The sequence below is a fragment of the Panulirus ornatus genome, chromosome 39 (assembly GCF_036320965.1).
Source record: "Panulirus ornatus isolate Po-2019 chromosome 39, ASM3632096v1, whole genome shotgun sequence".
NCBI classification, from domain to species: Eukaryota; Metazoa; Arthropoda; class Malacostraca; order Decapoda; family Palinuridae; genus Panulirus; species Panulirus ornatus.
Genome location: NC_092262.1, coordinates 14,674,165 through 14,746,253, shown reverse-complemented (window position 1 = coordinate 14,746,253; position 72,089 = coordinate 14,674,165). Strand labels below are relative to the sequence as shown.

Genomic DNA, 72,089 nt, shown 5'->3' with positions numbered 1-72,089 from the left:
AGTATTAGTGAACTTCCCCAATGCAGCAGCAGCCTCCTTCAATGCAACCTCCTCAACGAGTCAAAAACGAAGGCAACAAAAAAGAATCCGATGGCATGCATACACTGATGTGCATGTTCCATGGGATAATACATAGAAACAATTACCCGAAAGATATCACACATAGGCGCGTGTCGTTGTTTGAGTTTTACCGAATCGAGAACGAGCTCTCAATCTGTCAATCCTTCCGGTGTCTGGGCCTGGTGAGTTTCCCAGTGTTGAGTCAAATTAAGCCGCAGGCTCCACTCCTGGTGGTGCCCTTACGCCAATTCCTTTAAGATTCAGCTTTGCAACCATACTTCCCCCGGAACCCAAAGACTTTGGTTTCCCGGAAGCTGCCCGCCGGGTCATGGAAATAACTCTGACGGATCGCTGGTCAGCATCGTTTACGGTCAATAAAAGATCTATTCTGGATAAAACAACCTTATGAAATATATTGGTGAACAATAACTTTCAAAACCTTTCAAAACAAAGCAAGGGTAGCGACAACGTAGGGAGGAGCAGTAACAACTAGCTCTGAAAGAACGACTACAGCTCCGAATATGTCAGTAGTTGGCACGCGACAGAGTCGAAACACCAACGATTGCACATTGTCCTGCGCAATATCGCTGCGCATGTAGTTATGGCTACCACCGCTACGGAGTAGTGATGGCTTGCCTAACTGAGGTATTCGAGCATGTTGATCCTTTGGAATTCTTATTTTCTTTTAGCTAAACTCCGTATATGCAAGGTTATATTAGCGAGACGAATATAACGAGGTTTTATTGCTGTTTTGAAACAGTCTTAGAGAATTGAAGAGTTTTACACAACTAAGGCCGCCAAGCACCTAAAATTCGCAAATCATAAAACAGCAAAGAACCCAACATTTACCAGAATTTGCGAAGCCCAGTTCTAAGGTTTGAAAGCCAAGCAGAATGCACGGGTCAGCGAATCTCATTAGCTTTGTCTAACTATGAACTAGACAGACGCACTAGAGGAAACCCTCCCGCTTAACACTGCGCCAGCGACGGGGCTGGTCTCTAACAATGTTCAGATTGAGCCACTGAAGGTAATACACTACTTTGATCCCAGCGCTGAGCACACGGAAACATAACGCATTGCACAAATTTTAAAAAACACCTCTATAAGCACTGTTCCACACTTAAAAAGCAATAAAAATATGTCTACCAGACAGCACTTCACATATGTTCAATAAACACACACTAAATTTGAATATAGTCATACTCGTTGAAAACGAAAATACATGTAGTAATATGCAGAGTCAGTTAATATTTCATATAATTTTTTAAAGCGAAATACAGGATATTGCGAACACACACATAAAGATGAAACAAGAGAATATATGCAATTATTAGAATAAGGCTCAAATTGAGGTAAATTAATCTTATAATGTTTGCCTGAGTAAAGTGAATAAAATGAATGCCAAATACAACACTTGTTAACATCAAAAACGGTGCAAAAATTTATATCAAAAACTCAAATAAGACCTACATGGTGATGAAAAGCGTATAAAGCCATTGCTTGTGAACATAAAATCGTGCATTTTTGAGAACTTACGGAAATTAATATACTTTTTTGTATTTGCAAAAAAAAAATTTTTAAGCTTCTGCATTTTAGATGTTATGCGATACCTTCATTCTAATAAAAATATGCTTCGTACTATTGGGAAAACAGGTCTATCTTTGTACGTTTTTCTTCTGCAAAATTTCATATTAGCACAAATTATCCCTTTTATAACCACTGTTTCCATATTGTACCGAAATATTTCCTTCCAATTCCTTCATATAAACCATTATTACTTTTTTGGGTACAGTAAGTCTACCGAAGTTACCCATACTTTCTCCTTCGTATATATACCCATAATCTTATGCTGAAGGCTTGTGAAACTGAACAATGTTTTTTCTTTCTATATTTGTGGTATATGTATACAATTATAGCGTCATTCTCCTTCGCGGATAAAAAAAAATCTTATTTCCAAACCATCAACTACGATGATCGACTTGTGACATTCATCCCCATTCATTATCATAATCAAAATGTACCTCGGACATTTCAGTTGGAGAGGGTGTGATATCTATAAAGCTGAGGTAGGTGAAGGCTGCAAGTGGTTAATGCAAACCACTGAACCAAGTGCTGCAGTAGTACGGTTAAGTATCTGAGCAGCAAGATATATTCTTAACTGAACACTGGTGATATCAATTCTGCAAATAGGTTACAATTATGCCACACGATTTCCCCGTTATAATACGATATTTGCATCAACACTCTTGCCTGTCCTTCTCGTAAGCAGGATATTGATACACTCCATCATTCGTCAGCGGTAAAGTTGGCCGATACCGAAATTATCAATCTCTCTTCACTGACGAGTTTTCGTTCGTATCACACTGATGCGTTGTGTGAGGTTCGACATTCAATATATGAAATATATTGAACAATAAATTTCAAAAACCCTTCAAAACAAAGCAAGGGTAGCGACAACGCAGGGAAGAGCAGTAACAACTAGCTCTGAAAGAACGACTACAGCTCCGAACATGTCAGTAGCTGGCACGCGACAGAGTCGGAACACCAACGATTGTACATTGTCCTGCGCAATATCGCTGCGCATGTAGTTATGGCTACCACCGCTACGGAGTAGTGATGGCTTGCCTAACTGACGTATTCGAGCATGTTGATCCTTTGGAATTCATATTTCATTTAGCTAAACTCCATATATGCAAAGTTTTATTAGTGAGACGAATATAACAATGTTTTATTGGGCTCAATAATGTTCAAAACTTGCCGTTTTGAAACAGTCTTAGAGAATTGAAGCGTTTTACACAACTAAGGCGTCAAGCACCTAAAATTGGCAAATAAAATATCAAAGAACCCAACATTTACCAGAATTTGCGAAGCCCAGTTCTAAGGTTTGAAAGCCAAGCAGAACGCAAGGGTCAGCGAATCTCATTAGCTTTGTCTAACTATTAACTAGGCAGACGCACTAGAGGAAACCCTCCCTCTTAACACTGGTTATTGGCCCACAAAATAAAAAGAGCTTGTTGTTCGGGCTCTCAAGAGGCTGGCTGCCAGTTTTGACCCCTTCGAAAGGCAAATGAGAACGGTAGAACTAAGTTTCAGAACCCACGACCCAATGAAGTTCGCTGGCAACGAAGCAACGGTGTCCGCGCATTTGCGACTGCTGCGGGGCTGGTCTCTAACAATATTCAGAGCGAGTCACAGAAGATAATACACTTTACTTTGATCCCAGCCCTGAGCACACTGAAACATAAGAACGCATTGCCCTAAGTTTAAAAATCACTTCCTTGTAAACACTTCGAGTGAAAAACACCCCTATAAGCACTGTTCCACACTTAAAAATCAATATGTATGTCTACCAGACGGAGCACTTCACATATGTTCAATAAACACACAAAATTTGAATATAAGTGAATAATTCAAAGAAAACAGTGAAGTTAAACGGAAGATAGGAGGGCTGAAAGAAGAGTGTTGATCATGGCATTCTAAACGAAACCAAAATGGCGTCCTAACTAGGAGCTGTGTAATCTTCCTACGTATTGATACGTCGAATAAAAGCTTAAGCAAGCCCCACTTGTCAAGGAAAAATGCACAGAAACATTGACTTAGTGCTAAGGAAAGTCTGACTTGCCAAAAAGACGAATAGACACCAAGACATAAGGCAACACAGACTGGAAATACAGCGCGTAAGAACACATCCGTCTTTGGAACCGACTCAGAAGACTAAAAATGTCGGCCGAGCTCAGGTACCGTCAAGGAGGTACCACCCTCCTTGACTCGACGGTTTATCGCCCTATCAAACTTGCACGTGAAGGAGGTACAACCCTCCTTGACTCGACGAAGGTTTACCCCACCATCAAACTTGCACGTGAAGGAGGTACAACCCTCCTTGACTCGACGAAGGTTTACCCCACTACCAAACTTACACGTGAAGGAGGTACAATCCTCCTTGAAGCAAGACGAGTGCTGTCATGACGGCTTCCTCCCTCCCTCTTGCGATGTCAGTAGACGACTGAGGGTGACGTGGTCCTCGACGGTGGTGGGAAGGTCATCATATCCAACCCGTTGTTTGACTGGAATTATGGAAATGAACGGTGTCTTAATTTCTATTTCAACTTGAACATATTACGGCATATTTCAATTAAGTTAAATTACGACATGTATATAACATCTACCAGTCTTTATTTGTGGGTTATGATAGAGCTGAAGTCATGGGTACATTATAGATTAATCTATTATCATCCATCTTTGAATATTTGCTTAAAATGGGTGGCAACTACGAGGACAAAAACCTCACTAGCAATGTTATCCTTACATTTCTTGTTCTGTGAAAATTTAGGGTAAATATAATGCAATCGGATGTCATCATTTACCAGCAAAAGGAGCTTCAAAAGCTGGTCTCTTATTGTTTGTATACTGCAAACATAAAACTAAAGTAGTCATTATTCCCATGTTGAGCTAAACTGCCGATTGAGGCAAATAACCATATAACTAACAACCTATATGGCCTATAAGCCTAATTCCATAACTTTTATTATCTACGTAATACCTTCAATATGAAAATGAGGTTATAATAATGACAAATATTTCCAAATATATTGCCTACTTCATTGTTATCAAAACTTAGCCATACCCATATATAGTTACCTGCGAACAGACACTTCGGATTTGACTGCTAATAAACTCCGATGCAGGTATTTCATTCTCTATACATCATTCACCATTGCTGCCATGTTCCACTCCTTTTCACACACTGAGCACACGGAAACATAACGAATTGCACCAAGTTTAAAAAACACTTCCTTGTAAACACTTCACCGAGTGAAAAACACCTCTATAAGCATTGTTCCACACTTAAAAAGCAATAAAGATGTATGTCTACCAGACACAGCACTTCACATATGTTCACTAAACACAAAATTTGATTATAAGTGAATAATCCAAAGAAAGCAATGAAGGTTAACGGAAGATAGGAGGACTGAAAGAAGAGTGTTGATCATGGCATTCTAAACGAAACCAAAATGGCGTCCTAGCTAGATGTGTAATCCTTCCTATGAATTGATACATCGAATAAAAGCTCAAGGAAGCCTCACTTCTCAAGGAAAATGCACAGAAACATTGCCATAGTGCTAAGGAAAGTCTGACTTACCAAAAATAAGAGTAGACACCAATACATCAGGCAGCACAGACTTGAAATGCAGAGCGTAAGAACACATCCGTCTTAGGCACCGACACAAAGAAGACTAAAATGGCGGCAGAGCTCAGCAGCAAGAAACATATACAAAGAAGCGCAATTTCAGACTTTGACATACTAATTTTTGTGACGCTTGCAGTAACGCCATCTGGGGGCGAATCAAGAACTATTCGAAAACGGGAAACAGAGCTTAACTATCAAAGAAAACGAGGACCTTAAAAGTAATTGCAAGATATTCAAATCTGCCATAATTTCTGCAGGGAATAGAGTCCTTTATTGTACTTTGTGTGGTATAAATGTTATGTTTTGCCTTAGCAATGATAAGACTTAATACAAACTGACATTATGTTAACTTATATAAAATTCTTTGCTAGTGCTGATATGAATTAGTAATTAAGTATACATGTCATGATCCTATCTTCGGTTTGTGCTGGTAATTTATGGTAATTTAGATTTCCCTAATACTCTTACATTTCACCTTATTCTTGAATATTGTGATAAAAGGAAACAAATTATCATGTGATATTCATTTGGTGCAATACAGTATTGAAAATACATATCAGAACATTTTTTTCACCTTGTGATAGACTGCATGTACATGCGTACACACATGCATGCAGTAATACAAAATAGGATATCAAAGTGTAACTGTGTGAAATGCATGCATATGGAAATTCACATATAAAATACAACACCTGTTAATAACATCAAAAACGGTGCAAAAATTTATATCAAAACAACTCAAATAAGACCTACATGGTGATGAAAAAAGTATCAAGCCATTGCTTGTAAACATACGGTAGTGCATTGTTGAGAGCGTACGGAAATTAATATACTTTTCTTTAGTATCTGCAAAAAATGTTTAAGCTTCTGCATTTTAGATGTTATGTGATACCTATTATGCTTCGTACTATTGGGAACAACAGGTCTATCTTTGTACGTTTTTCCTTGCAAATTTTCATATCAGCAAAATTATCCTTTTATAAACCAGTTTCCATATTGATACGAAATATTTCTTCCAATTCCTTCATATAAACCATATGACTTTTTTTTGGGTACAGTAAGGTCACCGAAGTTACACATACTTTCTCCTTCGTATATAGACCCATAATCTTATGCTGAAGGCTTGTGAAACTGAACAATGTTTTTTCTTTCTATATTTGTGGTATATGTATACAATTATAGCGTCATTCTCCTTCGCGGATAAAAAAAAATCTTATTTCCAAACCATCAACTACGATGATCGACTTGTGACATTCATCCCCATTCATTATCATAATCAAAATGTACCTCGGACATTTCAGTTGGAGAGGGTGTGATATCTATAAAGCTGAGGTAGGTGAAGGCTGCAAGTGGTTAATGCAAACCACTGAACCAAGTGCTGCAGTAGTACGGTTAAGTATCTGAGCAGCAAGATATATTCTTAACTGAACACTGGTGATATCAATTCTGCAAATAGGTTACAATTATGCCACACGATTTCCCCGTTATAATACGATATTTGCATCAACACTCTTGCCTGTCCTTCTCGTAAGCAGGATATTGATACACTCCATCATTCGTCAGCGGTAAAGTTGGCCGATACCGAAATTATCAATCTCTCTTCACTGACGAGTTTTCGTTCGTATCACACTGATGCGTTGTGTGAGGTTCGACATTCAATATATGAAATATATTGAACAATAAATTTCAAAAACCCTTCAAAACAAAGCAAGGGTAGCGACAACGCAGGGAAGAGCAGTAACAACTAGCTCTGAAAGAACGACTACAGCTCCGAACATGTCAGTAGCTGGCACGCGACAGAGTCGGAACACCAACGATTGTACATTGTCCTGCGCAATATCGCTGCGCATGTAGTTATGGCTACCACCGCTACGGAGTAGTGATGGCTTGCCTAACTGACGTATTCGAGCATGTTGATCCTTTGGAATTCATATTTCATTTAGCTAAACTCCATATATGCAAAGTTTTATTAGTGAGACGAATATAACAATGTTTTATTGGGCTCAATAATGTTCAAAACTTGCCGTTTTGAAACAGTCTTAGAGAATTGAAGCGTTTTACACAACTAAGGCGTCAAGCACCTAAAATTGGCAAATAAAATATCAAAGAACCCAACATTTACCAGAATTTGCGAAGCCCAGTTCTAAGGTTTGAAAGCCAAGCAGAACGCAAGGGTCAGCGAATCTCATTAGCTTTGTCTAACTATTAACTAGGCAGACGCACTAGAGGAAACCCTCCCTCTTAACACTGGTTATTGGCCCACAAAATAAAAAGAGCTTGTTGTTCGGGCTCTCAAGAGGCTGGCTGCCAGTTTTGACCCCTTCGAAAGGCAAATGAGAACGGTAGAACTAAGTTTCAGAACCCACGACCCAATGAAGTTCGCTGGCAACGAAGCAACGGTGTCCGCGCATTTGCGACTGCTGCGGGGCTGGTCTCTAACAATATTCAGAGCGAGTCACAGAAGATAATACACTTTACTTTGATCCCAGCCCTGAGCACACTGAAACATAAGAACGCATTGCCCTAAGTTTAAAAATCACTTCCTTGTAAACACTTCGAGTGAAAAACACCCCTATAAGCACTGTTCCACACTTAAAAATCAATATGTATGTCTACCAGACGGAGCACTTCACATATGTTCAATAAACACACAAAATTTGAATATAAGTGAATAATTCAAAGAAAACAGTGAAGTTAAACGGAAGATAGGAGGGCTGAAAGAAGAGTGTTGATCATGGCATTCTAAACGAAACCAAAATGGCGTCCTAACTAGGAGCTGTGTAATCTTCCTACGTATTGATACGTCGAATAAAAGCTTAAGCAAGCCCCACTTGTCAAGGAAAAATGCACAGAAACATTGACTTAGTGCTAAGGAAAGTCTGACTTGCCAAAAAGACGAATAGACACCAAGACATAAGGCAACACAGACTGGAAATACAGCGCGTAAGAACACATCCGTCTTTGGAACCGACTCAGAAGACTAAAAATGTCGGCCGAGCTCAGGTACCGTCAAGGAGGTACCACCCTCCTTGACTCGACGGTTTATCGCCCTATCAAACTTGCACGTGAAGGAGGTACAACCCTCCTTGACTCGACGAAGGTTTACCCCACCATCAAACTTGCACGTGAAGGAGGTACAACCCTCCTTGACTCGACGAAGGTTTACCCCACTACCAAACTTACACGTGAAGGAGGTACAATCCTCCTTGAAGCAAGACGAGTGCTGTCATGACGGCTTCCTCCCTCCCTCTTGCGATGTCAGTAGACGACTGAGGGTGACGTGGTCCTCGACGGTGGTGGGAAGGTCATCATATCCAACCCGTTGTTTGACTGGAATTATGGAAATGAACGGTGTCTTAATTTCTATTTCAACTTGAACATATTACGGCATATTTCAATTAAGTTAAATTACGACATGTATATAACATCTACCAGTCTTTATTTGTGGGTTATGATAGAGCTGAAGTCATGGGTACATTATAGATTAATCTATTATCATCCATCTTTGAATATTTGCTTAAAATGGGTGGCAACTACGAGGACAAAAACCTCACTAGCAATGTTATCCTTACATTTCTTGTTCTGTGAAAATTTAGGGTAAATATAATGCAATCGGATGTCATCATTTACCAGCAAAAGGAGCTTCAAAAGCTGGTCTCTTATTGTTTGTATACTGCAAACATAAAACTAAAGTAGTCATTATTCCCATGTTGAGCTAAACTGCCGATTGAGGCAAATAACCATATAACTAACAACCTATATGGCCTATAAGCCTAATTCCATAACTTTTATTATCTACGTAATACCTTCAATATGAAAATGAGGTTATAATAATGACAAATATTTCCAAATATATTGCCTACTTCATTGTTATCAAAACTTAGCCATACCCATATATAGTTACCTGCGAACAGACACTTCGGATTTGACTGCTAATAAACTCCGATGCAGGTATTTCATTCTCTATACATCATTCACCATTGCTGCCATGTTCCACTCCTTTTCACACACTGAGCACACGGAAACATAACGAATTGCACCAAGTTTAAAAAACACTTCCTTGTAAACACTTCACCGAGTGAAAAACACCTCTATAAGCATTGTTCCACACTTAAAAAGCAATAAAGATGTATGTCTACCAGACACAGCACTTCACATATGTTCACTAAACACAAAATTTGATTATAAGTGAATAATCCAAAGAAAGCAATGAAGGTTAACGGAAGATAGGAGGACTGAAAGAAGAGTGTTGATCATGGCATTCTAAACGAAACCAAAATGGCGTCCTAGCTAGATGTGTAATCCTTCCTATGAATTGATACATCGAATAAAAGCTCAAGGAAGCCTCACTTCTCAAGGAAAATGCACAGAAACATTGCCATAGTGCTAAGGAAAGTCTGACTTACCAAAAATAAGAGTAGACACCAATACATCAGGCAGCACAGACTTGAAATGCAGAGCGTAAGAACACATCCGTCTTAGGCACCGACACAAAGAAGACTAAAATGGCGGCAGAGCTCAGCAGCAAGAAACATATACAAAGAAGCGCAATTTCAGACTTTGACATACTAATTTTTGTGACGCTTGCAGTAACGCCATCTGGGGGCGAATCAAGAACTATTCGAAAACGGGAAACAGAGCTTAACTATCAAAGAAAACGAGGACCTTAAAAGTAATTGCAAGATATTCAAATCTGCCATAATTTCTGCAGGGAATAGAGTCCTTTATTGTACTTTGTGTGGTATAAATGTTATGTTTTGCCTTAGCAATGATAAGACTTAATACAAACTGACATTATGTTAACTTATATAAAATTCTTTGCTAGTGCTGATATGAATTAGTAATTAAGTATACATGTCATGATCCTATCTTCGGTTTGTGCTGGTAATTTATGGTAATTTAGATTTCCCTAATACTCTTACATTTCACCTTATTCTTGAATATTGTGATAAAAGGAAACAAATTATCATGTGATATTCATTTGGTGCAATACAGTATTGAAAATACATATCAGAACATTTTTTTCACCTTGTGATAGACTGCATGTACATGCGTACACACATGCATGCAGTAATACAAAATAGGATATCAAAGTGTAACTGTGTGAAATGCATGCATATGGAAATTCACATATAAAATACAACACCTGTTAATAACATCAAAAACGGTGCAAAAATTTATATCAAAACAACTCAAATAAGATCTACATGGTGATGAAAAAAGTATCAAGCCATTGCTTGTAAACATACGGTAGTGCATTGTTGAGAGCGTACGGAAATTAATATACTTTTCTTTAGTATCTGCAAAAAATGTTTAAGCTTCTGCATTTTAGATGTTATGTGATACCCTCATTATGCTTCGTACTATTGGGAACACAGGTCTATCTTTGTACGTTTTTCCTTTGCAAAATTTCATATCAGCACAAATTATCCCTTTTATAACCAGTTTCCATATTGTACCGAAATATTTCCTTCCAATTCCTTCATATAAACCATTATTACTATTGTGGTACAGTAAGTCTACCGAAGTTATCCATACTTCCTCCTTTATATATACCCATACTTTTATGCTGAAGGCTTGTGAAACAAATTTTTTTTTATATATATATCTTTGTGGTATATATTGAGAGGGTGAAGGCATGTACAGAGCATCAGATTGGGGAAGAGCAGTGTGGTTTCAAAAGTGGTAGAGGATGTGTGGATCAGGTGTTTGCTTTGAAGAATGTATGTGAGAAATACTTAGAAAAGCAAATGGATTTGTATGTAGCATTTATGGATCTGGAGAAGGCATATGATAGAGTTGATAGAGATGCTCTGTGGAAAGTATTAAGATTATATGGTGTGGGACGCAAGTTGTTAGAAGCAGTGAAAAGTTTTTATCGAGGATGTAAGGCACGTGTACGTGTAGGAAGAGAGGAAAGTGATTGGTTCTCAGTGAATGTAGGTTTACGACAGGGGTGTGTGATGTCTCCATGGTTGTTTAATTTGTTTATGGATGGGGTTGTTAGGGAGGTGAATGCAAGAGTTTTGGAAAGAGGGGCGAGTATGCAGTCTGTTGTGGATGAGAGATCTTGGGAAGCGAGTCAGTTGTTGTTCGCTGATGATACAGCGCTGGTGGCTGATTCATGTGAGAAACTGCAGAAGCTGGTGACTGAGTGTGGTAAAGTGAAAGAAGAAAGTTGAGAGTAAACGTGAATAACAGCAAGGTTATTAGGTACAGTAGGGTTGAGGAGTCAAGCCAGTTGGGAGGTAAGTTTGAAATTGAACCAGGGCATGTGAAGCATTTGGGGTAAACCATGGAAAGTTCTGTGGGGCCTGGATGTGGAAATGGAGCTGTGATTTCGGTGCATTATTACATGACAGCTAGAGACTGAGTGTGAACGAATGTGGCCTTTGTTGTCTTTTCCTAGAGCTACCTCGCACACATGAGGGGGGAGGGGGTTGTTATTTCATGTGTGGCGAGGTGGCGATGGAAATTAATAAAGGCAGACAGTATGAATTATGTACATGTGTATATATGTATATGTCTGTGTATATATATGTATACGTCGAGATGTATAGGTATGTATATTTGCGTGTGTGGACGTGTATGTATATACATGTGTATGTGGGTGGGTTGGGCCATTCTTTCGTCTGTTTCCTTGCGCTACTTCGCTAACGCGGGAGACGGCGACAAAGCAAAAAAAAAAAATGTATACAGTTATAGTGTCATTATCCTTCGTGGATAAAAAAAAAAAAATTTCCAAACCATCAATTTCTACGATGATCGACTAGTGACATTCATCCTCATTTATTATCCTATCAATCAAAATGTACCTCGGACATTTCAGTTGGAGAGGGTGTGATATCTATAAAGCTGAGGTAGGTGAAGGCTGCAAGTGGTTAATGCAAACCACTGAACCAAGTGCTGCAGTAGTACGGTTAAGTATCTGAGCAGCAAGATATATTCTTAACTGAACACTGGTGATATCAATTCTGCAAATAGGTTACAGTTATGCTACACGATTTCCCCGTTATAATACGATATTTGCATGAACATCCCTGCCTGTCCTTCTCGTAAGCAGGATATTGATACACTCCATTCGTCAGCGGTAAAGTTAGCCGATACTGAAATTATTAACTTCTCTCTCTTCACTGACGACTCTTCTTTCGTATCACACTGATGCGTTGTGTGAGGTTCGACATCATGAAAACAATATACATAAACACAATCAACCATTCAAATATTTCATTGCAATCGTTATCAAACGTTAATCGTTCCTTACAGCTGGAAAGACAAAATATATTGGCGACATGAACAACCTTCATAACAACGTGAATAAATCAAACATACATACATTTTCCTCCACATATCGTAAAAGTATACATTGTCTTATGCTTATTATTGACACTTATATGTATTAAGCAATAATAAACCAATCAATTTATAAAGACAAATGAAACCCAATTTTTAGGTACAATTTAATACACCGCCCAGCCTACAGAGTTCCTGAAAGGCGTGGACGTGGTTCGGTAGTTGATGGCTAGTCATCTTGTCTCCTGGTTGCCAGGTGTACACCATTTTTGCCCAAACATGTTCAATGATAATTTGGTCTGTTCATTGCTGGCTTGTCCAGGAGCTACAGGGTGTCTTGTTCCTAAGTACCAGCGTTGAACGGCACGAGCAGTGTGGACGGGGCACCTATCGTTAATAGAAATGACAGGCCCGGCATGGAGAGGTAAACTTCTCGCCCGCAGAGACGGTAGAAACGTTCCTCCAGCACTTACTGGAACAGTCGTTGCAGTGAAGCAACCTCCAATGTGGAAAACGTCACCCAGGCCATGTAATGTCACTCCTCTACATGAAACAGGTAAAGTGATATGAACGGGCCTCCTCGCTCATGCTGGCTCGGTCATATGTGCCTGCGAAACATTATGATTTTAATGCTTATTGTAGTGATTCGGCAAGATTTATATCAATATGGTTTATAAACAGTACATCAAATCAACTTTTGGTTACCAACATGAATTTCTGGTTACTATAACTATGCCGTTCTAAGTCTTTGAACAACAACAAGCTCTCAACATCATATCGGTTACAGTTCCTCCTCCAGCAGTGAACCTTACCAGGAGAGTTGGATATACACATCTCCTCCGTGAACACTGCTTCAGACCAGATTCTGTTTCACTCAGAATGTGCTGTTCCCTCAGGCGTTCTATCCTCGCGGGAGTTCTGTGGTGTGTTCCTTTGTCGTGCAAAATTAGCCTGCGGCTCAACGGAAAAACGTCTTATGCCCATCACGTTCGCTGGAGGGGGTTACCTCTGCCGCTCATGTTCTCTCTACCAACAATAAAACACAACCATGTTCACAAAGAATGGACACTCAGTTCCCTGAATTGAAAATCTAAATTTCAATTATCAAGTTTAGATAGTTATAAGCCTAATTTCATAACTTACAATCGACGTAATACCTTTAATATGAAAATGAGGTTACAATAATGACAAATATTTTCAAATATATAGCCTACTTCATTGTTAATCAAAACTTACGCATACCCATATATAGTTACCCGCGAACAGACACTTCGGATTTGGCTGATGATAAACTCCGACGCAGGTATTTCATTCTCTATACATCATTCACCGTTGCTGCCATGTTCCACTCCTTTTCACACACTTATAGCTTACATTAAGTCGTTAAGGTTACCGCTCTCCAACCTTCTATTCCACTTCATGGTGTTGGTGGACAGGTCAACTTCATGTGCGATGCCCAGTATGGAGAACACATTATCAAGGAGAGAGATCATGCGACCTCTGAGTACCAACCTCTCATCTCTCCGATTCACCCTAGCCTACCTCGATGTGGTCCAGTAGACGAGCTACCGTTCCCCGGCCAGCCGACCCTACCTACCTCGCCGTAACTCAGTACAGAAGCCACCACTCACCTGCCATTTCTGGGCTACCTCACCGCGACCCAGTATAGAGGCCACCACTTCGCGGCTGACCGAACCTAAACCTACCTCACAATGATCCACTTTGGTATCCACCACTCACCCGCCTATTCTAGCCTACCTCACCTTGACCCAGTGCAGTACCTCCCCGCCCACCCGACCGTAGCCTATGAAAAGCTTACCTAACCTCCCAAGCAGCGGATAATTATAATGGAATTGTGCTATTATTATTGTGGTCTGCTGGTGTGAGAACGGATGAAGTGACCACGTATAGGGGAGGTTAGGCAGTGGGGGCGAGCTCTTACCACAATTTATAATTTCTTTCACTGGCAACACGAAACTTCAAAAGGACCCAGTGGTCTGTTACTGTTTGAATTTTGCAAATCCAAAAGAAAGAACGTCATTCGGATGAGCTAAACTATCAATTTACCAAAACCATTTTAACTAGAGTAACGTCTATGGCGGGTTACACGTTCCAGGATGAACAATCATAAGCTGTCACCTGAGTGAATTGCAATATACTTCGAAGTCTCTGTCTACAGAGTTCATTGTTCTCTACATTTTCTAGCAGTTGTAATTACATTAAGTACACCTAACTATAGTTCACCACTCACTCTACATTAGTTACAACCATAAATCTCTAAATGTTACTCTTACCTGACTAGAAATAAGACCTTTGTTTATGCAGAAATCAGTCAACTCCGAGCCGGGAGCACGAAGCCAGCTGGCAAATACCGAGCTGGCGACCAGTCACCTGTGGTCACATATCCTCACCTTTCCACCACCACAAGACTTGTGTCAGCAAATTGAGTTTTACCCAGAGTGTCTCAGTGACCAGATTCTTACCTCTTCTCTAGTACCCTGAAACCTCCTCCACCACTACACTTGCCGGAACCCTTAACGCGTTACTGTCACTCACCACAACAACCCAGGAATGAACGTATGAACCAGAAACATGATCTTCGATCCCGCAATAAACGCGCTCGTCCGCCATCTCGAAGCAGAAGCGAGGCTTCATTGTATCGCAAAGCGTTGTCTCAATCCAGTGAAGTGACTTGCATGGCCTTTTATCATTTTGTAACGTTCGTTTTTGACTATACACTTACTAATATTCCATGTATTCGTGCTACATACACGTTACTAAAAAATCTATGCAGGAAAATTATTTTTGTTGCATAATAAAGAATATATATTGTAAAGGTGAATCCGTCTATGTCAGTGCCAGTGTAACAATTCGGATTCAGACATCGTCCACGTTTATAATGTATTCCGACTCTTCTGACATCAGTCAATTTCTAAACAATGTTTTACTTGTTTGTCTTTCTATGGTCAACCACGACTGAAAAAAAAACTAATCTTAAGAACACATTTTGTCCTTGATGGAAATTCAACATTTTTATCACTATTATACATAGAACATCTGCCAGGACGGCCGTAGCCAGGACTAACAACCTATTTCACCATTTTCCACACTCACCATAGAAAGTGGAATTGCGTCGATTATTATTATTTATTTTTTTTATTATACTTTGTCGCTGTCTCCCGCGTTTGCGAGGTAGCGCAAGGAAACAGACGAAAGAAATGGCCCCCCCCCCCCCCCCCCCATACACAAGGGAATTGCGTCGATGGTTTTCATTAACCACATATGTTCTTAGAGTACTTCCCTAACGTGCAATGAGAGGTGGACACAGAATCAACAGAAGAGTGTAAACATACCACACTAAAACATGAGCAATATACTCGTCCTGCTTTTAATGTGGTATTTCCTGAAACAACATTTGTCGAAGGAAATTTCCAAGCCACGTATGCCAACTGTCCTGATTGATTTACTTTTTTGTGGAGTGTCCCAGGCAGAAGGGTCATCTAAATGCCCTAATCAAAACATCTTATTAACGAGTATATACATATACGTACAAATGTACGATAGTGCACTACGATGGCCTGTTCTCTGACACAATAAGGTATTCGCTCCCTGCTAAACAAGAACGGCTCACTCCCTGAAGCATCAAAGCCGCTTTTTCCAATGACGTCTCACCAGATGACATACGTCAGCAACTCATATCCTGGAGCGTGTTGGTCCGTCTCCTCCTGATACAGAATGTCAGCACACTCCAGGACTGACGACTACGCCCAACACATACAGGCAATTCACTTTCTGACAGTAGGGTGTCAGCCACCGCCACGCGTCGGTGCTTTACTCCCTGCAGTGGCTCTCTCCCTGGGAGACTCCGGCAACTCGCTCCCTAACAAACAACCTTCTGCCTAATACCTAAAGCTCACATTACTCTCTAAAAACTAAATATACTCGCGTCATCGACCAAAAATATATAATTCCCTAGGTGAAGCCTATTTTGATGACCCTTGGAGCTAGACAGAGCTGCAAAATATCGTTTGGCATTGGTCAGCATAAACTCAGAGTAAAGCTTTACTTTGATTACCTGTGGTGCCCTAAACAGCTAAATAAAATCGTCTCGCTAAGCCAGAGTAAAGTTACCAATGTGCAGCTTTACTTTGATGACCCACGAAGCCCGCACAAGTGTTAGGCCAGAAGAAAATTCTCAAGGTAAAACTCTACTCTGATGACCTATGTGCCCCACAAAATCTATATAAAACCGTCTCGCGTTAGCCTGAATATACGTCTGAATGTATATCTTTACTTTCACAACCCATAAAGCAAGTTAGTTGAAAATAATCGTCTGGCATTAGCTGGATCAAATGTCCTAGGGGGACGCTTTAGTTTGGCGTCGTTGGTTCATTTCTCGACAATCTACTTCCACTAATTCGTTTATGCACACACATTACGGATTCCTACCTGACACACTATAAAGGTGAAGAGGAAACGTTACTCACTCTCGACAGGCATCGGAGGCTCAGTTTCTGATGCACGTCGGTAGCTTACTTCACCACACATTACTTCGACGAACTCAAAAACTTTGCTCACTCTCCAACAGTCATCGATGAGCTTGTCTCTAACACACGTGTGTCGGTAGCTCACTTCATGGCAGACCAAATTAGATTCTCTCTCTCTGACACACAAAGGTATGGTTTCCTACCTGACACACTAAAAACACTGCTCACTCCCTGACAGACGTCAGTGGCATCGTGTCTGTTACACATCGGTAAATCACTCCAAGATACACTACATTGCCTAACTCCGTTATCATTACTTCCTGCCTGACACATACGCTTCAGAGGCAAAAACACGTCGGTCGCTCTGTTTCTAACGTACGTGGGTAGTTCACAACATGACACAATACATGACTTAACTCCCTGATGCTCAAGGCTGGCTTTCTGCCTCACACTACTACAGTGGAGACAACACAAAACTGCTGCTCACTTCCTAACAAACTACCGTGGGAATAAACAAAGGCAGAAAGTATGAAATATATACATGTGTATATATGTATATGTCTGTGTGTATATATATGTGTACATTGAGATGTATAGGTATGTATATTTGCGTGTGTGGACGTTTATGTATATACATGTGTATGTGGGTGGGTTGGGCCATTCTTCCGTCTGTTTCCTTGCGCTACCTCGCTAACGCGGGAGACAGTGACAAAGCAAAATGAATAAATAAAAAAAAAAAATATATATATATATATATATATATATATATATATATATATATATATATATATATATATATATATATATGCATTATATATATATATTCTTTTTTTTTTTGCTTTGTCGCTGTCTCCCGCGTTTGCGAGGTAGCGCAAGGAAACAGACGAAAGAAATGGCCCAACCCACCCCCATACACATGTATATACATACGTCCACACACGCAAATATACATACCTACACAGCTTTCCATGGTTTACCCCAGACGCTTCACATGCCTTGATTCAATCCACTGACAGCACGTCAACCCCGGTATACCACATCGCTCCAATTCACTCTATTCCTTGACCTCCTTTCACCTCACTGTGGTGAGCACTTGCCTTTATCTTCTTTGCCTTTGTACAAAGGCAATATGCATGCATTCCTCCAATCCTCAGGCACTTCTCCATGAACCATACATACATTGAATATCCTTACCTACCAATCAACAACACAGTCACCCTGTTTTCAATAATTCCCACTGCAATACCATCCTAACGCTGCCTTGCCGGCTTTCATCTTCCGCAAAGCTTTCACTACCTCTTCTCTGTTTACCAAACCATTCTCCCTAGCCCTCTCACTTCACATACCACCTCGACCAAAACACCCTATATTTGCCACTATATCATCAAACACATTCAACATATCTTCAAAATACTCACTCCAGTACAGCAAAAAAAGTAATGGAGAAACTGTAGACTGCTGAAGACGTTAATCATAAAATTCAATGGGAAACTTCCTGGGGTAAAAAGAATCATACTGTTCATGAAAATATGAAAAAACTTAAACGGTTCTCAAATATTCATTTCATGATTCCATGTCCTGTTTATGAACAAGACAAATATCACATTTCTTCTAGAGTATATGACGTTATGTTAAACATGGCTACTATGTTTCTGCAGTGTATTCTCAGCATCAACACCCAACCTAGAGCATGAATTGTGGTCTCCAACAAAGGTCAAAATACCAAAGTTAAGGAATATTTTTATTTACATAAAATCTGTACATCCAAAATTTAATTGGAAAATTGTCCAAACACCAGAAACTATTCCTGTTACCAATCATTTAATTTCTTAAAGAACAGTATGTGGCTTTCACAATAAAAAACCTTTGGGTAATGGAATGACCTTTAGTCAATTAATTACACCACAGCAGACACCCTTGAGTATCATTATGTGCAACAAGCTTAATAAACAGCCATATCCTCCTATAGCTTCTAATACTTACCCAAAAGGTTTTAAGATAAAACGAGTGATAGATCTTAAAGGATCAGGTGTTGATCCATGTGCAGTATCTCGTTTAGGCTGCTTTAGGAGCAAGTGCTTTAAGATCAGCAAAGCACTGTTTAAGAGCAGCAGCTTCCTGAGCAGGAGTGATAGAACTTTTTACGTTGTTTACAATCCAGTTAACCATGTGCTTCTGTTCTAGACGTGTCTTCACATTGGCAGTCTCCAGCTGGTAATCCAACTTTTTCTTCACCTAGAAAAGGGAAGGATATAGATTTGAGTTACTAAACTTTAAGTCTAACATTTTACTGTTGCTGAATAAATTCACAAAGCTAATGAAACCATATGAAAAAAATATATATCCCTGGAGATAGTGCAGAAAGGAAAATACCCATGTATTACTTGCATGTCGCAAAGAGGTGGGAGCAGGGAAGGCTGGAAATCCTCCCCTCCTATGTTACTTTCAAAAGGAAGTAACAGAGGAAGAGTCAAAAATCAGATTTTTTTCATCTTAGGCTCTGTCATCCATTCATGAAGTTACCTCAATAAAGGAAATGGCAAACATCACATCAACCCCTGTCTGCATACCACATCATTCCTATTCACTCGATTTTTTCCATGTCTTCCACCCTCCTGCATGTTCAGGCACTGATCAAAGTATTTTTTCTATATGCATCCATTTCCACTTCCCTTCTCCATATCTCTGCTTCTGACACATATATCCTCTTTGTCAACCTCTCAATCATTCTCACCATATATCTAAACCATTTCAGGCCACCCTTTTCAACTTTCTCAACCACACTCTTATTACATCTTTCTGTTACTTTTCCATTACTTACTAGATCAACTCACTTCACAACACATATTATCCTGAAACACTTTTCCTGCACATCCACCCTACTCTACAAATCCTCATATGTGAATCCAGGCTTCACACCAAAATGAAATCACTGGGACTGATATACCCTAAATATACCCATTTTTGCACTCCTAGATAATGTCCTCCCATTCCATATATTCTTCAATGCTCACCTTTATCCCCTTGAACCATCCTAACACTTACCTCTGATTCCATGGTTCCATCCACTGCCATCTCCAATCCTGGATATCTTATTCACTCCATTCTCTCAAATCTTATGTACTCAAACTCACACTCCAACTGCCCTGTCCCTTGACAATGATAAAGCTAATAACCTTGCCTTCTTCATATTTCCCCTCACTTTCCTCCTTTCATATGCACTATATCGAACACACACACCAACTTCTACATCTTTTCACTTGAATCTGCCACCAGTGATATGTTATCAGCAAACAACAAAATAACTTCCCAGGAACCCTCATCCCATACAGAATACATAGTAGCCCCTCTCTCCAAGACCCTTGTATTTACCTTCCTCACCAGCCCATTCATAAACAATTTAAACAAGCCTGGTGACATTACACAACCCTGCCACAGTCTCACCTTCACATGGACCCACTCACCCTCCTCTCTACCTAATTGCAAACAAACGATAAAATCTTCTAATTGCTTCAAATATCTTTCCACCCGAATCACTCCCACAAGGCCCCTATAAATGTATAATTATATGATTTAGATATAGTATCCCTGCATGTCATAAATGGCATCTAAAATGGGTGGGAGTGGAAAGCAGAAAATCCTCCCCAACTGTTTTAATTTTCCAAAGGAAGAAACACAGAAATCTGTCCTTGACACTACCTCGCTAACAAGAGTTATGGTGAATGTGTAAGGAAATGAATAAAGGATATATGTATATATATATATATTCGCCATTTCCTGTATTAGCGAGGTAGCATTAAGAACAGAGGACTGAGCCTTTGAGGGAATATCCCCACTTGGCCCCCTTCTTTGTTCCTTCTTTTGGAAAATTAAAAAGGAGTCCATACTTCACATCCATACAACACCATCAATACTACAATACCTTCAAACATGCCTATCTTCATCCCCGCAACCACCCCCCCCCAAAGCATTGACCTCTATTTCAATACATTCCTCAATGTTTCCATAACCTTTGCATCCTCACCCACTCCATGCTCACTTCAGCTCCCACAGTTACACTCATTGCCACGTCCACTTCTAGGTATCTAGGGGATTCCACTTTCTCAATGCAAACTCGAGCCCCAAGCTTACCTGTCTTTTTGCACTGCTAAACCTCATTCATTAATAATTTTCTTCATTTTCACACAACCAAACTCATACTGGTTCATCATTTTCTACATAATGGTTAAGCAAGGAACTGACTAACAGCAAGCTCATTCATTCAAATCCACTTTCTAGTGGTCGTGTATAGTGCAACAAACCAGAGCCTACCTTCAATTTCTAAAATTAGGAAAATGATGGCCTCCTTCGAAATGAGAAGTTCCTCAATAAGACTGTATTTTCTTTCATAAAATGATATTGATGCTGCCTCACCTAAATTACATTATAGACCCCTCCCCCTTGATTGACTTCTGATACCTAATTTTTCTCTGTATACAAGTTTTCAACAACTCTGTACTTTATCATGGAAGTTGCACTACTCTGAAAACTTCCTTACCTCTGAGTGAACCATTGCAAGCCTTTCTCTGTAGCAGGCCTCTAGCTGTAAAGCCACATTTTCACGTTTGGCATCAAACAACATGCTTTCACCCTGAGCTGACCACTGGGCTTTCTTTTCCATCTCAATAGTACTGTTGATATTTTCAATACTGCTTTCACGATATTTCACCCAACTGCCTTCAATATCCTGCACAAAAAAGAAAGTTTCTTATCAGGTAGGTGAATAACACATCAAACAACTACACACTGAATTTCCACACTTAGCAAAATGTAATCAAATAAAAACATATAATGGTTTGACAAAAGAAGCTCTGGCAGCAGCAACTAAAATTATAAACCTATCCATCCTACACTGATGAAAAAATTATAAACCTATCCATCCTACACTAGTGAAAAAAGAATATCTATTCTGAAGAAACATGTTCACTGATGGGTCATACATCTAAAGACTTTGAAAACCACCACCATCCAAGGATTCAGGGGAAAAAAAGATGTTACCTATACTGGGTTCATATGCACAAATTCTTACCAAGAAATTCTCTTGATAGATAAGATAACAAGGTGTAAGACATATGAGGAGGAGATGCTGTATGTTTATGTTCATACAGAGAAGAAATTTCAGCAAATTTTTGTATCACTGGAAGCTGTCTTTAGTACATGTCCCAACTGATTTCAAATCTTTCCATACTGCCCTGAGGAAGGGTAGAAAGAATTCTACCTTCCTATTCTTTGTGTGTCGTTGAAGGTGACTAAAAAACACAGGAGCAGGGTGGTGGAAACCCTCCCCTTCTTGTATTTCAGTTTCTAAACGAGGTCAACATGCCATCAGTGGACTGAACCAGGGCATATGAAATGTCTGGGATAAACTATGGAAAGGTCTGTGGGGCCTGGATGTGGATGTGGCCTTTCTTTGTCTGTTTCCTGGCACTACCTTACTAATGCAAGGGGTGGCAATCCTGTTTCCTATGGTGCAGGGTGGTGCGAGGAATGGATGAAAGTGAACAAGTATGAATATGCACATTATTTATTTATTTCTCATACTTAACTGGTTCATTGTGAAGCACATGAGGATTGGCAGAACGCATGCACAGTGCCATTGTACAAAGGCAAAGGGGATAAAGTTTGTTGAGTATTCCTCGGAAATTATATGGGAGAGTACTGATTGAGAGAGTAAAGGCATGTACAGAGCATCAAATTGGGGAAGAGCAGTGTGGTTTCAGAAGTGGTAGAGGATGTGTGGATCAGGTGTTTGTTTTGAAGAGTGTGGGAGAGAAACAGAAAAACAGATGGATTTGCATGCAGCATTTATGGATCAGAAGAAGGCATATGATAGGGGGGATAGAGTTGCTTTGTGGAAGGTATTAAGAATATATGGTGTGGGAGGTAAGTTGCTAGAAGCAGTGAAAAGTTTTTACCAAGGATGTAAGGCATGTGTGTGAATAGGAAGAGAGGAAAGTGATTGGTTCCCAGTGAATGTTGGTTTGCAGCAGATACAGTTGTGCGGATGAGGGTGAATGTGCTGGAAATGAGATGCTTAAGGACAATATGTGGTGCGAGGTGGTTTGATCGAGTAAGTAATGAAAGGGTAATAGAGATGTGTGGTAATAAAAAGAGTGTGGTTGAGAGAGAAGAGGGTGTTTTGAAATGGTTTGGTCACTTGGAGAGAATGAGTGAAGAAAGATTAACAAAAAGGATATATGTGTCAGAGCTAGGGGGAACGAGGAGAAGTGGGAGACCAAATTGGAGGTGGAAAGATGGAGTGAAAAAGATTTTGAGTGATTGGGGCCTGAACATGCAGGAGGGTAAGAGGCGTACAAGGAATAGAGTGAATTGGAACGATGTGGTATACCAGGGTTGTCGTGCTGTCAATGGATTGAACCAAGGCATGTGAAGCATCTGGGGTAAACCATGGAAAGTTTTGAGGGGCCTGGATGTGGAAAGGGAGCTGTGATTTTGGTGCATTATACATGACAGCTAGAGACTGAGTGTGAACGAGTGGCTTTTGTTGTCTTTCCCTAGCGCTACCTCGCGCACATACGGGGGGAGGGAGTTGTCATTTCATGTGTAGCAGGGTGGCAATGGGAATGAATAAGGGCAGACAGTATGAATTATGTACATGTGTTATATTTTTTATTATTATACTTTGTCGCTGTCTCCCGCATTTGCGAGGTAGCGCAAGGAAACAGACGAAAGAAATGGCCCAACCCCCCCCATACACATGTATATACATACGTCCACACACGCAAATATACATACCTACACAGCTTTCCATGGTTTACCCCAGACGCTTCACATGCCTTGATTCAATCCACTGACAGCACGTCAACCCCGGTATACCGCATCGCTCCAATTCACTCTATTCCTTGCCCTCCTTTCACCCTCCTGCATGTTCAGGCCCCGATCACACAAAATCTTTTTCACTCCATCTTTCCACCTCCAATTTGGTCTCCCTCTTCTCCTCGTTCCCTCCACCTCCGACACATATATCCTCTTGGTCAATCTTTCCTCACTCATTCTCTCCATGTGCCCAAACCATTTCAAAACACCCTCTTCTGCTCTCTCAACCATGCTCTTTTTATTTCCACACATCTCTCTTACCCTTACGTTACTTACTCGATCAAACCACCTCACACCACACATTGTCCTCAAACATCTCATTTCCAGCACATCCATCCTCCTGCGCACAACTCTATCTATAGCCCACGCCTCGCAACCATACAACATTGTTGGAACCACTATTCCTTCAAACATAGCCATTTTTGCTTTCCGAGATACTGTTCTCGACTTCCACACATTCTTCAAGGCTCCCAGAATTTTCGCCCCCTCCCCTCCCCCACCCTATGATCCACTTCCGCTTCCATGGTTCCATCCGCTGCCAGATCCACTCCCAGATATCTAAAACACTTTACTTCCTCCACTTTTTCTCCATTCAAACTTACCTCCCAATTGACTTGACCCTCAACCCTACTGTACCTAATAACCTTGCTCTTATTCACATTTACTCTTAACTTTCTTCTTTCACACACTTTACCAAACTCAGTCACCAGCTTCTGCAGTTTCTCACATGAATCAGCCACCAGCGCTGTATCACCAGCAAACAACAACTGACTCACTTCCCAAGCTCTCTCATCCACAACGGACTGCATACTTGCCCCGCTTTCCAAAACTCTTGCATTCACCTCCCTAACAACCCCATCCATAAACAAATTAAACAACCATGGAGACATCACACATCCCTGCCGCAAACCTACATTCACTGAAAACCAATCACTTTCCTCTCTTCCTACACGTACACATGCCTTACATCCTCGATAAAAACTTTTCACTGCTTCCAACAACTTGCCTCCCACACCATATATTCTTAATACCTTCCACAGAGCATCTCTTTCAACTCTATCATATGCCTTCTCCAGATCCATAAATGCTACATACAAATCCATTTGCTTTTCTAAGTATTTCTCACATACATTCTTCAAAGCAAACACCTGATCCACACATCCTCTACCACTTCTGAAACCACACTGCTCTTCCCCAATCTGATGCTCTGTACACGCCTTCACCCTCTCAATCAATACCCTCCCATATAATTTACCAGGAATACTCAACAAACTTATACCTCTGTAATTTGAGCACTCACTCTTATCCCCTTTGCCTTTGTACAATGGCACTATGCAAGCATTCCGCCAATCCTCAGGCACCTCACCATGAATCATTTTTCTTTTTCTTTTCTTTTCTTTCAAACTATTCGCCATTTCCCGCATTAGTGAGGTAGCGTTAAGAACAGAGGACTGGGCCTTTGAGGGAATACCCTCACCTGGCCCAATTCTCTGTTCCTTCTTTTGGAAAAAAAAAAAAAAAAAAAAAACGAGAGGGGAGGATTTCCAGCCCCCCGCTCCCTCCCCTTTTAGTCGCCTTCTACGACACGCAGGGAATACGTGGGAAGTATTCTTTCTCCCCTATCCCCAGGGATGAATCATACATACATTAAATAACCTTACCAACCAGTCAACAATACAGTCACCCCCTTTTTTAATAAAGTCCACTGCAATACCATCCAAACCTGCTGCCTTGCCGGCTTTCATCTTCCGCAAAGCTTTTACTACCTCTTCTCTGTTTACCAAATCATTTTCCCTAACCCTCTCACTTTGCACACCACCTCGACCAAAACACCGTATATCTGCCACTCTATCATCAAACACATTCAACAAACCTTCAAAATACTCACTCCATCTCCTTCTCACATCACCACTACTTGTTATCACCTCCGCATTAGCCCCCTTCACTGAAGTTCCCAGTTGTTCCCGTGTCTTATGCACTTTATTTACCTCCTTCCAAAACATCTTTTTACTCTCCCAAAAATTAAATGATACTCTCTCACCCCAACTCTCATTTGCCCTCTTTTTCACCTATTGCACCTTCCTCTTGACCTCCTACCTCTTTCTTTCATACATCTCCCACTCATTTGCATTATTTCCCTGCAAAAATCGTCCAAATGCCTCTCTCTTCTCTTTCACTAACAATCTTACTTCTTCATCCCAACACTCACTACCCTTTCTAATCTGCCCACCTCCCACGCTTCACATGCCACAAGCATCTTTTGTGCAAGCCATCACTGCATCCCTAAATACATCCCATTCCTCCCCCACTCCTCTTACATCCTTTGTTTTCACCTTTTTTCCATTCTGTATTCAGTCTCTCCTGGTACTTCCTCACACAAGTCTCCTTCCCAAGCTCACTTACTCTCACCACTCTCTTCATCCCAACATTCTCTCTTCTTTTCTGAAAACCTCTACAAATCTTCACCTTCACCTCCACAAGATAATGATCAGACATCCCTCCAGTTGCACCTTTCAGCGAGGTAGCGCAAGGAAATAGACGAAAGAATGGCCCAACCCACCCACCTACACATGTACATACATACATGTCCATACACACAAATATACATACCTATAAATCTCAATGTATACATATATATACACACACAGACATATACATATATACACATGTACATAATTCATACTGTCTGCCCTTATTCATTCCCATCGCCACCTCGCCACACATGAAATAACAACCCCCTCCCCCCTCAGGTGTGCGAGGTAGCACTAGGAAAAGACAACAAAGGCCCCATTCATTCACACTCAGTCTCTCGCTGTCATGTAATAATGCACCGAAACCACAGCTCCCTTTCCAAATCCAGGCCCCACAGAACTTTCCATGGTTTACCCCAGACGCTTCACATGCCCTGGTTCAATCCACTGACAGCACGTCGACCCCAGTATACCACATCGTTCCAATTCACTCTATTCCTTGCACACCTTTCACCCTCCTGCATGTTCAGGTCCTGATCACTCAAACTCTTTTTCACTCCATCTTTCCACCTCCAATTTGGTCTCCCACTTCTCGTTCCCTCCACCTGTGACACATTTATCCTCTTGGTCAATCTTTCCTCACTCATTCTCTCCATGTGACCAAACCATTTCAAAACATCCTCTTCTGCTCTCTCAACCACACTCTTTTTATTACCACACATCTTTCTTACCCTTACATTACTTACTCGATCAAACCACCTCACACCACATATTGTCCTCAAACATCTCACTTCCAGCACATCCACCCTCCTGCGCACAACTCTATCTATAGCCCATGCCTCGCAACCATACAACATTGTTGGAACCACTATTCCTTCAAACATACCCATTTTTGCTTTCTGAGATAATGTTCTCGACTTCCACACATTCTTCAAGGCTCCCAGAATTTTCGCCCCCTCCCCTACCCAATGATTCACTTCAGCTTCTGCTGCCAAATCCACTCCCAGATATCTAAAACACTTCACTTCCTCTAATTTTTCTCCATTTAAACTTACCTCCCAATTGACTTGACCATCAACCCTACTGTACCTAATAACCAAACTCTTGCTTTCACCTCCCTAACAACCCCATCCATAAACAAATTAAGCAACCATGGAGACATCACACACCCCTGCTGCAAACCTACATTCACTGAGAACCAATGACATAAATGCCCATAAACATACATATACAATTCAACATCCACATATATACACATGAACATATCCATACTTGCTTGCCTTTAACCATTCCTGCCGCTACCCTGCCACAAAGGAAATAGCAACCCCCCCCGCCTTCACTGCAATCTCCATGTGTGTATCATGTGCAGTAAGCAAATGCTTTCAAGGACAGCTCCCTACCAGTGTAGTGATGAGCTTGCAAGATAGCCTGGGTAACTGGATAAATACTTAAAAACTGGTACATGAGTGAATTTATTCCTGAAGACTTTATTTATCTGTCAGAGAGGGGACTGCCCAATTTCTGCACTTCCTTGATAATGCTCCACGTCACCAAGGGCAGTTCCCTCAAAACTACCATCCCAATGAAAATGTTCATCCCATTCTGAAACCTTTCAGGCCATACACCAGTTCACTGCTTATTACTGTTATGTGGTCAGAAAATTTCAAAGTTCCCATGCCATCAGCAAAAGGCACCAGAGCAGTGCTGTCATACAATGTTAATGACTTCAGTGTGTCTGCTAACTGTTTAACAAGATGTCTGACTGAAGTATAAAGTAATGTGTTCCTCCAGCAATGCAAAACACCATTGACCTTATGGAATTAATAAAGCAAAGAGATTCAAATGAGCTAATTAAGTTTTCATATGAGGATGACATTATTTCCACTAGGTCAGAAATGAGAAAGAAACAGCAGTGATAGTGAAGGAGAATACTTGAAGACCCTGACGAGCTAGCCATGCATAAATGCAAAGTGTATTGTGTATATAATCCAGACAGTGGTGGTTAAAGAAGCAACTTCAACACCTTTCAGTAGTCTTCAGTTACATCTAACCCTGCTGATCATTATATTTTCTAATACAGGACTAGAAATGGCATTTCATAATAATGAAAACATTTTTTTAAACATTTAAAAAAAATGCTCCACACAAACAAGGGATTCAATAAGTACATCACATTGAAAAGTTTAAAAAGCAAAAATGAAAAACATGAACCCTAACAAATTCTATCACCATCAGATCTATAACCACATCTCGGTAATGACATACCTCTATTTTCTTGTCCAAGAAACTTGCAAGAGGAGGTCCAAATTTTTTGACAGCATACACAACCATGATGAACAACGAAATTCCTGTGTAGAACTCATGCTCCATGACATATATCTCCTTGGAGCACAGGAACGTTGTCAAGCCAACACCGAACATGTATGGACCTATAAAATAAAACTGCCTGAAGTACTGGTGCAACAGAAATCAATATCCCTATCTCATATTATTAGCAACAATCATGCTGATCATAATAATAATAAAGATCATGAGGTAAAGCATCTTGGGAGCAGCTGAGTGAGTGTCTTAGCAGCTTTGATGCACGAGACCAGGTCACAGTGATTGGCAATTTAAATGCGAAGGTGAGTAATGTGGTAGTTGAGGGTATAATTGAGTGTACATGGGATATTCAATGTTGCAAATGGAAATGGTGAAGAGCTTGTGGATTTGTGTGCTAAAAAGGACTGGTGATAGGGAATACTGGTTTAAAAAGAGAGATGTACATAAGTATATGTATGCGAGTAGGAGAGATGGTCAAAGGGTGTTATTGGATTACCTGTTAATTGATAGGCAAGTAAAAGAGACTTTTGGATGTTAATGTGCTGAGAGGGGCAGCTGAAGGGATTTCTGCTCACTATCTTGTGGAGGCAAAGGTAAAAATTTGTAGAAGTTTCCAGAAAAGGAGAGAGAATACTGGGGAAGAGTCATGAGAGTAAGTGAGCTTGGAAAGGAGACCTGTGTGAGAAAGTACCAGGAGTGACTGAGTGCAGAATGGCAAAAGGTGAGAACAATTGAGGTGAGGGGAGTGGGTGAGGTATGAGATGCACTGAGGGAAGCAGTGATGGCTTGTGCAAAAGATGTATGTGGTATGAGAAAGGTGAGCGGTGGGCAGATTAGAAAGGGTAGCGAGTGGTGGGATGAGGAAGGAAGGTTGTTAGTAAAAGAGAAAAGAGGCGTTTGGAGGTTACATGCAGGGAAGTGGTGCAAATCACTGGGAGATGTAAAAAAGAAAGCATCAGGTCAAGAGAAAGGTGCGAGAGATGAAAAAGAGGGCAAATGAGAGTTGAAGTGAGAGACTATCATTAAATTTCAGGGAGAATAAAAAGATGTTTTGGAAAGAGGTAAATAATGAGAGTAAGACAAGAGAACAAATGGGAACATCAGTGAAGGGGGCAAGTGGGAAGTAACAAGTAGTGATGAAGTAAGAAGGAGATGGAGCGAGTATTTTGAAGGTTTGTTGAACGTGTTTGATGATACAGTGGCAGATATAGGTCATTTGGTCAGGGTGGTGTATGAAGTGAGAGGGTCAAGGAGAATGGTTTGGTAAACAGAGAAGAGGTATTGAAAGCTTTGCAGAAGATGAAAGCCAGCAAGGTAGCAGGTTTGGATGGTATTGCAGTGGAAATTATTAAAAAAGGGAATGACTGAGTTGTTGATTGGCTGGTAAGGATACTCAATGTATGTATGGATCATGGTGAAGTACCTGAGGACTGGCGGAATGCATGCATAGTCCCTTTGTACAAAGGCAAAGGGGATAAAGGTAAGTGTTAAAACTAGAGGCATAAGTTGGGAAATCATACGGGAGGGTATTGATTGAGAGGGTGAAGACGTGTACAGAGCATCAGATTGGGAAGAGCAGTGTGGTTTCAGAAGTGGTAGAGGATGTGTGGATCAGGTGTTTGCTTTGAAGAATGTATGTGAGAAATACTTAGAAAAACAGATGGATTTGTATATTGAATTTATGGATCTAGAGACGGCATATGATAGGGGTGATAGAGATGCTTTGTAGAAGGTTTTAAGAGTATATGGTGTGGGAGGTAAGTGCTAGAAGCAGTGAAAAGTTTTTACAAAGGATGTAAGGCATGTGTACGAATAGGAAGAGAGGAGATTCACTGGTTCCCAGTGAATATTGGTTTGCAGCAGGGGTGTGTGATGTCCACGTGGTTCTTTAATTTGTTTATGGATAGGGTGGTTAGGGAGGTAAATGCAAGAGTTATGGAGAGAGCGGCAAGTATGCATTCTGTTAGGGATGAGAGGGCCTGTGAAGCGAGTCAGTTGTTGTTCACTAATGATCAGCTCTGGTGGCTGATTCGTGTGAGAAACTGTAGAGGTTGGTGATTGAGTTAGGAAAAGTGTATGAAAGAAGATAGCCGAGAGTAAATGTGAATAAGAGCAGGGTTATTAGGTTCAGTACGGTTGAGGGACATTAATTGGGATGTAAGTTTGAATGGAGAAAAACTGGAGGAAGTGAAGTGTTTTAGATATCTGGGAGTGGATTTGGCAGCGGATGTAACCATGGAAGTGGAAGCGAGTCACACGGTGGGGGTGGGGGTGGGGGCGATGGTTCTGGGAGCGTTGAGGAGTGTATAGAGGGTGAGAACGCCATCTCGGAGAGCAAAAATGGGTATGTTTGAAGGAATAGTGGTTCTAACAATATCATATAGTTGTGAGGCATGGGCTATAGATAGGGTTGTGCAGAGGAGGGTGGATGTTTTGGAAATGAGATGTCTGAGGGCAATATGTGGTGTGAGATGGTTTGATCATGTAATGAAAGAATAAATGATATGTGTGGTAATAAAGAGTGTGTGGTTGAGAAAGCAGAAGAGGGTGTATTGAAATGGTTTGGTCACTTGGAGAATGAGTGAGGAAAGATTGACAAAGAGGATATAGGTGTCAGAGATGGAGGGAACAAGAAGTGGGAGGCCAAATTGGAGGTGGAACAATGGAGTGAAAAAGATTTTGAACGATCGGGGCCTGAACATACAGGAAGGTGAAAGGCGTGCAAGAAAGAGAGTGAATAGGAACAGTGTGGTTTTCCAGGGTCAACGTGCTGTCACTGGATTGAGCCAGGGCATGTGAAGCGTCTGGGGTAAACCATGGAAAGTTTTGTGGGGCCTGGATGTGGAAAGGGAGCTGTGGTTTCAGTGCATTACACATGACAGCTAGAGACTGAGTGTGAACGAATGTGAACTTTGCTGTCTCTTCCTAGCGCTAGCTCCACACACGCGGGGGGAAGGGGGTGCCATTTCATGTGTGGCAGGGGGAATGGATGAAGGCAGCATGTATGAATATGTACATGTGTACATATGCATGTATATGTATGTATGTATCCCTGGGATAGGGGAGAAAGAACACTTCCCACGTATTCCCAGCGTGTCGTAGAAGGCGACTAAATGGGAAGGGAGCAGGGGGGGGTTAGAAATCCTCCCCTCTCATTTTTAATTTTCCAAAAGAAGGAACAGAGAAGGGGGCCAAGTGAGGATATTCTTAACGCTACCTCGCTAACGCGGGAAATGGTGAATAGTATTACAAAAAAAAAAGTATAGGTATGTATATGTGCGCATCTATGTATATACATGTGCATGTGGGTGGGTTGGGCCACTCTTTCGTCTGTTTCCTTGCGCTACCTTGCTAATGTGGGAGACAGCGACAACGTATAATAAATGAATATAAAATATAAATAGAAGCAGGAGGAAAAAAGTATGTGAAAAAAGTATGTCACCTCAAGCTAACTGTCCTATCCTAGTTGCTACCTGCCTTGTTTCCTGCTCTCACCTGGGAATTGATCTCACACTGCAGTATTCTGCCTTTTACCTGACCTACGTCATTCCCAAAAGGCATCACCAGCTGATACATCCGGTGATGTACCCCAATGGCCTTTCCCCCAACGCTCCCTGTGAAATGACCTCCACTACATAAGAACTGACCACTAAGAGTTCTCTTCCATGTTCCCTACCTTCCTTGTTTCTCTCCCGTGTCAGGACTCTTACCTCTAGGTTACAAATATTACAAAGTTTCCTCTTATCCTGAATCCCTCTTCCTGTTTTCCTATGCTCTAAGTACATAACTAGTTTGTCTATATAAAAAAGAGCCTAATCTCATCTCTCTGCTTAGACGGGCTTTCCCTATTCAAGTGGAATCTATCCTTTTCAAATAGGCTTCCATCTCGGCTACAATGATACCATAAATCAATGCTAAAGATGTTTTACTCCTCCCTACAGACAGCCTCAATTCTATCATCTATCCCAAGCATTCTACTGAAGGTGCACAGTTTACATATCTGGCAGCAATTCCAGAAAGGAAAGTTATGAGGAATTTTTGAGAGAGAAATGGATAGAAAATGGGTCTTGGAGGCACTAACATTGACCAGATTTCATCTACCCAAATGAGATACCCTGTCCAAGTCTGAATTTAACAAGGAAGTTGTGTCAAGATGCAGGTCGAGTGAGAGAAGGAGCAGAACTGAAGGACATGGAGGAATGCAGCACTGAGTTGTCAGCAAATGAGTGCATTTGGTTTATTTGTGAAAGAGAAATCATTGATAAAAAGGAGAAAAAGTTTAGGGAACAGAGCAGAACTTTGATGGACACTGCTGTTGATGGAGACCAAACAAATCAACTGTGCACAAAAAGGGGTACAAGCTATGGTTGTTCTATATATTTCTCCTACTATTCAAATTTTGTTGAAAACCCTTTGGCTGTGGAAAGACCTTTTGCTAACAATGACATCACTCATAATGTTTACAGTTTAAATTTGGGCTCAAGTAAATTCATATATAACATAGGAGCTCTGGAGTTACTAATACAAGTATTTTTTGGTTGCTGAGGTGTATGAACCTAGCATTGGTGGACATGATACTATGAAGCACCATTTAATTTTTCTTGTCTACTAAAAATACCTGTTCTATCTAGCTATATCTTTGATACCAGTTCCCTTTGGAGCTCTCTCAAGGGGGTGGTTACAGCAACAGTCTTTCCATAACTAGTGTTCCCTTTGGAGCTCTCTCAAGGGGGTGGCTACAGCAACAGTCTCCCCATAACTAGTAAACTACAGTGCTGCTTCTTATGCTTTAGTGCCTCACCCTTAACAGACCACTGGCTGAGGGTGAGCCAGCTCAGTGTTTGCAGAGGTTCCTACCTTATGTTCCTATTGACTACTACTACTTACTGATCCTGCCTGATGTTGCTACCTACTACTTCTACATAATGCTCCTACCTACTATGACTATCTACTGCTGCCACCATTTTGCCAGAAGGCAGGGCTAGCACATAACACTCACCACAAGAAAATATACAGTTATGAAGAATGAGCTGGGTGAGTTAAGTGTTGTGTGTCACAAGGAGAGATTGCATGTTTGTGAACAGAATGTCAGTGGTCCATGTTTGAGTGAGGGAGAGAGAAAAGACAGCTACCTGAGTCAGAGGAGTGCATTTTGACTTAAATACTTTTACAAATTTAAAATATAAAGAATCTCAAACGCCACAGCATGTGCATTTCATATCACACTTGTTTTTGGGAGTGTGGGGTAGACTTGCTTTGTTTTGGTGAGACTCAGTCTGCCTCAAGCTATCATGCAGTCAGGTTGCATACAGAGAACTATATTCATTAAATAATTTTGCAATCTTTACAATTCAAAATGGCATCAAGCGACAGAGGAGTTAAAAGAAAGCGTATGAACTGAATACTGTACTAAAAATTGGTCCATAAGTTATACTCAGTTAAAAGGACTCAGCATGAAAGAGAACCCATTCTCATTTAACTAGTCCATAAAATTGAGGGTTTATTGTACTAACAGCATGAATCCATGAAAAATACTTGGTTAAAGTAGATAATCATGTTTTGTTCCAATGGGGCTACTATGGGTTTTATTGTTGTCAATCATGAAGAGGCAAATGTATTTGTATACTTTGGCAATGGAGAATCTATCTTGGCTGGCTGTCTGCTTTAGCTGTCGGGTTTCAGATGGAAGTGAAGTATGACCTACAAGGCCAGCTATCTGCTCTGCCCAAAAATGGCATTCCTACAAACAATACAATACAGCAAAGCAGATTAAAAAATATGACCCTGACTTAATGATAAAATACAGACAAATGGCAACCACACTTACCAGTTACACCAGTCTTGGAATAAAAAAACTGGAACCATTCTTCTGGGATGAAACCCATGCGCACCTTTCCAGGTTCAATGGGCCTGATACGCCTAGGGAAATTTACCTCATCCCGTACCTCAGCATTTTTGTTGACAGCTGTGGTGCTTGTTGGACGGATTCCTACAATAACAGGTCGAAACTCCTGCACTGTAAGGACAAGCAAGCAGTTTTATATTAATAATATAAAAGGCAATTGTGGGGCAATGTATAACCTTGCTACCCATTACATTCCTGTACATTATACAGACATAAACAAAACAATTTATGTAAATGCTTACATAACTGGATTTCAAGACAATCATGTTTGTAAATGGCATATTACAGCAACATTCATTTCTGTCTTTAAAATTGCCCTTGACTTACCCAAAGCTTGTGACAGGGTGTGGCATTGGGGTCTCATCTCTAAGCTCCTCCCCCTCTCACTTTGCTCCTTCATATCTAGCTTCCTCTCCAGCTGATCTATCTCTGTGGTTGTTGAAGGATCAGCCTCCCCCTCTTTCTCCATTAACAGTAGTGTCCTTTAAGGTTCTGTCCTATACCCTACACTTTTTCTCCTTTATTTTAGCAATTTCCACTCCACAAATAATCCAATGCACTCATACACTGACTCAAAACTGCATTCATCTGCATCCTTCAATCCTGGTGCTCCTTCTCTCACTCGATCTGTATCTTGTCTTAAAACAGCTTCCTCACTAAACTCAGACTTGGACAGGATATCTCAGTGGGGTAGATGAAATCTTAAGTTTAATGCCTAAAGAACTAGTTTCTATCCATCTCTCTACTGAAAACTCCTCTTGTCTTTCATTTGACAGTTCAGTAATTTCACCTCTTGACTCAATGAACATTCTTGTTATCAATGTAACATCCACTCTCTCTTACAAATCCACATTATAGGAATAGCTAAGTGTGCCTCTCACAAACTGGGTGCCCTGTTTAGATGTTGAAACTTCTTTCCATCTGAACAGTTGCTCCATTCCTAAAAGGAATTGATTCGTCCTTGTATGGAGTACTGCTCTCACATTCAGGGTCATTCTAGCTCTGCATCCTAACTTGACAGAAAAGCTTTTCAACTTGTAAACTGTTCAACCTTACTTGACAGATATGGACTGAAAGCGGTTCGACTTACAAACTGTCTAACTTCTAAACTTGGCTCACTTGCCCTGTGCCACAATGTTGGTAACTTTCCCTTTTCTATAGGTATTACTTTGGTTCCTACTCCCGAGAGCTGGCTGTAGTGTGCCTCCAAGACATGCAAGACTATGCAGTACTCAGCAAGTTGCTGCATCATATGATTACTGTGAGGGTGAGCCTTTTTGGTAACTTTCTTTCCCTACTTCTTGAGCTTGGGAACTCTTAGCTTCTCATGTCTTTCCTAATAACTATGATCTGGCACACTTTCATAATTTTCACCCTATTTCCACTATGGCCCCTCCTTGATGTGGACTTTTGTCCATGATGGGAACCTTCAACATAAATCTTCTTATTCATTATACTTAATCACCATCTCCCACGTCAGCAAGGTAGTGCAAGGAAACAGACAAAAGAATGGCCCCACCCACCCACATACACTTGTACATACATAAATGCCCACACATGCACATATACATACCTATACATTTCAACGTATACATACACAGACATATACATATATACACGTACATATTCATACTTGCTGCCTTCATCTATTCCCGTCGCCACCCCGCAACACATACTCTCAATTGCTGATATATAAAGTTGGTAATTTCTTAGTTTGTGGTCCCCATCTTATTAAAAGACTAGAATCAATGACATTTTAAGGACTGCATCATTACAATGTGTAGAGATAATACATGGTGTGGGATTATAGACATAACAACTGTAACTCCATCAATTCCAAGTTTCTGTAAAGTGGGCAGAGCTTTGTAGTAAAAGAAAATTGTGGAATAAGAACATTCAAAATAAGTTTAGGAGTGTTTAAGTGATGCATTTGTAACACTTCGGTAAAATCTTGCAAAATGTAAAAGTTTAAATTTCTAATGTTCTCTCAGTATGCGAGATAATAAAAGTGACCATCCTATGGACAGCTGTCCAAAAACATTTAACTAGCCCCTATTACTTCTGAATCCAACAATCCAAGTTTTGCAAACATGTCAGGGGAGTTAAATCAGTTGTCTACATGAAATTTGGTCTTGAATTTATCCTAATGAGATCTCTAACACGATGTAGGTCTGACTGGCCCATTGCCAGATCAGATCATCTTGCATTACCAACTCGGCCCATCCGTCCTACCAACTCAGACCATTACAGATTACTAACTCAGCCCATCTGCAGTACTAACTTGGACCATTTTGGACCTATGACCAAAGCCTCACCCAAACTCCCTAATCAACAATCACCACCAATACCTCTCAAGAGTGTGAGGCATGACAGTAATGTGCTCCAGGTTCTTGTGCCAGATACACTATCAAGGTACAACACGCCCCCTTTTTGGTGGGAAAGTTTTAAGAAAGCAATGGTCCAAGTATGCAAAATATAATGGCCAACTCGTAAAACTCTAGGAAAAATTCAACACAGGTCAAAGGTCAGCAAAATTCTGCCGAGCAAGTTTATGTATTGTGTGGCTGTGTGTACCTTTATATAAAATATTTCAACTCGTGCACTGAATGATCAATCGATTTTGTTGTGTGTGTACCTGTATACAATTCTTTTCAACTTATGGAATGAATGACTAAGTGCATTTCTTTTAAATTCTATTGTCTCAATATATATTAAGAATGCTGCTGTCTGTTTTCATAAAAATAAACATTCATTGTCTCATTAATTCATAACTGCAGGGGGAGCTGATGATAAGATGAGCAGGCACCACATTTGGCAAAAACAGGATGCAAGAATGAAGAGAGTTCAAGACAGAGGAACCCAGTCATGGATCTTTCATGTGTAATGGTTAGCATTCCTGGTCATGACTCACAGGCAGCCCAGGAACAACATGTAAGTTCCAATCCTGATTGCAGCAATCTATTCACAGTCAACGTATGTTCATCCACCCATAGGGTCGATAAAATAGGTACCTGGCTCAGATTTGGAAATTATAAATATACACGAATGGGGCCTTTGTTGTCTTTTCCTAGCGCTACCTCGCACACATGAGGGGGGAGGGGGATGGTATTCCATGTGTGGCGAGGTGGCGATGGGAATGAATAAAGGCAGACAGTGTGAATTGTGTGCATGAGTATATATGTATGTGTCTGTGTGTGTATATATGTGTACATTGAGATGTATAAGTATGTATATTTGCGTGTGTGGACGTGTATGTATATACATGTGTATGGGGGTGGCTTGGGCCATTTCTTTCGTCTGTTTCCTTGCGCTACCTCGCAAATGCGGGAGAGAGCGACAAAGCAAAATAAAAAAAATATATACATATATATTTTTTTTTTTTTTTTTATACTTTGTCGCTGTCTCCCGCGTTTGCGAGGTAGCGCAAGGAAACAGACGAAAGAAATGGCCCAACCCCCCCCCCATACGCATGTACATACACACGTCCACACACGCAAATACACATACCTACACAGCTTTCCATGGTTTACCCCGGACGCTTCACATGCCTTGGTTCAATCCACTGACAGCACGTCAACTCCTGTATACCACATCACTCCAATTCGCTCTATTTCTTGCCCTCCTTTCACCCTCCTGCATGTTCAGGCCCCGATCACACAAAATCCTTTTCACTCCATCTTTCCACCTCCAATTTGGTCTCCCTCTTCTCCTCGTTCCCTCCACCTCCGACACATATATCCTCTTGGTCAATCTTTCCTCACTCATTCTCTCCATGTGCCCAAACCATTTCAAAACACCCTCTTCTGCTCTCTCAACCACGCTCTTTTTATTTCCACACATCTCTCTTACCCTTACGTTACTTACTCGATCAAACCACCTCACACCACACATTGTCCTCAAGCATCTCATTTCCAGCACATCCATCCTCCTGCTCACAACTCTATCCATAGCCCACGCCTCGCAACCATACAACATTGTTGGAACCACTATTCCTTCAAACATACCCATTTTTGCTTTCCGGGATAATGTTCTCGACTTCCACACATTTTTCAAGGCTCCCAAAATTTTCGCCCCCTCCCCCACCCTATGATCCACTTCCGCTTCCATGGTTCCATCCGCTGACAGATCCACTCCCAGATATCTAAAACACTTCACTTCCTCCAGTTTTTCTCCATTCAAACTCACCTCCCAATTGACTTGACCCTCAACCCTACTGTACCTAATAACCTTGCTCTTATTCACATTTACTCTTAACTTTCTTCTTCCACACACTTTACCAAACTCCGTCACCAGCTTCTGCAGTTTCTCACATGAATCCGCCACCAGCGCTGTATCATCAGCGAACAACAACTGACTCACTTCCCAAGCTCTCTCATCCCCAACAGACTTCATACTTGCCCCTCTTTCCAAAACTCTTGCATTTACCTCCCTAACAACCCCATCCATAAACAAATTAAACAACCATGGAGACATCACACACCCCTGCCGCAAACCTACATTCACTGAGAACCAATCACTTTCCTCTCTTCCTACACGTACACATGCCTTACATCCTCGATAAAAACTTTCACTGCTTCTAACAATTTGCCTCCCACACCATATATTCTTAATACCTTCCACAGAGCATCTCTATCAACTCTATCATATGCCTTCTCCAGATCCATAAATGCTACATACAAATCCATTTGCTTTTCTAAGTATTTCTCACATACATTCTTCAAAGCAAACACCTGATCCACACATCCTCTACCACTTCTGAAACCACACTGCTCTTCCCCAATCTGATGCTCTGTACATGCCTTCACCTTCTCAATCAGTACCCTCCCATATAATTTACCAGGAATACTCAACAAACTTATACCTCTGTAATTTGAGCACTCACTCTTATCCCCTTTGCCTTTGTACAATGGCACTATGCACGCATTCCGCCAATCCTCAGGCACCTCACCATGAGTCATACATACATTAAATAACCTTACCAACCAGTCAACAATACAGTCACCCCCTTTTTTAATAAATTCCACTGCAATACCATCCAAACCTGCTGCCTTGCCGGCTTTCATCTTCCGCAAAGCTTTTACTACCTCTTCTCTGTTATATATATATATATATATATATATATATATATATATATATATATATATATATATATATACTTATATTTATTATACTCTGTCGCTGTCTCCCGCATTAGCGAGGTAGTGCAAGGAAATGGATGAAAGAATGACCCAACCCACACACATACACATGTATATACATAAACACCCATGTTGGAAAGGATCACAATTTTGCACGTAACCAAGATACTCTAATGAGTCCATGGGGAAAATGAAACACGATAAGTTCCCGAATGCACTTTCCCTTGTCTGTCTTGGACAATCGCAAGTTTACCAAATGGCGTCCTAGCTTCATCTCTTCGATGTATTTCAACTGACTGTTATATTTCTCTCGTGTCTCCCCAATGATGTGATTATTACACAAAAGTGCACTTGGGAACTTAACATGTTTCATTCTCCCCGTGGACTCAAAGGAATTATCACCCATATGCACATATACATACATATAAATTTCAAGGCATACATACATATACATACACAGACATATATATACACATGTACAAATTCATACATGCTACCTTCATCCATTTCCACTGACAACCCGCCACACATGAAATGGCACCCCTATCCCCCCGCATGCGTGCGAGGTAGCACCAGGAAAAGACAAAAAAGGCCACTTTCGTTCACACTCAGTCTCTAGCTGTCATGTATAATGCGCCAAAACCACAGCTCCCTTTCTACATCCAGGCCCCACAGAACTTTCCATGGTTTACCCCACACGCTTCACATGCCCTGGTTCAATCCATTGAAAGCACATCGACCCCAGTATACCACATCGTTCCAATTCACTCTATTCCTTGCACGCCTTTCAGCCTCCTGTATGTTCAGGCTCCGATCACTCAAAATCTTTTTCACTCCATCTTTCCACCTCCAATTTGGTCTCCCACTTCTCCTCATTCCCTCCTCCTCTGACACATATATCCTCTTGGTCAATCTTTCCTCACTCATTCTCTCCATGTGAGCAAACCATTTCAATACACCCTCTTCTGCTATCTCAACCACACTCTTTTTATTACAACACATATCTCTTATCCTATTATTACTTACTCGATCAAACCCCCTCACACCGTATATTGTCCTCGGTATATATATATATATATATATATATATATATATATATATATATATATATTTTTTTTTTTTTTTCTTTTAAACTATTCGCCAGTTCCCGCGTTAGCGAGGTAGCGTTAAGAACAGAGGACTGGGCCTCTGTGGAATATCCTCACCTGGCCCCCCTATATATACATATATATATATATATTATATATATATATATATATACATATACATATATATATATATATATATATATATATATATATATATATATAGATGGCCCTGATTAGGGCCTCAGTTGCCCGTACTGTGTCACATTAAGTTGATCCACTACATACGGGAAGAAATGCCTTCAGGTTGAGGGAATGTGAATGGGAGTCCCATAGCATGTGACAGATGTCAGTAATATAACCATATTTAATGCAAGACTTGATCAAAACCAGCTACTGACATGACTAAATAATTTGCTATACCTAATAAACTTACATAAGTGGCTATACCGACATCGAGTAAAGGTTTTGTAACACCCCTATGTCACTCTTGTGATTCAGCTGTAACATTATGGCTGGGTAGAATGTCGTGTGTAGAGACTACTTCCATATAACCAATATATTGTTACTTGTAAACTTAACCGGTCCCACTCTGCATCGTCTGCAACTTCAATGGTTTAATAACAATCCCGTGTGATACTAACATTATAACATTTCATACATACCAATGACTACATTTCTCCATAGTTTTAAGTATCAGACTGATGTACACGAGACATAACCCTTACATGAACGAGTAGCCAATCTTGACAACATCTTGTCTGCTGCACCTTGCTCGGTCTGCCGCTCAGCTCAATATGGCGGACGTCGTCTTCCAATGAAAAGTCTGTACAAACATTCCACTCGAAGTAGTCTGGTGCAAATACTTACGATACGACTATTACATAAACAATCAATCCATTTCTAGATATGAAGAATGATTGTTGTCACAGGTTAATACATATTGAACTGGGTTGTTTTACGTGTTAAGTACTAGGAAGGATGGTGAACTGACTATCTTTCACATTGTGACGTCATCATGTCTGATCACACTAAACCTGGCCACTAGTGAACTCCACACAACCTGCTGGATCTTATTACGTCAGCTGATGATCAAAACATACCTCTCGTGTAGTCGTCTGTCCACACCTAGGTGACTGGAGGCGTTATAAAATACCACCAGGCAGTCATGCCTGACCTTGTGTAAACTGTTCACTAGCCCAGAAGAAAGATCTAGACACATTACATACACACGGACTCGCTCAACCTCACTACTAACCTCAATACCAGGTTGGTGTAATGGGACTTTAGTGTTGACATTTATGCTGGCTGTTGCAGGTTCACCTCTGCCCTAGACTTCCACCCCAAACAAGCCTTCACACTTTACCATCATGACCTTCCCTCCTCAGTATATGTGTACTTGTATATATGAATAACTCTCCGTATATTGGATGTAGACAGCCACTTGGCACAAACTACACAAGTGAGGTAATACACATCATATTGGGAGGCCATGATAGTCACTACATATGAAGATGACGCTGACCTACATAGTTCCACACATCAGATGAGCACACAATGACAGATGGGATGTGTACAGTTTACCTTATATAGTAATTACAATAATGATTACTTAACAGACCACATAACCAACAGGTAACTGAGCTGGTCACTTACATAGCTATGTACTTATTCATGGATGAAGTTCATAGTGGTAGTTATAGGTCTTATATGTGTTAGTACGAGCTTGGATCAATTATGGTGACGAACAATGGTCTGTGGTATATGTGTTGCCAGTCAACTCTTATGTGCCTCATCCCACCCTTATTACTGATATGATTGAGAGATGGTGAGAGCAGTTGATAACCTATTAAATAATCTGTTTAACTTATTTCTCTCCAAAAAAGGTTTAGAGCTGCATATTGTTTCAGTCATTGGCGTTCTCAGATCACCCTAATTCCTACTAGGAATATATTTAGGTGGATTTATAAATGAGGCAATGACTTATATGTAGCATAATTATTTAATCAACTTCAATGGATATATTGACAAAAACTTGCATATAGAATTATAAAACAAATTTAAATGGTCACCTGATGATGTTATTGATGATAGATTAATACTAATTCATGAGGAATAACTCTAGTGTACTGTATTAAAGAATAGGAGTACTACATCAATATATTAATATAATTTACAAGTAATTATAAATATCAGTCAGCACTAATCAGTATTTGACTAACACATTTGATACATGTCACGGCACTAGCTTAAACTGTATAAATCATAGCCTACCAGTGTTGAAAAACTGTATACCAACATTTCCTGTGTGACGTCACATTCTTAAGAGTTCTGTTCGATTAGTTGATGTTTACTGGAATGAAAATGAGGCTCATCGTCATGGTGCTAGTGGCGACCATAACATGCTCTTACTTTTCAAATGATATCTAGCCTAAGGTAAATATTGGATGCTGAAGAGAGTTAAGGTGAGGTTTTCATACGATCTACAGTTTTCTACAAGGAGTTCATTTGTGATTATTTACTTTGATTCATTATTATGGCTCAGGGGGTGACTAGCCTAGTTCATCTATGTTTATGTTAATCAACTTCACATTTTCCATAAGCTCATAATTTTCTCCACTATAACCTTATCTAGCATTGAAGATAGATGTAATTATGCAAAATCCTGTTACAGCAAAGTACAGTATATTGGAATTCAGCTTCTAATTGGCCCTCTGGCCTCCATTGGGCTAAGTTGTAAGAAAATTTCTGTAAAAATCTGTTACATTACAAATTTAGTTCGGTAAAGTTTAGGATGTAGCAAAGTAGTTTATTTGTTCCCAACCTCAGTCCAGGACACTGGGCATCAAGAGAACATTTGACTGCCTGTTGCACATCACCTCAGTGAACTTTTTCCTTATTTCAATAATATATAATCTTTCCTCTGCAGATGGACATGTAACTTTACAGTGATAAATAATGATTTAAAGATGCAGTACTTTTTTTGTACCTTTATATCAACAAAGATAATTTTATGAAGAAATTTCAAGATGAAACAAGTCTTAGCTTGGTCACTGTGCACCAGTTAGAGTTAAGCACCTACAAGATCAATACAAAAACAAACTCTTTGCCCATATGGTTACTGTGCACTAGTTAGAGATAAGAACCTACAAGATCAATACAAAAATAAACATTTTGCACTTGGTCTCTTGCAATTGCAGTATTTTTATGGCACAAAGGCTTGTCTTTTTGTATTAGATTACAGCAAATGAGTGCTATTAGTTTGCATGTGCTAAGAGTCCAGGAAACATTTAAGCATTGCTAAATACCTGAAAATGGTTGAGCATCATAACCATGATGAGAGTAGCTTTAGCAAGTCCCAGTTTTGACAAAGGTGATTCAAGTGAATCCAATGACCCAAGAGCTATTTCCTATTGATTCAGGGCAGTCTTTGCTACTCCCTGAACACCTCCTGCCTGAAAGGAATGAGGGAAGCTAATATTTCATAAATTAATTTTCCAGTGAAAAAATTGGAATGGAATTCAATTTCTAACATTTTGTTATGACAGATATACTGTTTTCCACAGCATGCTCTCACAAATTAGTGTTACCAGGCTCCAAGAGGTTACACTACACTTGAAAAGTTGCCTTACATGAGGCTGTATCAGTGGGAGTACAGTCTCATCAAAGAACTTTACTCCAAAGGGATCTTCATTTCCATACAGCTGGAAATAGTGCAACCTTGGACTGTAGGAGCCCTAACAAATTGTTCCTGGGATAATTATAAAAAGATGAAAATAACATTTCATGAATATTTTTCTGAACACTACCCTGAGGATAGGGGAGAAAGAATACTTTCCAAGTATTCCACACATGTCGTAGAAGGCAACTATAGGGGATGGGAGTGGGGGACTAGAAACCCTCCCCTCCTTGTATTTCAATTTCTAAAAGGGGAAACAGAAGAAGTAGTCAAGTGGGGAGTGCTCATCCTCCTAGAAGGCTCAGATTGGGGGTGTCTGAATGCGTGTGGATGTAACCAAGATGAGAAGAGAGATAGGTAGTATATTTGAGGAAAGATACCTGAATGTTCTGGTTCTGAGTGAAACGAAGCTCAAGGATAAAGGGGAAGAGTGGTTTGGGAAAGTCTTGAAAGTAAAGTCAGAGGTTTCGTGAGAGGGCAAGAGCTAAGAAAGGAGTAGTACTACTCCAGAAGCAGTTGTGGAAGTATGTGATAGAGTGTAAGAAAGTAAATTCTTGATTGTTGTGGGTGAAGCTGTAAGTGGATGGTGAGAGATGGGTGATTATTGGTGCATATACACCTGGTCATGAGAAGAAAGATTTTGAGAAGCAAGTGCTCTGGGAGCAGCTGAGTGAGTGTGTTAGCAGCTTTGATGCACAAGACTGAGTTTTAGTGATGGGTGATTTGAATGCCAAAGTGAGTAATGTGGCAGTTAAGGGTATAATTGGTGTACATGAGGTAGTTAGCGTTATGAATGGAAATGGTGGAGTTTGTGGATTTGTGTGCTGAAAAAAAGACTAGTGATTGGGTATATCTGGTTTAAAAAGAGAGATATACATGAGTGTAATGTGAGCTGGAGAGCTGGTCAAAGGGCATTATTGGATTATGTGTAAATTGATGGGGGTGTAAAAGAGAGACTTTTGGATGTTAATGTGCTGACAGGGGCAGCTAGAGGGATGTCTGATCACTATCTTGTGGAGGCGAAGGTGAAGATTTGTAGAGGTTTTCAAAAAAGAAGAAAGAATGTTGGGGAAAAGAGAGTGGTGAGAGCAGGTGAGCTTGAAAAGGAAACTTGTGTGAGGAAGTACCAGGACAGATTGAGTGTAGAATGGTAAAAGGTAAGAGCAAATGATGTGAGGGGAGTGAGTGAGCAATGGGTTGTATTTAGGGAAGCATTGATGGCATGTACAACAAAAGAAGCATGTGGCATGAAAAAGGTGGGAAGTGGTCAGGTTAGAAAAGGTTGTGTGTCGTGGGACGAAAAAGTAAAGTTGTTAATGAAAGAGAAAAGAGGCATTTGGATGATAATTTCAGGGAAGTAGTGCAAATGACTGGAAGATGTATAAAAGAAAGTGTGGCCCAACCCACCCACATACACGTATATACATAAACACCCACACACACACCTATACATTTTAACGTACATATACATATACATACATATATGCATATACACATGTACATATACTTGCAGCCTTCATCCATTCCCACCGCCACCCTGCCACACATGAAATGGTGCCCTCCTCCCCCGCGCCACGAGGTAGCGCTAGGAAAAGACAACAAAGGCCGCATTTGTTCATGCTCAGTCTCTAGCTGTCATGTGTAATGCACCAAAACCCTGGGGATAGGGGAGAAAGAATACTTCCCTCACATTCCCTGCTTGTCGTTGAAGGTGACTGAAGGGGACGGGAGCAGGGGGCTAGAACCCCTCCACTCCTTGTATTTTAACTTTCTAAAAGGGGAAACAGAAGAGGGAGTATAATAGATAAATAAATATATAAATAAATATGCTAATTTTGCAAAAAAAAAAAAAAAAAAATTACTGAACACCTAAAGCACAGAGCTGTAGAACCTCATATAACTTCCTTAGTAACAGATACATTATTTCTGAGGTAGAGTTTCTTTCAATAAGTTCAGTCAAAGACAACTACTTACTTTGGATATTTTTCTAGCATCAGAGTGATTTGTCAGACTTGGACTTTATGTGGAATCAGAGTCTTAAAGTCACAGACAAACACCATAGAGAATGGAGCTGACTTCCTGAGACATTGAAGATGCTTGGCTACTGTATCGACTTTTTGATCTAGAAATTCAATCAGATCAAAAAACTTGCATAATTGTTCACATTTCAGGTTGAATACTCGTGCAGTTTTGCTACTCAAGATTTTATATGTATTAGTAAGAATTGAAATTTTATCCCATATTACTCTATACTACCAAATTTTCTTCCTCATGTCAGTAGCTATGTGATTAATAATTTCTGCAGCACTGTAGCAAAAATGCAACCCAACTCAACTGTCACCACCATTTTTGTTTTGAAGTTGCCACAGGCCATAATGGTCTGTATGGGGTCTGTCTTCTTGAGCCAAGAAATTTGCAGTATGAAAATTGAGCAAGTTGCCTTTGGTAAGACATGTTCAGGTCTTCACATATTTTTTCAAGAGTTTCCTCATCTGATGAAAGCCTTCAACAGTTTTATGTCCTGCTTTTTTTCTGAGGGTTTTTAAGTATGCACTCCAGTTGGATTCCTTGTATGGCATGTTGGATACATACACCTGTTAAAACAAACTGAATTATTTAAGGCTGATGGATATGATAAAGTCTTTCTCTATGCTGAAAGAATGTATGAAGGCATTTGCTATACCACTGGAAATGTGCAGTAAATCATTTGTAGAAGGGATAGTTCCAAAGATGGGGAAGAAGGCATATGTTGTGCTTAGATTTAAGAGAGAGGTGACTTTATAGGAGACTGCATTGAACATGCAGGCCAGTTTCATTAATGAGTGTGGTTTGTAAAACATTGAAAAAGATAATATGACAGGGTGAGCTCCATCTTAGATCAAAGAGAAGGATGGGTAGGCTGTGTGTTCTTGGACTGCTAGAAATCCTCTGATGGCAGTTCTCATAAGTTGATTAGAAAAGCTAGAACTACAGGCAGGAATAAGGGGTTGAATCCTCCACTAGCATGAGTGCTAACTTATTGGTAGGGAGCAAAGAACACAGGTAAGAATTGCCTCCTTCAAGTGGGCTGGGGTTACGCACAGTGTGTTGCAGGGCTCAGTTTTGGGTGCTGCTGTTCTTGGTATGTGTAAATGATTTGCCTGTTGGAGTAGACACATGTTTGTGGACAGTTCCAAGGTCATGTGAGGTCATGATAATTGCATGACCTGAAAAGGATACCTGTAAAACCAAAATTGGTCAGATAAATGGATGGTGGGATTCATTCAAAAAAGCATTAAGCTAATGTGGATGGAAGAAAGTGAAGGAAGGCCTTGGTGTGATTATTACTTTGAAATAAATTGTGCCTCATCTATTGCCAGAGCTATACATTAAGTGAATTGTGAAAGAGACAAACTGTATGCTGGGAAATATAAGAATTGCATTCAAAATATAAAGACAGTGACATGTTTGGCACATTATTCAGCACATACATGAGACCAACTTTGCATTATGCCTCATAAGTCTGGTCATCACACCTTTAGAAACTCAGAGATATGACTGAGATGGTGCAGAGAAGAGCAACAAAGATGGTACCTAAATTAAGAGAATTTGGCTGTACATTAATGACATGCTGAGAGTGACAAAGCTGTCTACTGTGGAGGAGAGAGAGAGAGAGAGAGAGAGAGAGAGAGAGAGAGAGAGGGGGGGGGGGGGGAATCTGATAATATTGAAGCTTCTAAATCAGCTGTTTGATATTAACTGGGAATGGCTTTTCAGTTATTGTAGCATCAGAGTAACTGGTAACAAAAAGCTAATTAGAGAGGATGTTAGGCAGTACTGGTTTGGTGTTCAGGGTGGTGAACAGTTGCAGTCAACTAATCAGTGAGGCAGTGCATGCTGGCAGTTTACAGAGGTTTTAAAGACTGTTTGATGATGGCATAGAAGGTTCATGAGATGGGTCCCATTCTGAGTGTAGGTCCCTTTCCCTGTACTGTACAAACAGGTAATTACCATTCATTCTAAAGTCTCAATCCCATAGAAATGATTAGTGATAAGTTCCAGTATTTGCATACTCTTCACTCTCAAGTTTTACAGTCTTTTTAAGGATGTGGCTTTTTTTTCATCCACATTTTCTGTGTCCACAATCCACACAGGGATCCACTGTATCAAACTCAGTCCTGGTATTACACTATATGGTCAATTTTTAGTCTGCATCAATTGCAGTACTGAAGCTGTCCTCTCCATTATCCTTCAGTTTCATTGTATTTGAATGCTTTTTACTTCCCACACTTTCTTTACAAAAGAGTGAAGGTATGCTTTATGTTTCGCAGTTGTTGAGTTGTTATCAGGCCCAGCTAAGCTGCAGAGTAACTGAGAGGTCAACAGTATAGAAAAGCCACACAATCAAGACAGCTGATGACGTTGGTATGATTTTTTTTCTCCTAGCCAGGGTTGCCAACTCATTGAATTTTAGAGACACTAAAAACTCAAAATTCCCAATGTGTTTCCAAATAGAGGTACAATACCTTTCACATTTAATGTCAAAATACCACAGAAGGGCATAGAAAATCTTAAGGGTGCTAAACATTTTTCAAATTTTTACTATTGTTGCTTTCTTGCCAAATGCACTTCAAATTCTACACAAGATGAAGTCAGTGTAATTTATAAAAGAAACGCATGCATATTAGCAACCAAAAAGCAGTTCCATATAAAACTGGCAAATTTTTAGGTTGAACATGGATATTTTTTTCTAAAGTGCCTAGAAGATAAACTTCCTCTAGGTTGAATAGAGGTGCTGGAACAGCACTCTGATGTGTTCCATTTGCATTACACCTTTTCCTGTACTCAATCATCACTTTCATTTTCCCTCTGTCCCCAACTCAGCCATTAACGTCACTCACTTCAATCTGTGTCTTCTGTTTGTCTTTCGATTTTCTTCCAGAGTGCATCCTTAACCCTTCTCTTTCATTACAAGGTGCACATTCAAGTCTTGCAGTCATTTTCAACCTCAGATGCTTGTTGTTACTATTATTCTTGCATTGACATGCCTGCTGTTTTCAAACCTTACATCTCTCACAAAAAGGGCCACACCTTTTGTATAATCATGTGTATCATCATGCAGACCTGACTTGACCCCTTTCACACCTATCTGTCTATCCATCTATATTTCTGATGCTTCACATACACGATTCCATTCATTCTTCCACCATTTCTCTCCCTCCAATACTCTTCTACTCTGTTTTCATGTCACAAACGGTCTTCCTTTCACATCAACCCCTTTAATTGTACTATCATACCCTTTCATTGTAAACTCTCATCTTGCCTTTTTTCCACATGCCTAAACCACGTCTAAGTATTATGTTGCACCCACACCACAACTCATTCCCTTTACATTCCCTGATTTGTTAAATTTACTTTTGAGAGGGTGGCAGACCAGGAAGGCGTTGTGCAATCAGATGTTAGTAAGTGTGCTGAGGGCATTATTTTGTGTTGATGTTTTTGGTATGGATAGTGAATGTCGTGTGTGTTGTATGCAGCATTGAACAAACTTTTGGCTCTAAATCCTTGACATCTTGAGGAACTAAAAATCTTTAGTTTCCAAGCTTTTATTTGCTACCTGAAGAATGAGAGCTCCAACAGTAGCAGTACCAGCCCTAGGGACCCACACCTTTTGCCCCTCAAACAGACCTAACTCTTCTGCAGTCCTTTTACCAACATTCATGATCTTTCTAGGAATACCCCCTTTGTTGAACACTGACTGACCTGAATGCTTCTTGATATCATACTTCTGTCTCTGAGACCAATGTCGCTAACGATGTTCTCACTGACCCCTTTCACATCTCCAACTAAAAGCTTTACTCACATTTCAATCTCAGAGGAGGAGGTCTTTGTTTTTTCCAATACCAGGATGCCGTTGCATTCCTTAAGGACTTCAAATATCCATACTTTGATGTCAAATGGCTTAGAATCTGTCTCCCAATTGCCCCTACTTTCTTTTGCTGTATGCTTTCCAAACTTTCCAAACTCTATAACTAACTCCCTTTTACTGGCTAAATTCTGGCAACTAGGCTTAACAATCTCATTGGCTAACGTCATCTGTTTAGGAGACTTCAGCGTACACCATAGGGAATGGTTGAATTCCTTACATTCAGATGCTAGGGGATTGAAACCCACAGATTTTCTGTTCTTAATGATCTGTGGCAAATTGTTGCCCCACCCTACCCAAACTATCATGACTACCTTCATAACACACTGGATCTGATTTACCTATAATCCTTTATGGTGTAGTCACACACTATCACTGCCACATAGTTCATCAAACTGCTTTCTTGTACATGCATCTTTATTAACTGCTTCTCCTCCAGCTGCCCCATCTAAACATAAATATTGACACATAGTGCTTACTGGTTAAACTTGCAAAAATTCTTTTTTGGCTTCAGTAGATTACTGCCTTTCACTTGAAGTGTCTGTCTCTACTGAGCATGTAGCAGAGGTTACCATGGGAAGCATATATTCCTTCCTCTTCTAAGACTGCATCTTCTTCCAATCAATATGACCACTCTTCCTACTCTGAGGGCATTCAGGCAAGGGTACCTGCATATTAGACCTGGAGAAACACTTCCCTATATGACTCACCTTTAGCTTTCGTAATGGCTTGTAACCATTACATAATGTTATCCATGAGGCAAAAATCACTTTTTCCAAAAGAAATGTGACACTCTGTCCCCTTAATCCACTGACAGGTCTTTCTGGTCTTTACCCAGAAGCATCTCTTATTGACTTTGGATGTTCTACCTTTCCTTTGCTTTTTCACTCAGTACTGTGGCTGTCTCTTCCATTCACAGAAAATATCTTTGGTTCTCTTTTTCTCCACAAACTCCACTTTGGATGATTCTAACTTTCCCTTACCTCTTGATGCTACTCTTGTTAGTCCTGTGCCCCTCCCTGTAATCTCTTTTCATACTGTCCAAAAGGCATTTTCCTCTCTGGACTAGCTGTTAGAGGATATATGGACCTGTAGGCATTCATCCTTTTAAGGGAGTGTGCCTCTGAACTTGCACCTATGCTTGCTCATCTGCTCTGCTGCTGTTTAAAGACTACAACTTTTCCCTTTTGGAAACTTGAATTGATACAACCTGTCCCAAAGAAGGTGACTATTTGAACCATTCCGGGTCTCATCTTGTTGCTTTGATGTACACGTTTATCTAGACTTTGAATCCTTCCTAAATTCCCAATTCCTAAAATATTTTAAATCTCATGGTCTCTGTAATCCTTAGTGAAGCTTTGGCAAGACAAAATCTATTGGGATATCCTTTCCCATCTTGATAATGTCTGGTCATCATTTCCAAGAGACTTTGGAGAACCATTTACTGTAGCCCTTGATGTATCAAAAGCTTTTGACAAGGTATGACACCAAGCTACACTTTCTATACTTCCCTTCCTCAGTTTGGTCACTCATATCTGGCTTCCTCTCTGGTAAATCTATTCTATTGTCAATGGATCAGCCCTTCACTCTTTCCCTATCATCAGCAATGTTCCTTACAGTTCTGTCTTGTCTCCTTCATTCTTCTTTTTTATGAATAAGTTTCTTTCTTCAACAGATAACCAAATGTACCCATGTGCTGATGCGTTGTAATTGCATTCCTGAATATCCTTCAAATCCATGCTATCCTCTCATTTCATCACAACTTCTATAAAATTGAGTGAGACAGAATACCCCAGTAGTGCAGAGGCAACTTGTTGAGTTTAATGCCTTTAAAACCCAATTGTTACCCATCTCTTTTTAAAATCCCTTACACCCCCCCCCCCCCCCCCCCCCCGTCTCTTTTGATGTATCTGTAATTTTCTTTGGGTATTATTTTGTTTTCTGCTTGTGAGAGCTGGCTACTTATATACTTAGTAAGCTACTCCTTGCCATGATTACTGTGGGGCTCTTAGTAACTCGAGGGTTGGCCTTGTGAATCTTTCTCTCCCTGCACTAACACCCTCACCATATTCCTAACAACTACAACCTGCTTTTTTAAAGGCAGATTTCCCACTTCCTGCAAAACTTGAAATGATTTTACTCTTTTCCTATTTCTCATTCTCCTTAACCTCATTTTTTATTTGTTTAGCCATAGCCTTGATAGGCCTTAAAGACATTAAAGAGTAAAGATAATGTTGTAGCATAGTACCAAAAATGTTTAATCTAGAATGGTATACAAGTGTACAGTAATAATAAGCTATTTTCCATTTTGTGGTATCCTAGATCTACCTCTGCATCTTTTTGCAACTTTTGGAAGGTATAGAAATTTAGTTTAGACCACAAAGTTCATTGTATGTCCTTAAGAAGTTGTCAGGTTCTTGAGGTGGGGGGATGAATTAGCCCTCTTTATGTGGATTTCTAGCCAAAGTTACTACATCATAATAGATTTCATGGAAAATTTATTGTAAATCATGCCAATACTATAATTCATTTGTATATCATGGCGAGCATTGTTCCTGAGACATCCCTCAAGTACTCTGAAATAACAGACTTTGTTGTCATTCTCAAACAAAACTCCTTTTTTTTCTGCTGAATTATTAGTAGCACAGAAAGCAGTTAATCTAAGCATTTTGTATGTGGAGTGTGCAACACTTGTGCAGACAGCTATGGAGAACAAAGACTATGTTGTCAGAGATTGCGCTGGAATCAACTGTGCCCAAGTGGATACTGTCATTAATGGTGATTTCTTTGCCATGGAGGTGAAATCCCTCAAACTAATATGCTTTTCTGATTTTCAGTCTAGAGGTACTTGGTGTTCAGTGCATGACTTTAGTTTGGGATTGCTTTTATATAATGAGATTGGCTTTTATCTTTGACAGAGATAATTGAGGAGGTAATTCTGAAGCTTTTAATGACTCTGATAACCATGAAGTAGGTAAAACAACCCTGATGGCTGAGACTGCTGCATGTACGCCACTTTCCATGCAAGGTTTTTTGATGTCTCATAGACATCATCATGTAAGAGAGAGCCTGTCAAAATTTTGGGTTCTGAAATTTTCATATTTGGATTTTTATCAGATAGATGTTTAGAACAAAGTATGAAGAACAGGTGACTAATATCTTACATAACATTTGCTTTTGCACTAAAAGATAATACCAGGTTGTTTGGTAATTTTTGCAAACCTTTTGAGAGGTTGTGAAGAATCTATTGTAACTGGATCAGTATGCCAAGACTCTCTTTAGCCTTTTTCATGATGCGAGTTAAACCAGGAATGGTGTTAATGAATATGAGTGCTTTACATAAGCCTTTGGCTTTGTTACTGGCCATTAATATTTCTAGCCCCATGTGAAGTAGATTGTCAAGATTTTGTTTTCAAAGACCTATAGCTTCCTCAACTCATTAAAAATGGGAGCAGTTAAAAGTCCTGCTTCTTTTGCTGTCTTTTAGCTTTATAGGCAGTATGGCCTTGAAACACCTTATGAAAACTGTTTCTTGTATCTCTGGGATCAGGAAGAGGAGGTAGTGAAAATCATGCAGTGTTCAGGTATGAGAGCCTTCTGATATTAGCCCGTTATTTATCGATTAAGATCAGTCCAATCTCAGATGTTCTTGGTAAATTGAGGCTATTAGATTTAAGAGTAAGCCTGTTTTCACACAGTCCTAGAAAATTACTTTATAGAAACACCATATTTTATATCCAGTTAAACCCTTATGATTTCCTTAGCCTAACAGAAAATTACCTAGGAGAACATTTGCTAGTTTTCCAGGCTCCTTTGAGCTCGTATCTTCAAGTTATATTTCTAGCTTGATCTGGAAGTTGATTCTCCTTTCATAACCAGTGCCATATTCTAGACCTGATGCAAGGATTATGGCTTCTACCTGTGGGATGAGATTATCAAAATGGGTCTTTGGCATTTGATAAACTCTTTGTTTGACAGTATGTCTGATTAGATCTAGTTGGCCTTACTAGCTTGACTTTGGATGTGTCAACTTGACATGAGGGGAAATACAGAATGGGGACCAGTTGTCATGAAGGATGGTTAACTCTTGAATTTTTTAGGTTTCTCTTTCGGTCCTTCTGCCTTCAAGTGATCATGCTCTTAAATGCTCAAGAGCTCTGTCCATAGGTCAGAAAGATAAATTTTGATTAAAAATTTATTCTTCTGATGGAAAAGACCATTAAGCTTCCATATAATTTCCCTTCTCTCCATTTCAGAATAACCATTCTTAACAGTATCAAAGTGGCTTACAAATGGGTAGGGGTTTGATGCCACTTCATTGTCTCACTTTCATGTCATGGGCTCGAGTAGGTTGCTGTATGATCATCAAGCTATGAACATGCGTGTGCTAGCCTCAGATGTTTTATGATAGTCAAAATCCTCTTGGAGACAATTCTTTCTGGGGAGATAAAATAGCCATTTTACTCCCATGGAGCAAGTGCTTTCTCACATGGGTTTTCATCCTTCAGAACTTACATTTTGTTACACATTATCGTATACATTAAACAGATGATACAGAATTTATCTGCTGCATTTGGTGAGTACTCTGTGGATTCCATTTTTGTGTTTTTTAGGAAAGTTTTTGTTTTTGTTTTTTTGCATAAATTTGTCTTTATTCTTCGAGAGCCTTTTATGAACAAATTTATTCCTACAAATTGCTTATTCAATTTTCAGAGTTTGCAAGATGGGTATATTCTTATCATGCTGTGGTGGTGGCTCTTCCTCTGACTACAATAACATTAAGGACTCCATTGATCCTGTAAGTTTAATGGAAGATGGTACGAAAGATACAGTATCTTTACATAAGATAACCTATGTTACACTTGTTTCAAATGTCAAGATACTGTTTTCATTAACCTGTTTGTTAGGTTAGGATCTCGTAAGTGACTTATCCATGTTACATTATTTTTCAAATGTATTTTATATAGAACTCTCTTGTTCAGCTACTTCACCTTGAGTTGGATCATCAGATAGTGTATGTACTGTTGAGTACAGGGTTTTATCAAATTTTTGGAGATTTTTTTTCTTGAAGAAAGGCAGCATTCAAGGGATTCAGGTACATGTGGATGAATGGAATACGAGACAAATAAGTGATGAATATGAGAGGATGAAAGCTGATACTTTTAAAACAGGAAAAGTAGACACTTTGGTTATGTGAGACAGAGCAGCAAGGGAACCTTTGAGTGATATGGAGCATAGGATGTGAAATCAGACCTGCAAGATAATGCAGATGGTTATGCAAGACAACATATGGTATTATTAATACTCTAGATATTTAGTGTGCCCCCAGACTAAATTTACTTTCGAATGAATTTAAAAGAATGCCTTGGGAGTAAAGTCAGGGGTTGGTGAGAGGACAAGAGCAAAGGAAGGAGTAGCACTATTCATGAAACCAAATTTGTGGGATTATGTGATAGCATGTATGAAAGTAAACTCTAGCTTGATATGGGTAAAACTGAAAGTGGATGGAAAGAGATGGGTGATTATTGGTGCCTATGCACCCGGCCATGAGAAGAAAGATCATAAGAGGCAAGTGTTTTGGGAGCAGTTGAGTGAGTTTGTTAACAGCTTTGATGCACGAGAACGGGTTATAGTGATAGGTGATTTGAATGCAAGAGTGAGTAATGTGGCAGTTGAGGGTATAATTGGCATACATGGGGTGTTCAGTGTTGTAAATGGAAATGGGGAAGAGCTTGTAAATTTGGGTGCTGGAAAAGTACTGGTGATTGGGAATACTTGGTTTAAAAAGAGAGATATACATAAGTATACATCTGTAAGTAGGAGAGATGGCCAGAGTGTTATTGGATTTTCTGTTAATTGATAGGCACGTGAAAGAGAGACTTTTGGATGATGATGTGCTGAGAGGGGCAACTGGAGGGATGTCTGATTATTATCTTGTGGAGGTGAAGGTGAAGATTTGTAGAGGTTTTCAGAAAAGAACAGTGAATGTTGGGGTGAAGAGAGTGGTGAGAGTAAGTGAGCTTGGAAAGGAGACTTGTGTGAGGAAGTACCAGGAGAGATTGAGTGCAGAATGGCAAAAGGTGAGAGCAAGTGACATAAGGGGAGTGGGGGAGGAATGGGATGTATTTAGGGAAGCAGTGATGGCTTGTGCAAAAGATGCTTGTGGCATGAGAAAGGTGGGAGGTGGGCAGATTAGAAAGGGTAGAGAGTGGTGGGATGAAGAAGTAATATTGTTGGTGAAAGAGAAAGGAGAGGCATTTGGATGAGTTTTGCAGGGAATTAGTGCAAATAACTGCGTGATGTATAAAAGAAAGTGGCAGGAGATCAAGAGAAAGGTGCAAGAGGTGAAAAAGAGGACAAATGAGAGTTGAGGTGAGAGAGTATCATTGAACTTTAGATAGAATAAAAAGATTTTTTGGAAGGAGGTAAATAAAGTGCATAAGACAAGAGAACAAATGGGAACATCGGTGAAGGAAACTAATGGGGAGGTAATAACAAGTAGTGGGGAGATGGAGTGAGTATTTTTTGAAAGTTTGTTGAATGTGTTTGATGATAGAGTGGTAGATATAGCGTGGTTTGGTCAAGTTGGTGTGCGAAGTGAGAGGGTCAGGGCAAATGGTTTGATAAACAGAGAAGAGGTAGTGAAAGCTTTGTTTAAGATGAAAGCCGGGTTTGGATGGTATTGCAGTGGAATTTACTTAAAAAGGGGGCGACTGTGTTTTTGATTGGTTGGTAAGGTTATTCAATGTATGTATGGTTCATGGTGAAGTGCCTGAGGATTGGCGGAATGCATACATAGTGCCATAGTACAAGGGCAAAAAGGATTAAAGGTGAGTGTTCAAATTACAGAGTTATAAGTTTGTTGAGTATTCCTGGGAAATTATATGGGAGGGTATTGATTGAGAGGGTAAAGGCATGTGCAGAGCATCAGATTGGGGAAGAACAGCATGGCTTCAGAAGTGGTTGTGCCAGGAATACAGGCAAAAAGGCCACATTCATTCACACTCAGTCTGTAGCTGTCATATGTAATGCACCGAAACCACAGCTCTCTATCCACATCCAGGCCCCACAGACCTCTATGGTTTTACCCACATGCTTCACATACCCAGGTTCAATCTATTGACTGCACATCAACCCCAGTATACCACATCGTTCCAGTTCACTCTATTCCTTGCACGTCTTTCACCCTCCAGTATGTTCAGGCCCCAATCGCTCAAATTCTTTTTCACTCCATCCTTCCACCTCCAATTTGGTCTTCTGCTTTTCCTTGTTCACTCCACCTCTGACATATATATCCTCTTTGTCATTCTTTCCTCACTCATTCTCTCCATATGTCCAAACCATTTCAACACACCCTCTTCTGCTCTCTCAACCATACTCTTTTTATTTCTGCACATCTCTCTTACCCTTACATTACTTACTCGATTAAACCCACCTCACACCACCATTGTCCTCAAAAAATCTCTTTTCCAGCAAATCCACCCTCCTGCGCAAAAACTCTATCCATAGCCCCCCCTTTCCAAAACCCTTTTAAAAACTTTGGGTTGGGAACCCACTATTCCTTCAAACATACCCATTTTTTGTTTTCCGAATAATGTTCTCGACTTCCCCCACATTTTTCAAGGCTCCCAAAATTTTCACCCCCACCCCCTATGATCCACTTCCGTTTCCCCTGGTTCCATCCGCTGCCAATCCCCCCCCAGATATCTAAAACACTTTACTTCCTCCATTTTTTTCCCCATTCAAACTTACCCCCCAAATTTGGGACTTAAACCCTAAAACCCTACTGTACCTAATAACCCTTGCTCTTATTACATTTACTCTTAACTTTCTTCTTTCACACATTTTTTCCCAAAACTCAGTCACCAGTTTCTGCATTTTTCTCACATGAATCAGCCACCAGCGCTGTATCATCAGTGAACAAAAACTGACTCATTCTTCCCATATATATATATATATATATATATATATATATATATATATATATATATATATATATATATATATGTATATATATATATATATATATATATGTATATATATATATATATATATATAATTTTTTTTTTTTTTTTTTTTATACTTTGTCGCTGTCTCCCGCGTTTGCGAGGTAGCGTCTTCTGTTTCCCATTTTAGAAAGTTAATACAAGGAGGGGAGGATTTCCGGCCCCCCGCTCCCGTCCCCTCTAGTCGCTTTCCACGACACGCGAGGAATACGTGGGAAGTATTCTTTCACCCCTATCCCCAGGGATAATATACATATATATATACACACACACACACACACACACACACACACACGCGCGCACACACACACACACACACTCACATACATATATATACATATGAAAAATGTAAGAAACAATTTAGAAAACAAACTTTTAGCTTGAAATGAATGAAAAAATGAACGTCACACAATGGTTCAACCTCTGGCTATGGAAAAGGAAATGTACAATTTATTCACACAAACGTCAATAGCAGTTCTCATCAATTTCACCACTGAATCAATAAGCTTCAATGTCTAAGCTACATTTTTCTCCAACTTCACTATTTTCTTGTCAAAACACCATGCATGAAAACTATCACTCCAGTAACACAACTATAAACATTTACTTCCCCTTTAAAAAGTTCTGGGGAAGTCTGTCTCGATACACTGCGGCGAGGCGAGGCGACGCTGACACAATCACTGTCACAATATCACTTCTGCCTCCTTCCAAGCGTTGTTTCAGGGAATAATTCCGGGTTGCTGAAGTGCCGCATAGGCTGGCACGATAGCCCGGGCCACATCGAAGATGTTATGAGCCCGGCCGTTGTCCACAGATTCGAACGCAGCGTCGAGTCTCCTTGAAATGATCCTCCGTCAAGGGTGTCCATTCACGCCCTCCCACTCGTGGGCTTGGCTCGGCCCCAAAACTATTATATATATATATATTTTAATATATTATATATATTTTAAAATATATATATATATTTATAAATAATTTAAAGGAGTTTAAAAGGATTTTTTGTGATCGGGGCCTGAACTGGGAGGAGGGTGGGAAAAGGGGGGCAAGGAATAGAGTGAATTGGAGCGATGTGGTATACAGGGGTTGACGTGCTGTCAGTGGATTGAATCAAGGCATGTGAAGCGTCCGGGGTAAACCATGGAAAAAGTGTGTAGGTATGTATATTTGCGTGTGTGGAGGGTTGGGGTATATACATGTGTAGGGGGGGGGGGTTGGGGCCATTTTTTTTCGTCTTTTTCCTTCGCTACCTCGCAAACGGGGGAGACAGGAAAAAAAAAATTATAAAAAAAATATATATATATAATATATATATATATATAAATATATATTTTTAATAATATATATATAAATATAATTTTTAATTTTTTATTTTTATTTTATTTTATAAAATATTATTAAAAATAATATTTTAAGGGGAAAGGTGAAAACCAAATTAGGGTGTTTTGGGGGGGTGGGGGGTTTTTTTTAAAAAGGGGGGGTTGGGGAATTTTTTTTGGGAAAAAACAGAAAGGGTGTTTTTTTGGGGAAAGGGGGTTTGGCCCAAAGGGAGGGGGTTTGGAAAAGGGTTTGGGCAGGGAAATTTAAAAAAAAGGGGGTAAAACCGGAAGGACGGTTTTGGAAGGTTTTTTAAGGGGAATTTTTTAAAAAGGGGGGTGCCTGAAGGATTTGGGGAAAGGGTTGATTCTTAGGTCCCCTTAAAAGGAAAAGGGGGAAAGGTGATGTCCAAATTTAAAAAGGCGGGGATAAAAAAAAAAAAAAAAAAAAGTTTGTTGAGTATTCCTGGAAAAAATTATATGGGGGGGAAATTGATTGAGAGGGTAAAGGATGTACAGAGCATCAGTTTGGGGGAAGGGGCGGGTGTGGTTTCAGAAGTGGTGGGGTTATGTGTGGATCAGGTGTTTGCTTTGAAGAATGTATGTGAGAAATACTTAGAAAAGCAAATGGATTTGTATGTAGCATTTATGGATCTGGAGAAGGCATATGATAGAGTTGATAGAGATGCTCTGTGGAAGGTATTAAGAATATATGGTGTGGGAGGAAAGTTGTTAGAAGCAGTGAAAAGTTTTTATCGAGGATGTAAGGCATGTGTACGTGTAGGAAGAGAGGAAAGTGATTGGTTCTCAGTGAATGTAGGTTTGCGGCAGGGGTGTGTGATGTCTCCATGGTTGTTTAATTTGTTTATGGATGGGGTTGTTAGGGAGGTGAATGCAAGAGTTTTGGAAAGAGGGGCAAGTATGAAGTCTGTTGGGGATGAGAGAGCTTGGGAAGTGAGTCAGTTGTTGTTCGCTGATGATACAGCGCTGGTGGCTGATTCATGTGAGAAACTGCAGAAGCTGGTGACTGAGTTTGGTAAAGTGTGTGAAAGAAGAAAGTTAAGAGTAAATGTGAATAAGAGCAAGGATATTAGGTACAGTAGGGTTGAGGGTCAAGTCAATTGGGAGGTGAGTTTGAATGGAGAAAAACTGGAGGAAGTGAAGTGTTTTAGATATCTGGGAGTGGATCTGGCAGCGGATGGAACCATGGAAGCAGAAGTGGATCATAGGGTGGGGGAGGGGGCGAAAATTCTGGGAGCCTTGAAGAATGTGTGGAAGTCGAGAACATTATCTCGGAAAGCAAAAATGGGTATGTTTGAAGGAATAGTGGTTCCAACAATGTTGTATGGTTGCGAGGCGTGGGCTATGGATAGAGTTGTGCGCAGGAGGGTGGATGTGCTGGAAGTGAGATGTTTGAGGACAATGTGTGGTGTGAGGTGGTTTGATCGAGTAAGTAACGTAAGGGTAAGAGAGATGTGTGGAAATAAAAAGAGCGTGGTTGAGAGAGCAGAAGAGGGTGTTTTGAAATGGTTTGGGCACATGGAGAGAATGAGTGAGGAAAGATTGACCAAGAGGATATATGTGTCAGAGGTGGAGGGAACGAGGAGAAGTGGGAGACCAAATTGGAGGTGGAAAGATGGAGTGAAAAAGATTTTGTGTGATCGAGGCCTGAACATGCAGGAGGGTGAAAGGAGGGCAAGGAATAGAGTGAATTGGAGCGATGTGGTATACAGGGGTTGACGTGCTGTCAGTGGATTGAATCAAGGCATGTGAAGCGTCTGGGGTAAACCATGGAAAGCTGTGTAGGTATGTATATTTGCGTGTGTGGACGTATGTACATGTGTATGGGGGGGGGGGTTGGGCCATTTCTTTCGTCTGTTTCCTTGCGCTACCTCGCAAACGCGGGAGACAGCGACAAAGTATAAAAAAAAAAAAAAAAAAAAAAATATATATATATATAAACGCCCATACATGCATATGGATGATACTTGCAAGGAAGGAGTGCAGGTGACTGAGAAATGTATGAAAGTGGCAGGAGGTCAGGAGAAAGGTGCAAGGGTTGAAAAAGAGGGCAAATGAGGGTTGGGGTGAGAGTATCATTAAACTTTAGGGAGAATAAAAGATTTTTGGAAGTAGGTAAATAATGTGCAAAAGACAAGAGAAGAAATGGGAACGTTGGTGAAGGGGCAAGGGGGGAAAGTGATAACAGGTAGTGATGAAGTGAGGAGGAGATGGAGTGAGTATTTTGAATGTTTGTTGAATCTGTTTGATGATAGAGTGGCGGATGCAGGGTGTTTTGGTTGGGCTGGTGTACTAAGTGAGAGGGTCAGGGAGAATGGTTTGGGTGAAAGCCTTGTGGAAGATGGTATTGATGTGGAATTTATTAAGAATGAGGGTGACTGTTTTGTTGATTGGTTGGTAAGGATATTCAGTGTATGTATGGATCACGGTGAAGTGCCTGAGGATTGGTGGAATGCATGTATAGTGCCATTGTGCAAAGGCAAAGGAGATAAAGATGAGTTTTCAAACTACAGAGGCATAAGTTTGTTGAGTATCCCTGGAAAGTTTTATGGGAGGGGACTGACTGAGAGGGTGAAGGAATGTACAAAGCCTCAGATTGGGGAAGAGCAGTATGGTTTCAGAAGTGGTAGATGTGTGGATCAGGTGTTTGCTTTGAAGAATGTGTGTGAGAAATACTTAGAAAAACAGATGGATTTGTATGTAACATTTATAGATCTGCAGAAGGTATATGATAGGGTTGATAGAGATGCTTTGTGGAAGGTCTTAAGAATATATGGTGTGGGAGGTAAGCTGTTAGAAGCAGTGAAAAGTTTTTATCAGATGTAAGGCATGTGTACGTGTAGGAAGAGAGGAAAGTGATTGATTCCCAGTGAATGATGGTTTGCGGCAGGGATGTGTGATGTCCCCATGGTTGTTTAATTTGTTTATGGATGGTGGTTAGGGAGGTAAATGCTAGAATTGGAGAGAGGGGCAAAGATGCAGTCTGTTGGGAATGAGAGGGCCTGGGAAGTGAGTCAGTTGCTGTTCAATGATGATATAGCAGTTGTGGCTGACTCAATTGAGAAATTACAGAAGTTGGTGACTGTGTTTGGAAAAAAGTGTGAAAGAAGAAAGTTGAGAGTAAATGTGAATAAGAGCAAGGTTATTAGGTTCAGTAGGGTTGAGGGACAAGTTAATTGGGAAGTTAGTTTGAATGGAGAAAAACTGGAGGAGGTGAAGTGTTTTAGGTATCAGGGAATGGATTTGGCAGCAAATATTACCATGGAAGCATAAGTGAGTCACAGGATGGGAGAAACGCCAAGGTTCTGGGAGTGATGAAGAATGTGTGGAAGGACAAAACGTTATCTCAGAGAGCAAAAATGGTATGTTTGAAGGAATAGTAGTTCCAGCAGTATTATAGGGTTGCGAGGCATGGGCTATATATAGGGTTGTATGGTCCTGGATGTGTTAGAAATGAAATGTTTAAGGACAATGTGTGGTGTGAGGTAGTTTGATTGAGTAAGTAATGAAAGGGTAAGAGTGATGAATGGTAATAAAAGGAGTGTGATTGAGAGAGCAGAAGAGGGAGCGTTGAGATGGTTTGGACATGTAGAGAGAATGAGTGAGGAAAGGTTGACACAGAGGATATATGTGTCAGAGGTGGAGGGAACAAGAAGTGGGGGACCAAATTGGAGGTGGAAGGTTGGAGTGAAAAAGGTTTTGAGCGATCGGGGCCTGAACATACAGGAGGGTGGGAGGCATGCAAGGAATAGAGTGAATTGGAACGATGCGGTATACTGGTGTTGACATGCTGTCAGTGGAGTGAACCAGGGCATGTGAAACATCAGGGGTAAGCCATGGAAGAGTCTGTGGGGCCTGCATGTGGATAGGAAGCAGTGGTTTCAGTACATTACACATGACAGCTAGAGACTGAGTGTGAAAATGTGGCCTTTTTTGTTTATTTTCCTGGTGTTATATCGCTGAAGCAGGAGGCAGTGATGCTGTTTCCTGTGGGGTGGGGTGGTACTGGGAATGGATGAAGGCAAGCATGAACATGCATATGTGTATACATGTATATGTCTGTATACATCTGTATTCCCCGCATGTTGTAAAGTTGATTAAAGTGGGTGGGAGCAGGAGGCAGAAAACCTTCCCCTTCTTGTATTTAAATTTCTAAAGGAGGAAACAGAAGGAGTCAAGTGGAGGGTGCTCATCCTCCTGGAAGGCTCAGATTGGGATGTCTGAATGTGTGGATGTAACCAAGGTGGGAAGAGAGATGAGTTGTATGTGTGAGGAAAGAAACCTGGAAATTCTGGCTTTGTGTGAAATAAAGCTCAAGAGTAAAGGTGAGGAAATATTTAGAAATGTCTTGGTGAGAGGGCAAGAGCTAAGGAAGGAGTAGCACTACTCCTGGGAGTATGTGGTAGAGCATAAGAAAGTAAATTCTAGATTGAAGTGGGTAAAACTGAAAGTGGATGGAAAGAGATGGGTGATTGTTGGTGTCTATGCACCTGGTCATGAGAAGAAAGATCGTGAGAGGCAAGTGTTTTGGGAGTAGGTGAGTGATTGCATCAGCAGTTTTAGTGCACAAGACCAGGTTTTAGCGATGGGTAATTTAATTGCAAAGATAAGTAATGTGGCAGTTGAGGGTATAATTGGTTCACATGGGGTATTTAGTGTTATGAGTAGAAATGGTGAAGCACTTGTGGAGTTGTGTGCTGAAAAAAGACAGGTGATTGGAAATAGCTTGTTTAAAAAGAGAAATATATGCAGGAGGGTGAAAGGAGGGCAAGGAATAGAGTGAATTGGAGCGATGTGGTATACAGGGGTTGACGTGCTGTCAGTGGAGTGAATCAAGGCATGTGAAGCGTCTGGGGTAAACCATGGAAAGCTGTGTAGGTATGTATATTTGCGTGTGTGGACGTGTGTATGTACATGTGTATGGGGGGGGGTTGGGCCATTTCTTTCGTCTGTTTCCTTGCGCTACCTCGCAAACGCGGGAGACAGCGACAAAGTATAAAAAAAAAAAAAAAAAAAAAAAAAAAAAAATATACAAGAATACATATGTGAGTAGAGATGGTCACTGGGCATTACTGGATTATGTGTTAATTGATAGACATGTATAAGAGAGATTTTGGATGTTAATGTGCTGAGAAGAGCAGGGGATGGGATGTCTGATCACTGTCTTGTGGAGTCCAGGGTGAAGATTTGTAGAGGTTTTCAGTAAATAGGAAACAATATCAGGGAGAAGAAAGTGGTGAGAAGAAGTGAGCTTGGAAAGAAGACTTGCATGAAGAAATGCCAGCAGAGATTGAGTGTAGAATGGCAAAAGTTGAGAGCAGGTGAAGTGAGGGGAATGGATAAGGAATAGAAGGTATTTAGGGAAGCAGTGATGGCACATGCAAGAGATGCATGTGGCATGAGAAAGGTGGGCAGATTGGAAAGGGTAGTGAATGGTGGGATGAAGAAGTAAAGTTGCTAGTGAAAGAAAAAAAAAGATACATTTGTGTGGTACTTACAGGGAAGGAGTGCAAATGATTGGGTGATGAAGAGAAAGCAGCAGAGGTTGAAAAAGAGGGGAAATGAGAGTTGGGGTGAGACAGTATCATTAAAAATAAAAGGATGTTTTGAAAGAAGGTAATTAATGTGTGAAAGATGAGAAAAAATGGGAACATTGGTGATGGGGGCAAAAGGGGAAGTGATAAAAGGTAGTGATGAAGTGAGGAGGAGATGTTGCGAGTATTATAAATGATTTAAGTGTGTTTGATGATACAGTGGCAGATGTAGGATGTTTTGGTTGGGTTGGTATGTGAAGTGAGAGAGTCATGGAGAGTGGTTTGATGAAGAGAGAAAAGGTGGTGAAAGCCTTTTGTAAGATGAAATGTAGCAAGGCAACTGGAGAGCATGATATGGTAAATGAATTCATTAAGAAAAGGGGTGACTGTGTTGTTGATTTGTTGGTAAGGATTTTGAGTGTAAGTATGGATAATGGTTAGGTGCCTGAGGATTGGCAGAATGCATGTATAGTGCCATTGTATTAAGGCAAGGGAGATAAAGGTGAGTTTTCAAACTACAGAAGCATAATTTTTTTGAGTATTCCTGGTAAGTTGTTTGGGAGGATTTTGATTGAACGGGTGAAAGCATGTACAGAATGTCAGGTTGGGAAGTGGTAGAGGATGAATGGATCAGTTGTTTGCTCTAAAAATGTATGAGAAATACATAGAACACCAGCTGGATTTTTATGTGGCATTTATAGATCTGGAGAAAGCATATGATAGGGTTGATAGAGATCCTTTGTGGAAGGTCTTGTGAATACTCTGCTTGGGAGGAACGGTGGTAGAAGCAGTGAGTTTTTTTTATCAAAGATGTAAGGTTTGTGTATGAGTAGGAAAAGAGTTGAGTGAATGGTTCCAAGTGAAGGCTGGTCTGAAGCAGAGGTTTTTGATGTCACCATGGCTGTTCAGTTTGTGTATTGTTGGGGTGATGATAGAGGTAAATGTGAGAGTCTTGGAGAGAGGGATGAGTATGCAATCTGTGGGGGATGAGAGGACCTGGATAGCAAGTCAGTTGTGATTTCCTGATGACACATTGATGGTGACAGATTTGAATGAGAAACTGCAGAAATTGGTGAACGAATTTGGGAGTGTGTGTGTGAAAGGAAGTCGAGAGTAAACCTGAATTAAAACAGAGCTCTTAGGATTAGTAGGGCAGATGGACAGGTCAATTTGGATACGAGTTTAAATGGAGAAAATTTGGAGGACATGTCTTAGATACCTGGAAGTGGACATGGCAACAAAAGGAACCATGGAAGCAGAATGAAGTTATAGAATGGGTGAGGTAGCAAAGGTTCTTGATGTATGAGAAATTTATGGAAAGCATTCATCATCTGGGAGGGCAAAAATGGGTATGATTAAAGGTATTGTAGTCACTACGATCTTGTATGGATGTGTAGCATGGGCTGTAGATGACAATGTGCAGAGGAGTGTGGATGCGTTGGAAGTGAAATGTTTGAGGACAGTATGGTACTAGAAGTGGTTTTGTCAAGTAAGTAATATAAGAGTAAGAGAAAGGTTTGGTAATAAGAAGAGTGTGGTTGAGAGAGTGGAAGAGGGTGCTGAAATGGTGTGGACACATTAAGAGAATGAGTAAATAGAGATTCATGTAGAGGATATTTCAGAAGTGGAAGGGACTAGGATAAAAGGGAGACCATATTGAGTGATTGGTGCCTGAACATGCATGTGGGTGAAATGCTTACATGGGATAGAGTGAATTAGATCAATTTGGTATAAATGGATTAACTTGTCGTCAGTGGACTGAACCAGAGGATGTGAAGCAGCTGGGGTAAACAATAGAAAGGGCCGTGGGGCCTATTTGTGGATAAGAGTTGTAATTTTGTTGCATTGCATATTACAGATAGAGAATTAGTTTTCACAATTCCTTATTTAGTTATTCTTTGAGAAAATTAATTGATTTGTTTGCTAAATTTTAACTTTCTAAAAGGGGAAACATAAGGAGTCATGCGGGGAGTGCTCATCCTCCTCGAAGGCTCAGATTGGAGTGTCTAAATCTGTGTGGATGTAACCAAGATGAGAAAAAAGAAGAGATAGGTAGTATGTTTGAGGAAAGGAACCTGGATGTTTTGGCTTTGAGTGAAACGAAGCTCAAGGGTAAAGGGGAAGAGTGGTTTGGGAATGTCTTGGGAGTAAAGTCAGGAATTGGTAAGAGGACAAGAGAAAGGGAAGGAGTAGCACTACTCCTGAAACAGGAGTGGTGGGAGTATGTGATAGAGTGTAAGAAAGTAAACTCTAGATTGATATGGGTAAAACTGAAAGTGGATGGAGATGGGTGATTATTGGTGCATATGCACCTGGGCATGAGAAGAAAGATCATGAGAGGTAAGTGTTTTGGGAGCAGCTGAGTGAGTGTGTTAGTAGTTTTGATGCACGAGACCAGGTTATAGTGATGGGTGATTTGAATGTAAAGGTGAGTAATGTGGCAGTTGAGGGAATAATTGGTGTACATGGGGTGTTCACTCTTGTAAATGGAAATGGTGAAGAGCTTGTAGATTTGAGTGCTGAAAACGGACTGGTGATTGGGAATACCTGGTTTAAAAACAGAGATGTACATGAGTATACGTATGTAAGTAGGAGAGATAGCCAGAGAGCGTTATTGGATTACATGTTGAGTTAATTGATAGGCACGCGCGAGAGAGACTTGAGAGACTTTTGGACGTTAATGTGCTGAGAGGTGCAACTTGATGGATGTCTGATCATTATCTTGTGGAGGTGAAGGTGAAGATTTGTAGAGGCTATCGTAAAGGAAAAGAGAATGTTAGGGTGAAGAGAGTGGTGAGAGTAAGCAAGCTTGGGAAGGGGACTTGTGTGAGGAAGTACCAGGAGAGGCTGGGTACAGAATGGAAAAAGGTGAGAACAAAGGACATAAGGGGAGTAGGGGAGGAATGGGATGTATTTAGGGAAGTAGTGATGGCTTGCACAAAAGTTGCTTGTGCCATGAGAAAGGTGGGAGGTGGGCAGATTAGAAAGGGTAGTGAGTGGTGGGATGAAAAAGTAAGATTATTAGTGAAAGAGAAGAGAGAGGCATTTGGACGATTTTTGCAGGGAAATAATGCAAATGACTGGGAGATGTATAAAAGAAAGGCAGGAGGTCAAGAGAAAGGTGCAAGAGGTGAAAAGGAGGGCAAATGAGAGTTGGGGTGAGTATCATTAAATTTTAGGGAGAATAAAAAGATGTTTTGGAAGGAGGTAAATAAAGTGGGGAAGACAAGGGAACAAATAGGAACATCAGTGAAGGGGGCTAATGGAGAGGTGATAACAAGTAGTGGTGATGTGAGAAGGAGATGGAGTGAGTATTTTGAAGGTTTGTTGAATGTGTTTGATAATAGAGTGGCAGATATAGGGTGTTTTGGTCAAGGTGGTGTGCAAAGTGAGAGGGTTAGGGAGAATGATTTGGTAAACAGAGAAGAGGTAGTAAAAGCTTTGCAGAAGATGAAAACTGGCAGAAAGGCAGCGGGTTTGGATGGTATTGCAGTGCAATTTATAAAAAAAAGGGAGTGACTGTGTTGTTGACTGGTTGGTAAGGTTATTTAATGTATGTATGGTTCGTGGTGAGGTGCCTGAGGATTGGCAGAATGCTTGCATAGTGCCATTGTACAAAGGCAAAGGAGATAAAGGTGAGTGTTCAAATTACAGAGGTATAAGTTTGTTGAGTATTCCTGGTAAATTATATGGGAGGGTATTGATTGAGAGGGTGAAGGCATATACAGAGCATCAGATTGGGAAGAGCAATGTGGTTTCAGAAGTGGTAGAGGATGTGTGGATCGGGTGTTTACTCTGAAGAATGCACGTGAGAAATGCTTAGAAAAGCAAATGGATTTGTATGTAGCATTTATGGATCTGGAGAAAGCAAATGATAAGAGTTGATAGAGATGCTCTGTGGAAGATATTAAGAATATATGGTGTGGGAGGCAAGTTGTTAGAAGCAGTCAAAAGTTTTTATTGAGGATGTAAGGCATGTGTACAAGTAGGAAGAGAGGAAAGTGATTGGTTCTCAGTGAATGTCGGTTTGCGACAGGGGTGCATGATGTCTCCATGGTTGTTTAATTTGATTATGGATGGGGTTGTTAGGGAGGTGAATGCAAGAGTTTTGGAAAGAGGGGCAAGTATGCAGTCTTTTGTGGATGAGAGAGCGTGGGAAGTGAGTCAGTTGTTGTTCGCTGATGATACAGCGCTGGTGGCTGATTCGAGTGAGAAACTGCAGAAGCTGGTGAGTGAGTTTGGTAAAGTGTGTGAAAGAAGAAAGCTGAGAGTAAATGTGAATAAGAGGAAGGTAATTAGGTACAGTTGGGAATTGGGAGGTAGTTTTGAATGGAGAAAAACTGGAGGAAGTGAAGTGTTTTAGATTTCTGGGAGTGGATTTGGCAGTGGATGGAACCATGGAAGCGGAAGTGAGTCATAGGGTGGGGGAGGGGGCAAAAGTTCTGGGAGCGTTGAAAAATGTGTGGAAGGTGAGAATATTATCTCAGAAAGCAAAGAGAGATGTGTAGTAATAAAAAAGAGTGTGGTTGAGAGAGCAGAAGAGAGTGTTTTGAAAGGGTTTGGTCACATGGAGAGAATGAGTGAGGAAAGATTGACAAAGAGGATATGTGTCAGAGGTGGAGGGAAGGAGGTGGAGTGGGAGACCAAATTGGAGGTGGAAAGATGGAGTGAAAAAGATTTTGAGTGATCGGGGCCTGAACATGCAGGAGGGTGAAGGGCGTGCAAGGAATAGAGTGAATTGGAACGATGTGGTATACCGGGGGTCGACGTGCTGTCAATGGATTGAACCAGGGCATGTGAAGCGTCTGGTGTAAACCATGGAAAAGTTTTGTAGGGCCTGGATGTGGAAAGGGAGCTGTGGTTTCGGTGCATTATACATGACAGCTAGAGACTGAGTGTGAATGAATGTGGCCTTTGTTGTCTTTTCCCAGCGCTACCACGCGCACATGCCGGGGAGGGGGTTCTCATTTCATGTGTGGTGGGGTGGCAACGGGAATGAATAAGGGCAGACAGTATGAATTATGCACATGTGGATATATGTATATGTCTGTGTTTGTATATATATGTGTATGTTGAGATATATAGATATGTATATGTGCATGTGTGAATGTGTATGTGTATACATGTGTATGTGGGTGGGTTGGGCCATTCTTTTGTCTGTTTCCTTGTGCTACTTTGCTAAGATGGGAGACAGCAACAAAGTATAATAAAAATAAAATAAATATTGTTTGCTAAATATGATTATTTTAATTTCCTTTCATTGATTTTACTTTTGATGAGAACTTCTGTATTCTTTTCATTCAGATTACTAATATATCTTTTCTTTGCAGTGGCAAGTGAATTAACCCTGTAACCAGTACTTCACCAAGGATCTGACAAACTTCTCTGAAATCAGTAAGACTCCCCCCCCCAAAAAAAAAATAAATGCAAAAATAGAAATGTACAAATGCCATGCATTTGTACATTGTACACCAGTATCATGAATAACATTTTGTATGTGGTTATTGAACATAATATAGAATCACTCTGCAATACAGGTAATACAAAATGAATTTCAGTGCTGAGAAAAGTGAAATTATATTCTTGATATTATGCTTTTGATATTTTATATTGAATGAACATGTATAAGAAAGATTAATTGACAAATCCAGTGTCTTTTCAACATGTCTAATCTTGAGCAACAAGTTTATTCAACATTTTCAAGTGGCTAGATGTGCTGTGTGCCAGTGGACACACTCCACATGATTGACTCACTCATGTACCCTTTTCTGACATAGGCATGGTTACCATTTTTATATTGATTAACACAAATGTATGGTAATTTTGAGGTATGTATGATAATATTAGCAGTTTTCATTCTTATAAACAAATGTAGAAATTGGAAACACCTTTAGTAAAATAGGAGATATATTGAGACATATAAAAGATTTATATGTTAGGCTTATTTGACAGTAAATAGTACTTCTGTACAGTACTTTATACAAAATAAGAAAAAAAAGAAATAAAGGTATCCATAACAAGTAATAGTAGTTAATAGTAATGAATGGTCCAATCAAAGTTAATATAAGATTCAAAGTCATATGGCCTCATTGTGACAACTCATGTAACCAGCCTTTTCCTCCAGTCAAAGATCATTCCTCAGGCTTGAGTATTTGATTTTTTTTTTTTTAATAAAAACTACATACTGTCTATATACATCTGTTATATCGTTTCATTATATACACTTCAGCACACGTTTTGCTCTGTGAATTCAACCCTGTTTACTCTCCAAGATATCAATTGTAAACAGTCATTGACTTTGTCCACACAAATTTGTAACTTGTCCATTCAACAAATCCATGCAGTATGTTTATCTTACTTTCTGAATTGGGTTGGTGCCGTAAACCTAACTGAAGAAACTTCAGGTTAGGTAACAAAACAGACACACTTACCAGTGCTTCAGGAATAGAATTTACTATACCAACTTGAACACCGTAGTGCTTACCATGCTGTAAGTGCAGTACTATACTAAAAAATTATAGAATTGTCATAGGCTTCTTGTCTGTCCCTATGTTAGTAAGGTAGTGCTAGGAACAGATGAAGAAAATGCCTTATTGTTTTCCCTCCCCTAGCTTGTTTCATGTAATGCACTGAAGCTACAGTTATTTATCCACAGCTAGGGCCCACAAACCTTTTCTTGGTTCCCCCTGGCCTCTTCTGATGTCCTGGTTCAGTCAACTGACAGAATAATGCCCCCTGTATACCATATCATTCCAGTTCACTCTAATGCATCCATGCCTTTCACCCTGCTACAAGTTCATGCCCCA

The 72,089-nt window shown here is 40.3% G+C and overlaps 1 protein-coding gene and 4 long non-coding RNA genes across 6 annotated transcripts in view; 1 reads left to right on the top strand and 4 right to left on the bottom strand.

The window, feature by feature from the left end:
* The window catches only part of LOC139761205 (uncharacterized), a 5,374-nt gene extending 1 nt beyond the window's left edge, over positions 1–5,373 (bottom strand). The window contains exons 1-2 of the long non-coding RNA XR_011715479.1: positions 5,201–5,373; positions 1–4,124 (exon numbers count right to left, since the gene is read on the bottom strand). The exon at positions 1–4,124 is cut by the window's left edge and continues 1 nt beyond it. This is a non-coding gene — a long non-coding RNA (uncharacterized lncRNA). The remainder of the gene's footprint in view (positions 4,125–5,200) is intronic.
* A 1,556-nt stretch (positions 5,374–6,929) lies between these two features.
* Positions 6,930–9,827, bottom strand: LOC139761203 (uncharacterized). Its single transcript, XR_011715478.1, has 2 exons — positions 9,655–9,827; positions 6,930–8,578 (listed from the first exon to the last, which is right to left on the bottom strand). It is a non-coding gene; the product is annotated as an uncharacterized lncRNA (long non-coding RNA).
* Positions 9,828–12,694: 2,867 nt separating this feature from the next.
* LOC139761202 (uncharacterized) lies at positions 12,695–15,110 on the bottom strand. The gene is made up of 3 exons (XR_011715477.1): positions 15,025–15,110; positions 13,354–13,565; positions 12,695–13,149 (listed from the first exon to the last, which is right to left on the bottom strand). It is a non-coding gene; the product is annotated as an uncharacterized lncRNA (long non-coding RNA).
* Positions 15,111–18,756: 3,646 nt separating this feature from the next.
* On the bottom strand, positions 18,757–41,670 carry ATPsynB (ATP synthase subunit b, mitochondrial). Its single transcript, XM_071685248.1, has 5 exons — positions 41,554–41,670; positions 34,525–34,713; positions 28,641–28,804; positions 21,566–21,754; positions 18,757–19,263 (listed from the first exon to the last, which is right to left on the bottom strand). Exons 1-5 carry the CDS (start codon positions 41,579–41,581, stop codon positions 19,084–19,086), a joined length of 750 nt encoding a protein of 249 aa, XP_071541349.1. The 5' UTR covers positions 41,582–41,670; the 3' UTR covers positions 18,757–19,083.
* Positions 41,671–41,824: 154 nt separating this feature from the next.
* On the top strand, positions 41,825–71,472 carry LOC139761201 (uncharacterized). 2 transcript variants are annotated; one of them, XR_011715475.1, is made up of 3 exons: positions 41,825–42,094; positions 55,123–55,207; positions 70,614–71,472. It is a non-coding gene; the product is annotated as an uncharacterized lncRNA (long non-coding RNA). The 2 variants fall into 2 exon arrangements; XR_011715476.1 differs by lacking the exon at positions 70,614–71,472 and adding an exon at positions 63,342–64,787 and having other exon boundaries at positions 55,123–55,240.
* The last annotated feature ends 617 nt before the right edge of the window (positions 71,473–72,089 follow it).

Excerpts from the sequence above, each read along its gene's own strand:
- ATPsynB (XM_071685248.1), bottom strand. The coding sequence starts at position 41,581 with ATGTTGTCAAGATTGGCTACTCGTTCAT. Across the intron at positions 21,755-28,640 it reads TCTTGGACAAGAAAATAGAG|GATATTGAAGGCAGTTGGGT; the intron begins GTATGTCATTAC and ends TTTTTTGTGCAG. Across the intron at positions 19,264-21,565 it reads TTGCAATGGTTCACTCAGAG|GTGAAGAAAAAGTTGGATTA; the intron begins GTAAGGAAGTTT and ends TCCCTTTTCTAG.